This window comes from Dermacentor andersoni, chromosome 1 (genome assembly GCF_023375885.2).
Source record: "Dermacentor andersoni chromosome 1, qqDerAnde1_hic_scaffold, whole genome shotgun sequence".
Taxonomy (NCBI): domain Eukaryota; kingdom Metazoa; phylum Arthropoda; class Arachnida; order Ixodida; family Ixodidae; genus Dermacentor; species Dermacentor andersoni.
The window spans coordinates 141949967-142010914 of NC_092814.1; the positions used below are offsets into that span (position 1 = coordinate 141949967).

Sequence of the window (60948 nt, forward strand, 5' to 3'; positions counted from 1 at the left end):
CCTATATACCATAGAGAGGCTGAGGGAAGAGGCGAAAAACGGTACAGAAGACAAAGGATGCAATAAGTTCACATTTTCAGCGACTCTTAGGGCGCCCTAGAGCCGCTGACAGCGACACCATGACACCATGAGTCTGTAAGTGGGCGCATGATATCGATGTCGCATGCGCATCTTTACGCCGAGGTAACGACACGGTGGCGCGGGTGGACTGGCTCCCAGGGCACTCGGGCCGCATCGGCAATGGTGCAGCTCACAGTGCAGAGAGCGAGCTGTTACTTTCCCGCTCATCTCCTGTGGACCCGGTCGCTCTCATTCAAGTGCACCTGGACCCAGAACAGAAATGCAAGCGACTCAAAGTGCAAGTACAACGGGAGCTGAAGGCGAATGTGCCATACAATGCCGACCCTTTGGCCAAGGAGCTTTCTCAGGGGGCGCAAGTATTGGTACACAAGGCCAGGACCGTCGTTGCCCTCACCGAAGACGTACTGGATAAGTGGTGCGCGCACGCCGTTTCTAGAAAAACTCGAGGTCACCATCAAAGGCAACGCCAATAGACCTTGGCAACGCGTCGACAACGAGGAGGAAGAGACCGAGCCGAACCAACGGCCTGGTCGCTTGCCGCGTGACGACACACTTTTCGTATTCCGGCAGGAGGCGAGGAGACGTCGGCGTGGGAACACATATTTTTCTGATCGTGGCATGTTGTGCCAGTGCTAATTCGGCGCGTGATGTGTGCAGTCGACATTGCGGTGGCTGTGCTACTGCTCGGTTAAACATGACAGGGGCAACTAGCCATGTCATTTAAGTGTGTGCCAGGGTGCCGTGCAAACTACCTCAACGAGTCGTAGGTACCCATGTTTTCCGTGCCGAAGGACAACTGTCATAAGTGGCTACGAAGCAATACGGCGGAAGGGCTACGAAGTGACCAGACCTACAAAAGTAGGTGTAGTAATTTCTAACAACCCCTCAATTTATTTTTAAAAAGACCATGCTGCTGTCTGCGAACCGTACACTGGGCAGCTTTTCTCAGCATCGCTTTCTCTCGGCAGTTCCTCACAAAAAAAGAAGTCGCAGTTTCGCCAGAAAGGCGAAGCATCGATTGCAATATCAAATTAGCAGACAGTCATACAAAGTAGGGGTAGCACTTTTATCGGCCGTATGAACTTGTAAACATTTCCTTGCTAACTAAATTAACAACCATGGTGTCAGCGCGCACAGCAAACATGAACGCGTCACACTCGATGAACCGCGGACACTCGTTGTCGGAATGCTGGCGTGAGCGAGCACTCCACAAGTCGACGTCGGGCAATATGGCGTGCTTCTTGAGCTTTGAGTATGGCTTGACGGGCGTACTCGGACGTGGAATTCAGGCTAGCAAGCAGAATGGTGTCGAAAGGCAGCGTAGGGTCGCGGCCAAACAATATGAAGAATGGAGAGAAGCCGGCGGTATCATGGCGAGACGAATTATAGGCGAAAGTAACGAACGGCAGCGCAACGTCCCAGTCGCGATGGTCAGCGGAGACATACATGGACAGCATGTCAGTAAGAGTGCGGTTAAGGCGCTCGGTTAGACCGTTCGAACTGGATGGTAAGCAGTAGCAAGTTTGTGCTTAGTCGTGCACGAGTGCAGAATGTCGTTGACAACTTTAGAAAGAAAGTAGCAGCCGCGGTCGGTGAGGAGCTGTCGAGGGGCGCCGTGGTGAAGGATGACGTTCTCTAGGAGGAAGTCGGCGACATCGGTTGCACAGCTTGTCGGAAGAGCTCGTGTGATTACATATCGGGTGGCGTAGTCTGTTGCTACAGCAATCCACTTGTTTCCCGAATCAGACGTAGGAAAAGGGCCTACAAGATCAACACCTACACGTAAGAGTGATTCTGATGGTACGTCAAGTGGTTGAAGGCGACCAGCAGAGAGTGTGGTCGGCTTTTTGCGTCGTTGACAAAGGTCACACGCAGCGACGTAACGGAAGACGTCACGGTATAGACCAGGCCAATAGAAGCGCCGACGAACGCGGTCATAGGTCCGTGACACGCCGAGGTGACCGGCAGTCGGGACATCATGAAGCTGGGCGAGAACAGTCTGACGCAGATGCTCAGGCACAACAAAGAGTCGGACAGGGCCGTCCGGGCGCATGTTAGAGCGGTACAATATACCATCTTGGAGTTCAAACATGCGAAGGGAAGGATCGGGCGTCGTTGAAGTGAGCCGTTGAATAAGGTCTTGGTCCCGACGTTGTTCGGCTCCAATATCGCGAAAAGCAGCCAGAGAGAGAACGGTGACAGGTATGCCGGCCGCAGAAACGTCAGGAAGGTCGACAGGATGGCGCGACAAGCAGCCCGCATCTTGATGTAACCGGCCGGTGTTGTATACAACTGAATAGTTGTATTCTTGAAGGCGCAGAGCCCAGCGGCCAAGGCGCCCTGAAGGATCTTTGAGGGACGAAAGCCAACACAGAGCGTGGTGATCAGTGATGACTGTGAATTGGCGGCCGTACAAATAGGGGCGGAATTTACCCACTGCGCAAACGAGAGCCAGACACTCGCGTTCGGTGATGGAATAATTGCGCTCAGCAGAGGAAAGAAGGCGGCTGGCGTAGGCAATAACACGTTCTCCGCCTTGTTGTTTCTGTGCCAAGATAGCGCCAATACCGTGGCCACTGGCATCAGTACGGACTTCTGTTGGCGCTGACGCATCAAAGTGAGCGAGAATGGGCGGCGACGTAAGCAGCCCAATCAGCTCGGTGAAAGCACCAGCTTGCTCAGGGCCCCAAATGAATGCGGCGTCTTTCTTGAGGAGCTGAGTGAGAGGGCGCGCAACGTTCGCAAAATTTCGGACAAACCGACGGAAGTAGGAGCAAAGGCCCAAGAAGCTGCGAATATCCTTGGCACACGTTGGCACGGGAAAGCCTTTCACTGCCCGTATTTTATCGCAATCATGGCGTACACCAGAAGAATCGACGAGATGCCCGAGCACAGAGATTTCCCGACGACCGAAGTGGCACTTGGACGAATTTAATTGTAGCCCTGCCTGACGGAAAACAGATAGGATCGTCGATAGGCGTTCGAGGTGTGTCGCAAAGGTAGGAGAAAAAACGATCACGTCGTCCAGGTAACAGAGGCAGATGGACCACTTGAAACCATGGAGGAGGGCGTCCATCATTCGTTCAAATGTGGCCGGGGCATTACATAAACCGAAAGGCATCACTTTGAACTGATACAGGCCATCGGGAGTAATAAATGCTGTCTTCTCGCGGTCCATGTCGTCGACGGCAATTTGCCAGTAGCCGGAGCGAAAGTCGATGGACGAAAAATATTGTGCTCCATGCAGGCAATCCAGGGCATCGTCAATGCGTGGCAGCGGATAGACGTCCATCTTGGTTACTTTGTTGAGGTGTCGATAATCCACGCAAAATCGCCAACTGCTGTCCTTCTTTTTAACTAGTACAACAGGGGATGCTGTAAGATTTGTCGGACGATCCCACCGCTGACATACAGTTGTAGGAGTTGTCGGACGATCTCGCCGCTGCCACCATTTGTAAGGGCTGAAGGTCGTAAAGAGGAACTTGGGAGGAACTAGGTGAACAGGGTTTATTTACAGTATTTACATTTTAAACAAGTGATACATTTGACAGTCTAGCGTGGCTCCCAAATAGAGCACACAAAACGAAGCATACATCATACGAGCACGAAGCTCCAAACACACTGACGAGCACGCAGCTCACGAATACGAACACGAGCACACTCTAGCAGCCGACGACAGCTGCTTATAAACACTCCATTGGTCCCTAGATCCCTAGGTGAAGGAAACGGCAGTCCACCGCCAATTCGTAGCGTCCAAAGTCATCTTCGGTGACCCGCCTTTTTGGAGGAGGAGGGCTCACACACACGCGTACGCACTTTGGCTTCCCCGAACTGACCCCCGCAGCGCGGCCGCCGTTTGCCCATTGTCTTGCGCCTCTAAATTCCAGAACTGCCTTTCCCCTGAAGTCGCCCCGAGTGTCAGCAGACTGTGACGAATCCTGGGGCCCAGGTACCGCAAAACACCCTTTTGTTAGGGAAGCTCTTCTTGCTGCCGAGGGAGACCATGAAGACCCGGCAAATCAACCAACAATACGTTGGGTGCCAAACGTGGCCCGCCCTGCTGTCGTCACCGATTCTCCGATGTGGGCGCATGGTGGATTAACGCTGCCGTGTCTGCAGTTCTCTGAAGTAAGTTCATGGTTGGTTAGCGCTGTCCTCGCTGGTTCTCTGAAGGGCGCCACCACCGCGGGTCGATCGGGGCACGTGCAGCGGGCTGAAATAGCTTTGCAGAGCAGTATCCCTGCAGGCCGATCCTAACAATGCCCATGGGCTGCAAGAAGGTTCGATGATGTCTCAAGACAGCCTCTTGTCAACTTCATGTTGGATGATTTGTCGCTCAGTAGGTGAGACGCGGTAGGGTCGCCGATGGATCGGGCTCGCATCACCGGTGTTTATTCGATGTTTTACGACAGATGTTTGTCCTAGAGGGCGCTCTCCAAGGTCGAATATGTCCCAGTATGAGGCAAGGAGGCAACGTAGTTCAGTAGCACGCTGGGGCGGAATGTCGGGAGCAATCATTTTTGTTAGGGCATTCAAGTCTGAAGGGACAGGGGGCGAAGCAACAGTTGAACACGAGGAGCTGTTACAAGTTAAAGCCGAAATGTTGTACTCTCTGGCCGGCGTTATTTGCGCCAGGGATATTCCGCGCGGGAGTACTTGTGTACAAAGTCAAAAGTTCACAAGTGGAAGGCAGGACGCGTTGTCCGAAATGGTAATGACGGTGTGAGGAAAAGCGGCGTTATGCGAGAGCAGGACATTCGGATTTGGGGATACGATGTAGTCACCGTCTGGTATAGGTGGAACGGGGGAGACACCTATGTAGGTAACGGCACGGTGCGGGAGGCGAATAAGCTCTGTGGAACATAGCCGTATCGGAGCACTATCAGGAGGGTCAATAGCAGCAGGTAGAGCGAGTTGCACAACACCAGCAGAACAGTCTATCAAAGTGGAATGTGTAGACAGAAAGTCAAGGCCCAGAATGAGGTCGTGAGGCCAGTGCTCTGGAACATAAACCAGCAGTATGATGTCCGGCGACACTCACGCGAGCCGGACACGTGCCAATAACGGCTGGTGTTCCACCGTCGGCGACTTGGACCACAGGCGACGGAGCAGGAGTAAGGACTTTCTTGAGACGATTCCGAAGCTGAGCATTCATCACAGATATGTGCGCGCCAGTGTCAATCAGAGCCGTAACAGGTACACCATCCACGTTCACTTTAATGAGGTTCCGATGTGTGGGCAAGGTCAGAAGAGGATTTTTGCGTCCGGTCGGTTTGGCAGCATCACCTCCAGGTGCTGCACCCGTTAGTTTTCCGGAAGGGTGCGCCGGAAGGAGCTAGGGGACGGTGATCGGCGAGATGGGGGCGATCGGGAGAAGTGGCGACCTGGCGAAGGAGAGCGGCTAGAGCGTGTAGGCAGAGAAGTGTCGCCAGAATGTACTGGCTGCGTTTGCGGGGGGAACCGAGGAGCAGCATGAGGGCCGTGGGATGGGAGGTAGGGCCAGGGGGTCGAAATCCACGAAGACCGGCAGTGACGTGAAATATGGCCGATACGGCTACAAGCGAAGCATATAGGCTTGTCGTCTGGAGTGCGCCATTCGGCCGGATTGCGATACCGCGTTGGGGCATTCAGGCTTCGGGTGCGTATGACAGTGCTGGACGGAGTGTAGTCAGGTCCATTAATTGAGCAGACGTTGGTCAAGCCAATGTTGGCCAATTCCTGGCGCACGACGGATTGTATCAGTGAGACGGTCGCCTGGCAATTGTAGGGGCCATGGGTTGCTGTTGTGACAGGAGATGCCGCTTCTATTTCACGTCGGATGATATGTAGGACGTCATCAGAGCGATCGGGTGTGGGCGGACTGCGGAGGTCTTCGCAGGTGGACGTAGCAGCCGTGTTGGGAAGGCGGGGAAATGGCTGGGCAATGCGGCGACTCTTCGCTTCTTCAAACCGCCGGCATTCGGTAATAATGGCTTGCACAGTGGAATTCTTGAAAACAAGGAGGTGGAAGGCATCATCTGCTATGCCCTTAATGACGTGTGCAACTTTATCAGGTTCGGACATCTTCGGATCCACTTTGCGGCACAGAGCGAGCACGTCCTGGATGTACGTGAGGTAGGATTCAGTGCACGTCTGGACACGCGAAGCGAGGTCCTTTTGGGCGGCGCGCTGACGTCCAACAGGCTTGCCAAACAAATCTTTCAGCTTCTCTTTACAAATGTCCCAGCTGATAAGTTCCTCCTCGTGGGTCTGAAACCAGACGCATGCCGTGCCCGCGAGGTAAAATATCAAACTAGCGAGCATGATGGTCTGATCCCAGTGGTTGCTGGTCTGCTTTTTGCGGGGGGTTGTGCTAGAATGACGGTGGTCGTGGGTGCCGACGGGCCCGAAGCATCCTCGCATTGTGCTGGCATTGTAGATGCAGCCAAGGAGCGCCCGCTGCGTAAATCCGTCTTGATAATGATCCCGCACCTCCACCAAAAATGTTACGAGGTTAAAAAGTCAGACGTATATTTACAGGACATTTACAATAATCGCACAGCTGCTGACAAGATGGTAGACAGCGCGCGAAGTCCAGAGCGTCTTCTTCCGACCAAGCTGAGATCTTCGTCAGCGTGTCACAATATATATATATATATATATATATATATATATATATATATATATATATATATATATATATCAGGGGCGTAGCCAGGGGGGGGGCTTATGGGGCTTCAGCCCCCCCCCCCCCCCCCCGAAATTTTTTCGTGCTGTCGATGCACCGCCAACCAAAGCAACCCCCGGAGCCGGAAATCATTCTGGATTTTGTCTAAAATGTCTTTTTCACGATCGAAAAAACATTTCACCGCGAACATTCCGAATTCGGGCTGGATTTCGCGGCAACACCCATGCACCGGGAGTCAAATAACGCAAGCAGCCTCATCCGAGCACAAAGTTCAAGGGCGTTTTGGTGAACGGTGTCGCCGCGGCATCTCGCGGAGTCCGCGGATCTTACGGAGCGCATGGATGTCAATTCCGAAATTTTATGGGTATAAAGTTCTCATAAACTTTTGATGTGAAAGGTGCATTGGCATTTCCAAAGTCGTGCTTTAGATTTTCAAGTGCGGAATTTTGGGGGTTTAATGTTGTTATAAACGTTTGACGCCAAAGGTGCATTGACTTTTCTAAACTCGTACATCGGAACATACAACGAGACAAGCCAAATCAACACACTATCAGACAAGTTGCCAAAGCACGCAGCGAGGTCCCATGAGAGGAAGCGTTGCAGTGGTTCGTTTGTGTCGTCATGTCACACACAAAAAAAAATATCAACATTTTTCTTACCTACGCCAAAGCATCCATGTCAAGACACTAAAGCCAGCAAAGGTAACTATGTTCTTATTTATTTTTTCAATTTTGACTTTTATTCGCGAGGGCGCATTGAGCCTCTTCAATTTTTTTTGTTCTCGCTACCCTACCCGCAGGCTGCCAGAGCCAACTAGAGCGCATGCGTTTTTCTCGTGTTGCCCCGACCACCGCACGGCGCACTTTGGTGCGCGTTCGATTTTCTCTGGCCGAGTGGATTTTCGCCTGGCAGAGTTTTCGATGCTTTCTGGCTAGCAGACGAGAAAAAGAAACAATGGTCGCTCGCCGCCATCACTGTGTGGACTCGACGGATTGAACCGCGTTCGCTGGAGTGCAACCTCTCCGGAAAGTCTTGTATCGCCGGTGCAGGATACCGAGCAGTATGCGTAAGGTTTTCGGTGGACCAAGCGTCTCATGTTTTCTTCGATACGTCCATGGAATTATCATGCACCGGATGCAGCCCACCAAATCCTCATACCTATGCAGATATTGTGATGTACCAGACACCCTCCAACACATGGTGTTGGTGTGCCCACACCGCGAGAAAACCAGTCAAGATGATGCCTCAGAACCGCTACAAGCGATCGAAGAAACGTGGGAGGCGATGTTAAAGGCACAGAGCTTGGAATATCAGCGAGGTCTGGTGGACCGGGCCCGGGCTGCGGCATCAGCCAACGGCTTTCTGGACTAAGAGAGCCGCCCACCTAGGGCGAAGAAGGAACACTTTCCCGCTGTTTCTCACAATAAACGTTCATCCCTCCTCATCCCTCCTTTGCTAGCCACATTAGGTGCCCAAAGTAGGCATTCAACTGTGGCCAAGATACTTTCCTTTGCATTTTTTTTATTTCGGTGCCCCCCCCCCCCCCACACACACACAAAAAGACATTGTTGCGGCGCAGAGAAATGTCGCATGGTAAAAGTTCGATTTTTTTACTTTTGCAGAAAGTAATGGGCCACGGGACGCTTCAATTGCCGGACACTCTTATTATATTATTTCGATAGCAATTATATGGACACTCCAAGCGCATTCCTGTCGTCGCCCTCATGTGCTGTGTAAAGTCCAAGGGCGATAACATCGTCACCGCGCGCCGCATGGTGTATGTGCTAGTGAAAGCGTGGGGGGGGGGGGGGGGGGGGGGTGAGTCGACGGTGGTGGCTGTCTTGTGCGCGCAAAGGAGAAAAGCGGAGAGGAAGCGCGCCGCCTTCCGTTTCCGTCGCACGCGATACATCGGGGAGAGTGGATGGAATGGGGGCGGGATCTAGGATTCTGTGAATCTATGATTACGCAACATGTTTATTTGCCTTGTTAGACGCATTATATGCAGTGACTTTTTCTTAGATACGTAGATTTATTGGAGACTTATACGTATATTTAAAGATCTTGTTGCGAGCTTTTGTGTATATGTGCAGTGAACTTCGTTTTCAATGACACATTTTTGCCCTTTATCAAGCTGTATCTTCGCATTTGTGTATTCCATTGTATCTTCGCATTTCTAATGTACGAGGGCAAGTCAAATGAAAGTGAGCCTACCCACCCCGCGCAATAATGGTTCGGTTCATTATCTACGAGGCATGCGCGTAGCAAGCAGGCATCTCTCATTTACAAAAGTGACACGCAGGTGTGAGGATAAATGTTCTTTAAGGCTCTCATACACTGGGTTGAACATGATTGCGTGACGTAATGCAAGCTCCGGAAGTTGAGCAGCGTGATGCGGTGACGTTTTTGACAGCTGAAGGTGTTTCCTAAAAAGAATTTAGTCGCCGTATTGCTGCCGTGTACGTTGAACATTTCATTTCATTGGCCACTGTGAAGCGTTGGAGCAAACGGTTCAAAGAAGGACGTGAAAGTTGCAAAGACGATCCAAGACCGGGCCAAAGGCACTGTGCAATCACCCCCAACAAAATTGCAAAGGTTGATGAGTCGATGAGACAAGAACGGAGGATAAGCATCGATGAACTGGAAAAACGTGTGAACATCAGTCACGGTTCGGTTCTCGCCATAATTTATGAACATCTCGGTTATCGGCTCTCGTGTGCGCAATGGACGCCCAAGATTTTGAACCACTGCCAGAAGACGGAGAAGTTCGGCGCTGCCTTGAATCATCTGATCCGGTATGAGAATGTGGGTGACGATTTCTTGTCTGCAATTGTGATCGGAGACGAACCATTGTGCCACTTCTGCGAGCCTGAAACACGACGGCAAAGCTTACAGTGGAAACATTCGAATTCGCCCCCCCCCCCCCCCCCCCCTATAAAGCAAAGGCCGTCATTTCTGCCGGAAAGGTGTTGTTGACTTTTTTTTTTCCATCGTCAGGCGCCATTGCTGATAGAATTTGCTAAATATTGAGAGACTATCAATAGTTTCCGATATTGTGAAACGTCGGATCGGCTGCGTGTCGCAATCAAGAACAAACGACGTGGAAAATTGACGAAAGGGGTCATCTTGTTCCACGACAATTCCCGTCCCCGTGTCGCTGATGTGGTCAATACAATACTGGCAAAGTTTAAGTGGTAAACGCTGCGACATCCGCCATACACCTCCGGCCTGTCGCCTTGCCACTTCCACATTTTTGGGGACCTGAAGAAACAGCTCGAGGGAACCAGATTCGTGTCGAACGATGACGTGAAAGAATCAGTTGCAGACTTTTTGAAGCCGCAACTCAAGGAGTGTTATAAGACGGGAATCACGCGACTCGTTAGTCAATACGACAAATGTCCAAATGCTCATGGAGATTACTTTTAAATAAAGTACCCCGTTTGTCATATATTCGCATTGGCTCACGTTAATTTGACTCCCTCTCCTATATTATGGAGAACTCCTGCTTTGTATACGTGCTCTCTGTTGCGACTATAATTTCGGTGCAATTACTCACGATACACGACTGGTGACAGCTGCTCCTGCGTAATACATTGGAACAAATGACAGCGTTATTGAGATTTTTCACTGACCGTTGCATATGTATAAGAATGTAAACAAGTTTCTTCAATGACAAAGTCTCATTAACATATTTGTCCTCAACTTGTTCATTTCATGGCCTTTACGTTTTTCGTATCAGCCGCATGCACTGCTTAGCTGGTTTCGAACTGATATAGTTCTAAAGTTTGTGTGATATTTTCTTTACTTGTTAAATAGACAAAAAACCATGGAAGCATTGATATCAGTTATTTCGGGCACAATTTTGGGGACCATACGGGTATATTCCTTTATGAACAAAGATACACATTTCACTTGTTTTGACAGTGCGTAGCGTTCAACAATTCGTTTGCAGCATCTTTGGCAATGGCAACGCAGTTATTATTTATGTAATTGATACCTCGACAAATTGTTTAAGAGGAAGCTTTAGCTCGGGCACAACTCCGACGCGGCCTATTCAAATACATGTAAAACACAGAAAAGCTTTTCTGAGAGAACGTCTGGATCGCTTTTAATAAAATTTGTTGCATTTTAAAGAGAAAATTTAATTCTAGTGTCTGTTGAGAGCGGAAATTCTATCTAGGGCCTGAATTTTGTTTAAAATATCTTGAAAAATACGAAAGTTCGAAAATAGTGGAAGCACGACGTTTACAAACTAATAGCTCTGCATCAAGAACACATATCGCGCTTCTGTAAATTAAATTTAAATTATGGGGTTTTACGTGCCAAAACCACTTTCTGATTATGAGGCACGCCGTAGTGGGGGACTCCGGAAATTTTGACCACCTGGGGTTCTTTAACGTGCACCTAAATCTAAGTACACGGGTGTTTTCGCATTTCGCCCCCATCGAAATGCGGCCGCCGAGGCCGGGATTCGATCCCGCAACCTCGTGCTCAGCAGCCTAACACCATAGCCACTGAGCAACCACTGCGGGTTCTGTAAATGCCTTCTACTATAACAGTCAAAGCGGACAAATTTGGCGTGTCAATTTGTATCTTGTGAATTGGTTACGTTTTGTGCAAGGGTTCTGCAAAAGCCGTATTTCCATAATAATGAATTTTTTTAGATTCATGTGTAACATATTTTTTCCGCTGTAAATGTACTATTAGAGGCAATTAACAGAGTTTTGATATCTTTTTTCGTTTTCGAGTTACAGAGTTCTAAACTTGATAGTGTTGTTCACTGAATATTGGCGATTATTGCGAATTTTTAACAAGAAATTGACAACCTAAATGAAAAATTCAAACAAACAGTCACTAGAATTTAAGTTTTTTTTTTTTTTTTAACGCAACAAACTTCGTCAAATTTGGTGCAGTGGTTGCCGAGAAAAACGAATTCTCCTTCTACATGTATTTAGATAGGAACACCTGAGCTAAAGCTTCCCCTTAAGGAGGCCGAGCTGCAATGTGAGCCCCCCCCCCCCCCCCCGAACGAAATTTCTGGCTACGCCACTGATATATTGTAACGTAGATTGAAGACGGAGTCTTACAAAATAGACGCTTCTGTTTAATGGCAGGAGAAGAACGTGCAGTTCACGCGCCTCATCGTCTTTCAGGGCGCCGACGTTTGCGCGCGCCGTCCCGCGGTGCGGGAGCCCCACGTCATTGTGTCAATTGCCCCCCCCCCCTCCCCCCATGCGAAAAGCGACCGTCTCGGTCGCGTAAAAACGTTCTTGCGGCGACAAGAAATGGAGCTCCTCAAGTGCATCTCGGCGTTCACGTACGCGCATAGTAGGGTTTCATGCGTACTACATGAACAACTTCCGCGCGAGGATGACGACGGAGCGAACCGGGGCCAAAACTGCAAGGGACGACTTCGTAGGTCACGTCACTGAGGCGACGTGTAACCTTGTAGGGACCAAAATACCGGCGGAGCAACTTTTCCGAGAGTCCACGGCGACGGATGGGCGTCCAGACCCACACGAAGGCGCCGCCGGTATTGTAATGGACGTCGCGTCGACCCTGGTTGCAGCGGAGGGTGTCGATATGCTGTTGGCTCCGGATACGATGCCGAGCAAGCTGGCGGGCCTCTTCGGCTCTTTGTACGAATTCTTCCGCGTGTTCGCTGGGTGGGCTATTATCAACCAGAGGTAGCATGGCGTCAAGTGTTGACGTGACGTGGCGCCCGTATACATGTTCGAACGGCGTAAACTGTGTAGTCTCCTGTACAGCAGTGTTATACGCGAAGGTTACATAGGGTAAAATCTCCTCCCACGTCTTGTGCTCTACGTCGATATACATGGAGAGCATATCAGCCAGCGTTCTGTTCAGACGTTCAGTTAACCCATTGGTTTGAGGGTGATACGCAGTGCTTTTGCGGTGAGAGCAATGCGTCAGCTGGAGAACGTCCTTCATAAGTTCGGCTGTAAATGCTGCACCGCGGTCGGTGATGAGAACAGACGGTGCACCATGTCGTAGGACGATGTGGCGTACAAAGAACTTGGCCACTTCATGCGAGTTTGCTTGCGGAATAGCTTCGGTTTCGGCGTACCGGGTTAAGTAGTCGGTAGCGACGACTATCCGTTTGTTGCGCGAGGAGGTCACTGGGAATGGCCCAAGTAGATCCACTCCTATTTGTTGGAACGGGGCTTGAGGAGGGTCCACAGGGTGGAGAAAGCCAGCTGGTTGAACTGGTGGTTTCTTGCGGCGCTGACAATCACGGCAGGTCTTGACGTACCGTTGCACAGAAGAAAAAAGCCGGGGCCAGTAATACGTCTGGCGTATCCTTGCTAATGTCTTAGCGAATCCCAGGTGTCCCGCACATGGCTCATCATGGCAGGCTTGCAAAATGTCTTGGCGCAGCGCCGACGGCACGACAAGGAGGTACGTATTTGGACCGCTTCCGCAGTTTTTCCTGTAAAGGACGTTGTTGTGCAAATAGTACGATGATAAGCCGCGCACGCGCGACCGAGGTAAGATACCTGTCCTTGAAGGTGCTCGATCAGCGGCAGCAGCGCAGGGTCAGCGCACTGGTGCATGCTCGGCTATCTTTATGGCGTCGATAACGCCGACAAATGGCAAGTCATGGTCAGGGTCCGAGGACGTCGTAGGGAGTGGCGCGCGTGACAAACAGTCGGCGTCGCGGTGCTTCCTTCCAGATCGGTAGACAACTGTAATGTCGTACTCTTGTAAGCGCAGGTTCCAACGGGATAGCCTGCCTGAAGGATCTTCGAGGCTGGCAAGCCAGCACAGGGCATGGTTGATCGCTGACAGCCTTAAAGGGTCTACCGTACAAGTAGGGTCGGAATTTACCAATTTCCCACACAACTGTGTTGAGTAGTTTTTCTCAGCCTTGGTGAGACTGCGGCTTGCATAAGCAATGGAGCGTTCCGCACCAGCTTGCCACTGCACAAGAACTGCGCCGAGACCGGTATTGCTGGCGTCAGTATGAATTTCAGTGTCAGCGTCTTCGTCGAAATGAGCAAGTATTGGGGCCGCTTGCAAGCGCTTGCGCAATTCATTGAACGACTGCTGCTGCTCGTCCGACCAAATGAAAGGCACATAGTCGCGTGTGGGCCGTGTCAGAGGCTCAGCAATTCTCGAGAATCCCTCGACGAAGCGCCTATGATATGCGCGCACACCAAGGAAGCGCTGGACAGCCTTCTTGTCTGTGGGTGGCGAAAACTCGGCTACGGCAGCTAACTTTTCGGGGTCTGGTCGCACGCCTCTAGGACCAACGACACGGCCAAGAAATTTGAGCTCTTGGAACCCGAAGTAGCATTTTTCAGGCTTGATGGTGAGGCCGGCAGTACGGATCGCCACGAGGACACTCTCGAGTCGTGCGAGATGTTCGTCAAACGTGCTCGAGAACACGACGACGTCGTCCAAGTATACGAGGCAGGTTTGCCATTTGAGTTCAGCAAGCACGGTATCCATCATCCGCTGAAAGGTGGCAGGTGCGGAACAGAGACGGAAGGGGAGAACTTTGAACTCATAGAGCCCGTCAGATGTCACAAACGCTGCTTTTTTCACGATCCTGCTCATCGACTTCGATTTGCCAATACCCTGATTGGCATGATTGGCAATACCCAAAAATTGGCATGTAGACGATCCAATGCGTCGTCGATGCGTGGCAATCGATAAACATCGCGCTTGGCGACACGGTTCAACTTTCTATAATCTACACAGAAGCGTAGTGTGTTGTCTTTCTTTCTGACTAACACTACAAGGGAGGCCCACGGACTTGTGGACGGCTGGATCACGTCGTCTTGGAGCATCTCTTTCACCTGATGCTTGATCGCTTCCCTTTCCACTGGAGACACTCTGTAAGGATGCTGACGAACAGAACGTGCGGGCTCGTCCGTTATAATGCGGTGCTTTGTGATGGACGTGCGCCGTACTTTGGACGACGGTGAAAAACAGTACGCAAATTCATTCACGAGACTCAGTAGACGGTCTTTCTGATGGTCTGGCAGAGCAGCGTTAACGTGAACCCGTTCTTTTAGGCTGGGTAACTCAGATTGCCGAGACGATGCGATTTCCAATGTGGCAATGTCAGTAACATCAATGATTTCGCGAAGAAGTGCGATTGTCGTGTCTCACGGTACATGCCGATATTCGTTGCTAAAGTTTGTTAGCAAGACGACTGAACACTTGTTGCGCACCTGAAGAAGCCCTCTGGCTATGCAAATGTGGCGCTCAAGAAGCAGAGGGATGTTTGCCTCCGCAATATTCGCAATGGACTGGAATATTCGCATTGGAATATAAATGTAACAAGCCGATTGTTTTAGAATACGGGTGTAGCGGTCACAAAAAACTGGGTAGGATGCAAGTTGCGCAAGCTAACCATTTGTTAGGGTGGGAACTGCCTAGAGACAGGCGTTATCCGCAACACGAGCGTGCGGCAAATCCCACGCGTAGTCAGCTACAGGGAGTCCGCTACAGGGTGTCCCGAGAAGGCACAAAAGATAATCGTCGTTGTCCGAGCAGGGAAGCAGGGATATGAGTAGTAAAGAAAAGCATTACTTATTTTGCCACTCCACAATGAAAGAAAACATAGCTTGAGCTGTAGTTTTAATCGACTTTCCGGCGTGCAGCCAAAAGTGCCACAGACCGCTTTCAAAAGTGGGGGGGGGAAGCAAATGACATACTTTGTCCCCCCCCACTTTTGACAGTGGGGAGGCAAGTGCCCCCTTGCCACCCCCCCCCCCCCCTGGTAGATACACCTTTGCATGCAGATTGGTGAAGCAGCACCTAAAAACACAGACAAAGGGAGATGTACGTCTCATTTTTGTTTCTCAAGCTGCTTCGCCAATCGTAGATGTCTGTGCGTTCCCATCCTCTGTATGTTTACGTTCATACTTTTTTGCGGTGCTTCTTGAATATTATTGTGCTTGCAAATACTACAGCCTCGGTATATTTCACACAGCTTGACGCGACAAGAAGTGGCGGCAGAGGCCGGTGAACATGCAAGGCCATCATCAACGGCAATTGTAAACTGCGTTGACGTTCGCCATCGGCGAAGACCGGACAAAGTCACGTACCAGCTGCAGCCAGAGCAGGGGAGCGCCAAGAACGAAAATATACCCCAAAGGGAAAAAAATTGAGCAGCCAAGAAGACAGCAAAATGACAAATCCACGTTTTCACCTTCGGTGCCCAAGCTCCGGAGCTGTCACACCTGTGGAGGCTAAGACGCACAATTTACTTGGAACACGAAGCTCTTGCGAACGAATGGCTCCTTCTTGATGTTAGAATCACTGGACCAAACAGAGCAGCGTCAGCAATTTACGTACCATCGTTGGCAGACTACGCATATTCCAGTTTTCCACCGTTTTAGCTAGTAAGGCCGTGGTGAAAACCAAACTGAATGGCCTACCCAGCTTTAGCCATGTTTCAATAGTAGACAGCACACACCGATCATCTGAGTGAGGCTGTTCGCTTGGCTTGCACGCTTGCTCTTCGCATCGACGGCGTAGAGGTGTCAATTGGAATATACATGCTAATGGGTCACACCTCCATGCAACCTCACATGGATGTGTAATATGCCATTAAAAAAAAGCTACCAAACATAATAGCATGATTAAAATTCATGCCTTCAGATAAGAGATACTAGAAGTTTCTACGAAAAATGGAACACAGCATTTATCTTTTCGAACTCCTTTTTCTATTCATCCCATCTCGTGCCTTATCTATTGTAGAGCTGGCTAGTTACTAGAAAATTACTGCAGAAACTCCCTGCGTGCATGTGTGTGAGTGTGTGTGTGTAGATCCTTGAGGAAAGTAGCCCTAGAATGCTCACGCATTCAAATTAGTTTTCAGAGTAGCGCAGAGGTGCCCCCTCAACTAGCAACAGGAAGCGGTGACTTCCATAGGGCGTCCAAGCTGCCTCTGCTGCTGCTCTCACACTGATCACACCTGTCCGATTTCGCATTGGCTTTAAGTTTGTTGTATAGTTTGCCACCACATTTTTCTCGCACTGTTTGGAATGGTATGTCATCACATGAGCAAGCCCGGCTAACAACCATTTCGAAATTCTTCACACCTGCCGTGGTGGCTTAGCGGATATAGTGTTGTGCTGCTAAGCACGCGGTCTCAGGATCAAATCCCGAAATAGCAGACGCTGAGCAGACGACGCAGCACGAAAGAACACATCTTGAAGGCCATTCGGCCTTCTTATTGGCTAAAGATTCCAGCAGCTTCCAGTTGCAAGGAACTACTGAGATAGAGTATACCTATAGGGAGGCAGGAAACGGCAACAAAAAGTTTCACATGTGGGTATTTCGACATGGGGACGAAGTTATTTTGCCCAATTCAATGGAGCCACAAGACACACCGTATCCCGTAACCACGCCATATCCCGTAACTCCAGACCACAAAGGAAAGAAAAAAAGAAAAAAGTTTTGGATTTCTTGGTATTCGGTTACAGCAGCCACATGCACAGCTGCCGGCATTAAGACGGAGTTTATTTAAGCAATGGGAGTTTGGTTGAGTCAACTTGACAACAAATAAACACAGCATACGTGTCCACTGCATCGTCTGCCGGACGGCGCTTGGACGCCAAATTCCGGCGAAAAACTATGTTATCAGTGCAAGACAATGAGGGCAGACAGCACGAGGAAAAGGAATGCAATACTCTAAAACTAGTTTTTCTAGCAACTCTAGAGCCGGCTAAAGTTATACAGCAACTCTAGGGCAAGCTAGAGTTACTGTATATGCTACCACAGGTAGCAGAGTTGCGCGTAGGTCCGCCATCTTGCCTGGGAAGCAACCAAATCTATGCGGCGAAGCCGCACTCCGTTTTTGCAGGCGGCATGCCTACCGTATCGTCGATCGACAGTTGGTGGTTTTGCATCGCTTTTGGACTGCTTGTCCGCCTAATCGCAAACAAAGCGCATCGAAACAGCTGACTACATAAGATCGTCAAAAAAAAAGGCGCCGAGATCGGTCCCCACCGATGCTTAGGCCTAGCGTATCCGCCGAGTCCGTCTGCACGCTCTCAGCGCGCCTAGGCTCAGGAATCAAGAAGTCTAACACGGATAAATCACTCTATATTTCAGCTTTCGCATCGGTGTTGGTAAATAAACCATTTTTTCATGTTTACAGTGCCAGCACAAGTAGCGATGAGCGCCGATGTGACGCGTCATAAACAAAGGTATGTATGTGCTGTCGCGGAAGGCTCCCGGCACTAGCCTGCGCTTCTCTGACGAAGATATATGACTAGACAGATGTGTCAACTGAAAGGCATCACTGAACTAAGAAAACGTTGCATATTCTTCGCGTGAAGAACAAGAAACAGCTATCCAAATCAGTAGTAACCGCCCATACAGCGTCCCGGGTCGGCGGTTCATTTAGGACTTTTTTCAAAGTTAAAATGCCAGTCGCAAGTGAAAAGCGATGTTGTGGCACTTCCGAGCATGCTACTGAATACGGACAGCAAAATTTTCTTTGTGGTACAGGCGTGAGTTGTATATGCAGGGCGATAGCGCATCTACCATGACTGAGCGAGACATCTCTGTGAAACTAAAACTGCTTCTCGATCCTTGACATGGCATATTATCCCCTCATGTTCTCCTCCTGGCGTGGCGCAGTGGTAAAGTACCGGGCATGGGATCAGTAGGTCCGACGATCGAATCCTGGTCGGCGCTTTTTTTTTTATTGCACCAAATCGCTCTCTGTTGCTTTTTGTATTCCAAGAAAATATATACAGTGTCCAGGCACCGCGTATTTAACGCGCTATAGTTATTTTTCGCACCAGTACCCAGTGCTTCCGAGTACGCCGCGCCTGCCCAGCATCCAGCGCACGGCACTGGGCCCATAATCCGGCGCTGCACTGAACACTGTATAATGGGTACTCGGTTTTGCATTAGGGTATTAGCTTATGTGCCAAAGCTCTCAACGTGTAGGCAGTCTAAAACATTACTGGTGAATCAATGACCAACCATTAGTATTTCGACACTGGTACCCATTAGACTTGCTTAGAAGCGTACCCACCTACTAGCAGGCACTGGATATCAGCCACACCTGCAAGTACCACTTCATTATGTGCCTTTTCACTGCAGGGATACCAAAAGTAACCTTCTGTGGGAGTGTAGTGAAAGTTTTTCTCTCACAGGATTGACATAGCTACATTGACATAGCTATATAGCTAGCTCTCCGCAGCGAGCCCGCACGCGAACAGCGAACGCCAAGGTCGGCCGGATTCGCTTTGAATTTGACTGGCGATAACTTGTGTCAATCCAGTTCGCTGCAGCGGCGGCGTCGGGAAATACAAAAATTGGCCCGAGCATCTGCTTCTCCGCAATGCACGGTTGCTTGACTACCACGTGATGACGCTCTGCCAATAGAGGCGCTAGCGGCGGGATAAAACAGACGCGCAACTCTGCTACCTGTGGTAGCATATATAGTGACTCTAGGGCAAGCAGGCGTTGCACCCCTCCTGGTGGCAGTTGCCAGCTCTCTTATCTTTTTTATGTGTGCAAACAAAATAATAATATATAATAATCTCAATAATCATTGACTGCAATGTTCATAACTGGCAAAATATAAAAATCTTTTCATTTTTTTTCCTAGGCTGGCAAAATGGTTACTATATTAGTGTGGGCTATTGCATATCTACCCAGTAAGTTTAAAAAATTATGGGGTTTTACGTGCCAAAACCACTTTCTGATTATGAGGCATGCCGTAGTGGAGGACTCCGGAAATTTCGACCACCTGGGGTTCTTTAACATGCACCTAAATCTAAGTACACAGGTGTTTTCGCATTTCGCCCCTATCGAAATGTGGCTGCCGTGGCCGGGATTCGATCCCGCGACCTCATGCTCAGCAGCCCAACACTATAGCCACTGAGCAACCACGGCGGGTCCAGTAAGTTTCAAGTTCAGTTTCACAAGTGAATAAAACTGTATGTAAGCAGCAATCTAAAATGCGACGATTGTGACTGAAAAGCAAATGTGATACATGTGTAAATGATTCTCAAAAAGTTCAAATGTGCCCTGCAACACTCAACATAGTAAATATACTTGCCTAGTAGCTACATAATGCTGTCAAGAACATCCAAGCTAAATATTTTACAGCTGTACTCCCATCAAAGACTCAAGTTTTAAAGGACCAAAGTTAATTCAAATCTCTGAAGCATGGGGCACTTCCCATGTATATTCCCTCCCATGCACTTAAAAACATGAGTGCGAAGGGCCAACATTCTTCAGACATCACAAGCAAACAGTGGCTCTGGCAGAACCAAATGCTGAGAGAAATCGCATCACTCGGCACCACATAGTTGCAGAGAATGAAACCGCTCTGCTGGTACCAAGGTGTCCAAGATCCAATGGCATGACAAAAAATTATCACATCACCTATTTCAAATTCATGCCGATACGAAAGCTCTGTGCTGTGCGATGATTGGCAAAGCTTTACGGGCATTTGTCCATTTGAATGCAGTGTCACAGCTTCGAGCATTGGGAACAATGCTATACGCACACAAAAGTCACCATGATCAATGATTTTCCACAACCATCGTTCATCCACAAGCTGCAGGAATTTCTTGAATTTGCTAATATCTACCTGCACTTTATCCCAAAAGGCCTCCTTCACCCACTCACCAACATGTCTAAGAGAATCAAAACCAACTTGTCTCCCTTGCCATAGTTTCTAGACGCTTCAAAGTCTCTTGAAGTGACCAAGACAACCCTTTGAAACAGCTATGCTCTCACACCAAAGACCCAACGTTCCCCTCTCTTTAATGACAGATGTGTTGGACGATGCCATTATGGTGGCAGTTCTGCAGTAGTTTAGCAACCTCTCGATTTTTATTTTTTTTACCCCGCATGCTGTCACCCACGGAGTCACTACAGTAATTTTTACCGTAAACTGTTGACCATGTATGCTTTTTCGGCACTTCTACAAGTATATTCATTCCCCTGAAGGTCACAATTTTCACATCTTCATGAATCGTAAGCCTCCGATGTCTGCCATGCAGTAAGCCAGTGCTAAGTTCTCACTCAGTAAGAGCAATCATCTGTACTACGTCGCAGAGTTCACTGCGGACATAAGACATGTTGGGACGTGCCAACACAGCACCAGATGCATTTTCTCGCATAACATTGTCAGTTGCCTGCGCTGCGAGCCCCGGTAACATTGACTTCTCCTTACTCACTGCCACTAAACGTGAAGACACGCAGATTACGGAACTTTTCAACTCTTCAGCCTTCCTCCCCAAATTCACCTCCCTGAACTCGCACTTCCACCCTGTGCTGCTCCTGTAATCTGAAAAACCTCATCGGGGAGGCCCTGTCTAGCCCCTCTACATTTTGTCAACTCATTTCACAACTTCTTTCACCTTGATATTCATGCTACACGGCAATTGTTTAGCCAGAATTTAACCTGGCCTAGGACCAACAAGGACATGTATGCAGGACTCACTCCTGCCCTTTGAGCATTCCACAGTCCACCACCACACAGCATCACCTTTTGGCTCCTTCATTCCATCATCAGAGCAGTTTACAAAGTGCATGGACATTCTTGGACCGTGGCTTCCATCATATGCCGACACATTCTTGCTCATCTCTGTAAACTGTTTCAGCCAATCGCCCTTCGTGTTCCCAGGGCTGAGACCATCGCCCGTGCATTTGTTGCCACTGGGTGTCCCGGTATGACATGGCCGGCAATTCCAGTCCACTTTTCAACAACGTCATGGTGGAATGATTTTACCATTCCTTGAAGACATCAATCAAGGTTCAATCCAATGTCACTCATTAGACGACTTCTCTGCCAATCTTCTTAATTAGCATCCAGGCTACATTCAAGTAGGGCCTACAGTGAACACTGGCAGAACTGCTTTTTGGTTTGCCAGGAGACGACTGCAACAAAGCCGTGCCTTGATCCCGCAGACTGTTGTTCCAGTGCACAGCATCTGCTGTTGCCTCCACAGCTTTTTATCTCATGCACACCAATGCATGTTCATTCACTTGCAGCCCTCCATGATGAAGCCCTACTTGATGACCTCAACTCACATATTTGTTTGTTGAGGTCTAGTGCGAAACTCATTGCAGCATTCCTACAATGGCCCTTATCATGTGATCAGACAAGGCACCAACATGTTCACAATTGACATTAATGGAAGGAGCACCACAGTCTCCATCTATCGCCTGTAAACATTTTTTATGGGCACCACTGCTTTACCGAACACTTTCCGCTTGGATCCTGTTGAAGCCCATCTTTTGGCTGGCTGGTCCTTGGCCGTCTCCACAATATATAACAAGTTTTGTATTGTTCCCCATTCAATCCCTCTTGGCATATAGCTGCAACTGTTTTAAGAGATCATTATGGCAACTCAAACCACCTATAACAGATTATTATGAATACTGCAATAAGCATGCAATAGATTCCAGACAAGCACAAGCGAATGCCAAGCTATGTGCAAGAAGCAGCAGCTGTAGGAAATGTTCTAAAGGCAAGGATATAGTCCAGCATTTCCAGCGTGCCAGGAAGCAGCCGGCAACGGCCTTACGCCACCAATGCCAGGATTGCCAAAAATGTGCGCCCTGTTTACTTCAGCATGTCGAACGTGGCCCGCAACACCATGGCTAGCGTGTGTTATATTTTTTTTTTTTTTTTTTCGTCTGGCAAAGGCGCAAACTCGGCGCTATCTGTTCAGTGCACCCGAAATGTAGGCCAGCAAGCTGTCAGCCAGTCAAGATAGCGTACAATGTACTGTAGTCTAGCAGCTCCAGCGTAAGACAGGACCTGCTCTATTCCAAAACTGCACACGCCAAAGCACCCCGATCGCCGCCAGTCACGCTGGCTGCGAGGCGCACACTTTTCACCACCATTACACCAGACTATATCCGCGCCTTAACAGTAATTAGATCAAAAGAGAGGCACATCTGTGCTCTGCACAACTGTCTTATTCAGTCATGTAGGAAAGAAACCAACATTAAGAGAGGCTCTGACATCCAACTTCTGAAACCAAATATGAAGGCTATGCGACATTCAGGCTTGAGTCCTGCAATTCCAGTGCTGAGCATGCATGTGCTGAAATGCCAGCATTTAATGACACAGAAACAAAGCGAAAGTTTGCCGATCATGCACTGCTGCATGGAACTCAATGCTTGATCAGCTACAGATGTGGCCACAAATGCACCGACAGCTGCCCAATATTTGTCAATGAAACCCACATGCACTTGCCCCGCACAACTGGGCAAGGCGACTGGCATGGTTATGGCAGGGTTACTAGTAAGACGTTGCTGTCTGGCCCACCGGTCCCAGCAATCCTTTGCAAAAACATGAGACTTCTGCATAGCTTTTCCAACATAGTTGCATTCCTTTAGTGTTCACAGGACTATTACAATATCTTTAAGCATAAGGATGGTAACCCGGATTAAACTCCTTTCATTAAACAGCTGCAGACTAACGAAGCCACACAACAACACAGACAGTGACATGCCAGTTGCAATGGTGGAAATGAGAGAACCAGTATCTACCATGCATGGTGCTAATCATGCTTTGGTGCTAACTAATGGCACTGACATCAGCACCTGTCAATATTTGGTGCAGTAATTTTGTCCAGTATTGCTCACAGCACCACTGAACACATCGCCTCATCCAGCCAACCACTTGTTCGCTTTGTATTGGGATATATGCTAGGCCACCTCACCCTATTTAGCTGCCTGCATTTGATCAACATACATTTAAACTTAATGCACAACAGTACACCTAGTCATTTCTGGATCTTAAGCTGCCCGCCAAATGTCAATGAGACCAATATGAACTGCAAACAATCGGCCCACCAAATTACAATAACAGCCAGACTAGCAGCAGTAATAGCAGTAACACTACTACCACACTCACTGCAAAAGACTCCACCCAAATGTCGGGCATAAATCTACATGGTTTGCTGCAATGCATTACTATCATAAATTTTGCTAAAGAAAGTTGACTGGTGTGTTCAAAGATGGGCTGCCATCCAAAGCACTTTTCCCCATCTTTGAATGGCTCCAGTTCTACACAATAAGATTGTATATTCCTTTCTTTTATTAGTTTTTCTACTTCAGAACAACAGTGCTTGGTTGAACCACCACTGCTTACATTTCAACCATGATGCCCATGGGCCTAAATAATCAAATTAAGTCAAAGAATGTCTCCATTGCTGGAGTGAGAGACAAATGGGGAATGTGTTGCTATGTACAACTATGCACCTTATTTATTAATGCTTTTGTATCAGTGTCCACACCTAAGAGACCAGTCACACTTTCTTGCTGGAAGAACAATCCAATGCAAGCTGGCGGCACACCTGAAATGCTGGAAAAAAAAAAGGCAAAACTAAGATGGCACAGCACTGTTAAAACATCAATACAGAATGAAACTAGGACCCAGGAGTGAGCATAAGTTGCGGATTGAACAATGCTCTAGGTCCCTGATACGGACAACTAGTAGACACCCCTTTTATAGGCATTTTCAACACTAGTATTAAACAGCACTCTGCAATCAGACACAAAGATTAACAGCAGGGTGCAAGGCGTCTGCAGCAACTGAATTGTGGAGAGAAAACATTAGCACACACACAGACACACACACACACATATATACACATAAAAAAAAATGTTGCAGTTTCATACGAAAGGCAAAGCATCGCATTGATTATGACAGCAAATTCTTAGACAGCTATATGAAGTAAGGATAGTAGTTTCATTGGCCATATAAACTTGTAGACACTTGCACAGTAACTAAATTAACATGCATGTTGTCACGCGTCCACAGGCAAACATGAACACACCTCCCTTGATGGCCGCAGCACTCCCTGTCAGAACGCTGGCGTGAGGAAGAGCAGCAGCAGCTAACAATTTGCCCTTCGTGCTGCCTCTCATTTCAACGTGAACTATTGTATTTACTCACATAATGATCGCACTTACTTGTCAAAAAAATTGATGCGAATTCAGGGGTGCGATCATTATGCTGGTTAAATTTCTCACCAAAGGAACATTTTCTTTTTTCATCCTGTATTTGCTGCGGGATGACAAGCAGGCAGCTGCAGCTGTCAGTGCGGGACACCAAAACAAAAATGGCAGCCGGCGGAGCAAGCCGAACGCGATTATTTTTCTTCTCGTGAGTACATTAGGCGCATTGAAACAGTTTCTTCCGTATCAGTAATGAGTAATATTGTTAATACCGGCAAGTTTGTGACAATAACGTAGCCATGTCCACTTTAAGAGGACAGAAACAGAGATGGGCACGCTTAGCTGCCAGTGACATAGAAACACATGGCGGGCATGCTGCGGCCACTGCGACATTTGTCTTCACTTCTATCCTAATATGGCACGTTTCCACTATGGGTGGGCAAATATGTTAGCTGCTTTACAAGCGTCGGCGTATGAATAGGGTACACTTCTAACGTATCAGTGTAAACGTGGCCACTATCGTTGCCACTCGCGATTTGTTGCATGCCCACGAGTGCAGACAAGAAGAATCGAAAGGCGCCCTTTATGTTGTTGTTGACCAAAACCATTATGAAGCCTACAAATAATAATGCCGAGGCAAGTTTGGTTGTAGCTTCTCTTTTTTTTTTTTTTTTTCGTGGAAGTGCAGGAAGTGATGAATGAAATGGGGCATCTGCTTAAAAATGTTGGGTGCGTGCAGACCACTTGGTATGTCTTCAAGAGTCATTTGCGTAGCATTCAACAGATGGTAAGCATGATCATCATTAGCTAGACTTGGCACATAACATATCACTGCAACAAGTTCAGGGTGTGATCATTACACGGGAAAGAAAAAAAATCGACGACAAACAAAAACGACAAGATTCAGGGGTGCGATCATTACGCGAGTGCGATCATTATGCAAGTAAATATGGTAAGCAGCAAGAACAGATGCATGTTGCAGCCCTGAAATGCACATGAGAATAAACTATGCCAACGTAAAATGCAATGGTGAAAATGCAAAGACATGCACCAGTTTATTTTGACTAGTTTACAATTAAATTTATATTGATGGCACAGAAAATAGAACTCTCATTTAAGAATTTTACGTAGTCCACATTTCTCCAACAGCAACAGAAGCTATACAAAACTCCGTAAGGGACAAGTTCAAAGTCACTTGACTAATTCTTTAAATAGGATCTGACCAAGGTTGCAGTTCTGTTCCACACAATGACCACTTTGACAGAGAAGAATACTAACACTTCAACCAGTTTAATAGTATGTACACACATGCAGGTGTGTGTGTGTGTGTGAGTGCGCGCGTGAAACCCTGTTGATTCGAAGTCGTAAAAGCACGAAAAATTTTGAGATACGCGGAGTATCAAGATAAACAAAATCGCAAAAATATGCGTCCACTGGCCACGCGTAGATCACATAAATTTTCAATGGTGCCAATATCCACTAACTTCTTGACAAAAGCTTGGTATACCAGAGAGCCGCATTCTTGGTCAATCTTTATCAGTGATACAATAACTTTCGCAATACTTCGTGTGACTCTGTACTAGACAAGTAGGAGTCTACGGCCAAGAGCCTTCCTGGCATTGCAGCAAGACAGCATGCTTGGTATTGAAAAAATTACAATTTTGATCCTAATGCAAGACTTCAAGCCCGCATCCAAGACGTTCAGAACTGGTTAACGACATGCAAAAAACTGATGCTGCTAATTTCTGCAGCATAACGGATTCCGCATAATTTCACTTAAAAAACTGAAACAAAACTGCAGAAGAGCACAAATGTCAGACCTTTAGCAGATATGCATGACTGATGCAACTGTTTACGCCATGCGAACATGATGTATCCTCATCAAGCCGCAGCCTCACTGAAACTGATACAACACTGTGGGCTCACATGCCCACCTGGTTTGGGTGCAGTGCATGGTCTCATCACACCTGCTGAAGAGCACTAATTATCTTGCTCAAGGTCACAATTAATACAGTGTAATCTCATTGGTGCATCACTGACAGCGTCCTAAATGAAAAAGGAAGAAAAGGCTCAAACCCAAGCTCACCACTCTTACGCAAGATCCACAGCGAACTGTGACAGCAAGCAAACCCGCACAATCTATAGAAAGGGGGATATAATAAGTAGGGAGCGGGGCGTTATGGTAGCAGCATCTGGCTCAGCTAGTGAGCTCGGCGCAGTACGATTGCGTGCTGCCGGGTGAAAAGCACTGTAAGCCATGATGCTCCATTGCTAGGAAACCAACGCACGTCGAGCTAGAGTATAGCAGAACTTACTGTATTTACTTGCATAATGATTGCACTCGCGTAATGATCGCACCCCTGAATTTTGTCGTCAAAATTCAATTTTTTAAAAATTTCCCGTGTAATGATCGCACCACGAACTTGCCGCAGCGATATGTCGTGTGCCAAGTCTAGCTAATAATGATCGCACTTACCATCTGTCGAATGCTACACGAACGACTCTTCACGACAAACCAGGCGGTCTGCACGCACCAAACATTCTTAAGCAGATGCCCCATTTCATTCCTTTCATCACTTTCCGCACTTCCATGACAAAAAAAAAAAGCTACAACCAAACTTGCCTTTATTATGTGTAGGCTTTATAATGGTTGTGGTCAACAATCGCAAAAAAGGCGCCTTTCGATTCTTCTCGTCTGCACTTGTGGGCACGCAACAAATCGCGAGCGGCAACGATAGTAGCCACGTTTACATTGATACGTTAGAAGTGTACCCTATTCATACGCCGACGCTTGTAACACAGCCAAGGTATTCACCCACCCTTAGCGGAAATGTGCTGTATTAGGATAGTAGTGAAGACATATGCCGCAGTTTCCGCAGCATGCCCGCCATGTGTTTCTATGTCACTGGCAGCTAAGCGCGCCCATCTCTGTTTCTGTCCTCTCAAAGTGGACATGGCTACGTTATTGTCACAAACTTGCCGGTATTAACAATATTATTCATTACTGATACGGAAGAAACTGTCTCAATGCGCGTAATGTACTCACGAGAAGAAAAATAATCGCGTTCGGCGAGTTCGTCTTGCTTCGCCAGCCGACTTTTTCTTTCTTTCTTTTTTTTTTTTCTTTTTTTCATTTTGCGTCCCACACTACATACAGTGGCAGCCGCCTATTTGTTGACCTGTTGTCATGCCGCAGCAAACGCGGTATGAAAAAAAATATTTTTTTCTCTTTTCGCGGGAAATTTAACCCCCGCGTAACGATCGCACCCCTGAATTTGCGTCAATTTTTTTGACAAAAAAGTCATTTGACAAGATCATTATGCGAGTAAATGCGGTACTTATTATCTCTCCATGCAAAAGGGAGCCCTACAATCCCACATTCATTGCAAAAAGTTTGGCAGAAATCGCACATTATTTCCTAGATAATGGGGCATATTGTAACAGTTGCTTGGGGCACTGGCTTCCCTCTCTGACACACCAGAATGTTTGTGGTCGGCACACTTCACCAGAAAGGACATCATGGCCTCTCCTGCAAGAGACTGTGCAACCCAGCACAACCCCAAGACGTGTAATGAGGTTGGTTCACGGCATCAATAGAAGGTCACCATGGCCACAGGATTCTGTTTTTACTTTTTGGTATTAGTATTGCAGCTGCAGACAAAGCATGGCAACCCTTTAGGTAGTGTAGTGGCTCTACCCTGGTATTTCTGCAGTTGAAATTTCAAGATATCCAAAGTCTAGTACAACACTGTCTCAAGAAAAGAGGTGACAACCGCATGAAATTGACATTGCAGCATGAAAAAAATTTCGTTGTAACTGTTACTTCAACACATCAAGAGTTCCCGAGGGGTTACTGTTTGGGAGGCTCTTACTGCGTCATCTCGCCAATCTAAAGATTTCCTTGAAATGGTGCTCACTTCAAACCTTTCCCAAGCAGTAAACAAGCCAACACGAGGCTCAAATATTCTTGACCTCTTTCTTGTTTCCAGTCCTGAGCTAATCCAATCCTTTTCATGTTGCAGTGGGCTGAGTGACCACAATCTCTTGTTCTTTAACCTGATGATTGACGTCTCCCCCCGTCAACCGTCCATCAAATACATCCGAGATTACAGTAAGGCTGACTTCGCGAGCATAAACTTCGACCTCGAACACTTTTTCACCACCTTTCAAGCGTCCATGGCTACCAGATCCGTGAACGAAAATTGGTGTCTTTTTAAGCACAAAATCTTATCGCTCATAGACGCCTACGTCCCACTCATCTGCATTCGCGGAGATTCCACAAAGCCATGGTATTCTAACTCGCTGCGTAAGCTATCACGAAAAAAGAAGCGCCTCTTCCGTAATGCCAATAACTCCGGATCACCTGTAAAATGGGAAAAATACTTCGGCATCCTTCGCGAATACACTAGATTATTGCGGTCATCCAAAAGAAAATTCTATAGTCACTATCTTCTAGAAATATTGCGTGTTAACCACAAGAAATTTTGGAATTTGCTACAGCCCAACAAAAACAGCTCCTACAACATATCTTTAAAAAGACAAGACGGCACAGACGTTCCGCTTTGCGAGCGACCAGACGCGATGAATTCCCACTTCACCTCAGTTTTCACCCACGAGCCAGCGGATAAGAGTATTATTTTACCGAGCCTAAATTTTATTCCAATGCCACCCGTAACCATCACATCTGAGGGAATTTCAAAGCTCATTGATAACCTCAAGCCGTCCACTTCACCCGGACCTGATAACATTTCTGCTAAAATACTCAAAGGCACGAAACATTTCACAAGCCAAATCCTGCAACTCATCTTCACCCAGTCCCTCAATACCAGTCAAATTCCGGATGACTGGAAATCAAGCAAGGTTGTGCCAATTTTTAAGAGCGGCGACCGTGCTGACCCCTCTAATTATCGTCCCATTTCACTAACATGCATCTCATGTAAGCTCTTCGAACATATACTCTACTCCCATATTGCTAATCACCTCGATCACAATTCTTTTTTCTTCCCCAAGCAGCATGGTTTCAGGGCAGGTTTCTCGTGCGAAACCCAACTTTTCGAATTTACAACCGATCTTCACCTTAATTTAGATTCTTCATTCCAAACAAACGTCATCTACTTAGATTTTTCAAAAGCATTTGACCGCGTTCCCCACCAACGTCTATTGTGTAAACTTGCATGCTTATCACTCGACCCTCTTATCTTATCCTGGATTCGCTGCTTTTTAACTAACCGCTCACAGTTCACAGTCGTCGCCAGCCATGCGTCTAAAACTACTGACGTTATCTCTGGAGTTCCCCAGGGGTCCGTCCTTGCTCCGCTTCTCTTCCTAATTTTCATCAACGACCTGCCATCTGGGATTTCGTCATCCATCCGTCTTTTTGCGGACGATTGCGTCATTTATCGCCGCATCTCCGATAATACCGACCAGGAATCATTGCAAGACGACCTAAACAAAATCCAGAAATGGTGTTCTGACTGGCTTATGCAGCTTAATATTTCAAAATGTAAATGCATGCACATTTCACGTAAACTTTCCACTACCCTTTTCCCGTACTCGCTGAACTCCACGGCGCTATCAGTAACAAACTCATACAGGTACCTAGGAGTCGAAATATCTAACAAGCTAACTTGGGTGGGCCATATCACGAAACTCTGTGCTAACACTTCCAGAACACTTGGTTTCATCCGAAGATCTCTGGCTATGTCCCCTCCATCCATCAGGCAACTAGCATACGAAACATACGTCCGCTCTAAAATGGAGTATGCCTCAGCCATATGGAACCCTCACCAGGTTTACTTGATTCAGTCGCTCGAAGCCATTCAGAACCGGGCAGCCCGCTTCATAACTTCCCAGTACTCACCTTGGCACAGCGTTACTGACATGAAATTGACTCTCGGACTCGAACCCCTAGCACTCCGCCGAAAACTGGCAATGCTCTGTCTTTTTCATAAATTATACTTTAACTTTCCTGCACTGCGCGAGAACTTATTACATGCTCCAATACGCTCATCTCACCGTTTGTTTAACTCCCTTAGCATACAGCGTTTGCATGGTTCTTCCAACGCCTTTAACAAATCCTTCCTCCCCATCGCCATAAAAGAATGGAACAATCTTCCCGAAGCCGTGGTTTTAGAGTCAAATCCCTCCAAATTTAGACAGTTACTATCAGACCATTTCAACCCAAAATAGTCACTTTTCCTCCCGTTTCCTCTCCCAGCAATCCGTCTTGCTTGTGTCATCGCCTATTTTTCCTTTTCTTCTTTTTTGCCACTTATGTTTAGCATGTTTCACATTTACGCGTACACTTTTCTTTTAATTTATTGCTACTCAGTTTGAGATATTTTCATTGTTCTGTTTATACCTGATGTTTTCTACAGTTTATTATTTATTTTTTCTGTTGCCTTTGTTTGCATTTCTTCTTTTTTTTTTTAGCTGATGTATGGCACTCTCACATCGCTGTTTCCCCCCCCTTATGTAATGTCCCCGAAGGGACCCTTAAGGGAATAATAAATGATGATGATGATATGTGAAAAGTAGATACACCTATTAAAATGATAACTGCTATGTCAATGCTTGAGCCGGCGCCTGGGATTTTTCAAGACAAAATAAGGAAAGTCTTGAGGAAGGAATGGCTTCAACTAAATCTTCAACATAAAAATTTGGAGGATGCTTAAGCTTTGTCTTTAAGAGTGGGACGTGATAGCATTCAAAGATGCCTGACTGCTTCTCACGCTTCCCGGCAACAGGAGCATATGTAACCATAATGTTTACCGGGAAACACTCGCAAACGCTAGGCACGAAAACGGGCTTTCTCGTAGAAACGCGGCCTCCTGCGTGGGCCGTGATGCGGCGGAGGCGAGCAGCATCTGGAAGTGCTACAAGGAAGTGGGTGTGCTGCTACGTGGACTCCTGAAGATATTCACACGCCGGCGCGCGAAAATGGTGGACGCCGTCAGTCGTCTATGAATTGTATAAATGCTGGAAAAGGGGTTTGTTTGAGTTTTCGCAGATCAGAATTATGTTTTCTCGTATATTCAAATTACAATCCGAGAGCTATCATGTCTGTAGGTTGTGTGCAAGTCATACTTCATGATTTTTCTACACTTGAGAAATACAATTAGTTCACTAAGTTCCTTGCGCCACATGGAGGGCCTGGGCATGGGTGGTTCTAAAATCTTTTTGCCGAAACAATGTCCGACATCGACGCCGGATTTTCTGCTACACGAGCTCCTTAATGCTATCACATTAATAATCAGCCATCTCAGGAATCGCATCACCTTTTCACTAACAACGTAGCAGCAGCCAAATATTTACCATATCACCTCTATATATATATATATATATATATATATATTACATATGGCCTCCGTTACGGCTGCAAGGGAAAAATTTACTGTATTATTTTAATATTGTACATCCTTACGAGACACGCTGTCTTGCAAACCTAGAAGGTTAGCCAGCAGTCAAGCAGGATGCGTGAGGAACATCTGCTTCATACGGTCCTTGCTTGTCCAGAGGCAACACAGGGCAGCCAGACCCAGGCCCACTCCTCCACCCATCATGCATCTCCGCAGGCCACCTGCCAAGAATCATCCATCCTCTTGCCGACTACATCACAGACACTCAAAAGACACCAAATGGGACATTAAAGGCTATTCCTGTATGTGGAAGCTTAATAAAAATGCCAAGAGCAGAAATTATGACAAGTTCTTCATGGACCACCAGGGCTCAACATGTCATTTTTTTACTAATATTCTAGATGATGCAGTCATGATACGTTTGTGAAAACAAGATATCTTTGCTCGCATAAATGAAGTTAAAACTTAAATCGCTCAAGTGAAACCTCAAAGCCTGTCTGCCTGGTGTTTCTTTTTATGCAGAACAATTTTCTTTTATCAGAAGTATTGAATTGAATTCTGGGGTTTTACATGCCAAAACCACAATTTGTTCATGAGGCATGCCATGGGCTATGGGGCCTGGTGAGGAGCCCTTTAACTGCAACGCCAGTGTGTTTCGTAGCACATTCATAGCATATCTCGAAAGTGGCACTAGTCTTGGAATTTCTGCTAAGCAGACATGACCTCACTCTTCATCAGCTTTGATTTCATAATGTGCCCCAAAGTGATAATTTAAAAAGGTCATTAGTATATTTAAGGTAATTAGCAAAATTATTGCTGACATTTTTTTTCCTGCTTATGTCCATCTAGCCATGTAGCCTATCTTCAAAAATGGCAGGGGCCTAGGCATGACAGTTTATTTTAAAATAAAGTGCTCTGCATAAAAAGAAATACATATATACATACAGTATGATCCTGCACAGTCCACTAAGGTCACTGGTATATAAACAACGAGGGCCTCGAATAGTTCCGTATGCTTAAGATGTCCTCACCAAGCAGCAGGTGCAAGGACAATGGCGCCATCTTCCTGCAGTTTAATGAAGAAACTGTATTATGACCCACCAACGAGACACGGTGTACTTGAGGTTTACAGCACGTGGCCCACCAGTGGTTCATGATGCACAGTAATAGGGACTTCAGAACACCTTCACTGAATTTGTTAATTAAGCCTCTGCAAATGACATACACACTTTGGAAAACCACAGAAAGAGTTCTCACACGGTAGTGACTTATGTGAAAACAGCAGTGTTGGAACAAGACCTTTCAGTTGAAGCACTATGAAGCACTACGATAGAATCTGCAGGTTAACCACTGTTGCAATGAACAACATACACTCGTCACAATAATTACCCAGGTGACTACAGGTTGCGCAAGGATTGAGCCATACTGTTCATGCTCCAATGCTCAAAAAGACGAGGACACTTTCTCCAGAGCATTGGGGCACTTTAGATGCATTGAAATCCCAATTACACAGCCTAGAGCTACAAGCATGCATACAATGCACTAAATAATTATGACAAAAAGCGCACACCAGTGACTGCATCTGTCCAGGTGGGTCTAGATTGACAAATATTGCAGTGAATTAAAAAGTACACAGGGCACCCTAACTTTTTCGTTACCGCTACAAATGTGCTTAATTATGGGGCTTTCATGTATTGACATTTTATTTCAAGCGGAAAGTCACAGCATATACTGCGAAACTTAAATTATAGCCTCATCATTGCAGTCTTGAATGTATGTATAGTAGTAAAAATTGCTAAGAGAATTTTTTAGAATTCTTATGTGAAACTTCAAAGAAGCTGTTCAAGGAACACAACTGATAGAAATATTTCACTATTTTTAGCATACCTACTAAGGGTAAAAGAACCTGAAGTGTGCAAAATATACACTTGGTTCCTAGTTCCCAACTACTGTGAGTCAGATCACGTGAAAAATAGTATGAAGATTTGTTGACATCAATACTAGACATAGTGATCATGTTATGCAAGAAAGCAATACCTTCGCAGATATGAAAACAGTCAAGTTCCTATTGTACAGGGAGCATTTGTTTTTTACTCGTTGCAGCAGGTACCTGGTTTGTTTTTTACTGCATTATTAGGCTCACAAAGCAATTGTTGTCAGGTCAGGGAGCTTGCAGAAGCTTCCCAATACTTGATCATTGCATTTGATCAGCTTTTCTGTACAATCAAGGTGGTTTAGTGTGCATTCAACTGGCGTTGGGGCCTCCACATGCATTGTTCAGCTCCTGTACAGTGCTGTACAGTAATGTGGAGTGTTGCACAATATTGTACAGTAATGAATAAGGACACTTCCACAGGCGATGTTTAAAACGTAAGAGATTCGAAAACTAGTCACGCTTCAGTCAAACATTGGTCTGAAATCGACTGCATGCTCTTTTGTGGGTGAAAACTCCACATTACGGGAAGGATTGCTCATCATTTGTGTAGTCGCCAACTGATAAATCAGACACTGATTATCTGGACATGTTCGGTAATTTTGACAGCTTTGCAGCACCGCCAATGGCCTCATAGACTTCATGTGTAAAGACGACCAATATTTAGGGCAGCCGCCAGCTCAGCATTCGATTACTCGGACTCCGTCCGTGGACTCTGATGCCATTATCTCCTCTGGCAACCTTGACAAGACATCAAGTATGGCCTCAGAGATTACACATTAGATGGTAATCCCTCAGGCCTTGCTTGAGGGGCCTTAGGATGTTCATAAAATGATCTTTTTTGGATACATTGTTTTTTTTCAGACATTCGACAGTTCGGACTTATTTACGTTCCTCGTGGAGTCCGAATTATCGGTCGTCGACTGTATATGCTATCGAAGCACCGACGGATAAAAGCTACCCTTGGTGGAAAAAATAAAGTTGCACTTGATATTAGTTGAACACAATTACGAAAATAACATGCACTCATGAGCATCTACCACTGTTCGAGAAATTATTAAAACAGCCTAATGTTGGATTGCAAAATTGACAACCTGAGAGAAGCTTCTGTGTCTTCATTGTTGTTGTCATTCAAAAATTATGTTGCCGAGCCAACCAAAGCACAAATTTTTAATCTTTTTACTAAAGTGCTAAGAGAAGCACAGAAGGCTAGTTTGAATTATACCTCCAGTCAAAGTTTTATTTTTCCAGACTAGGCAATCCTCCGAAAGTTGTCAAGCCTAACAAATAGTTAAAAGTTCAGTCACTTCAGACGGTGCATGATGTTGCTAGTAAAAGAACTCCCAACGAAAATGTCTACCCATGCATAGAAAAACTGTTGATCAAATTGACTGATTTCTATAGGCACTGCAACAAGAGTTAAATCAGCATTAAAAATGAAAAAATTCGTAGCAAAGTTCTTGTAAAAGTACAAGAATCAACTCAATATAACTCACTGCTTGACTTGTAAAGAAGCCCTGTAAGAGTTCCTGCAGCTAGGGTGTTGAGCTCATCATCTGCACCTCGTGCAAATGACAGCAGCACTCCAAATCCACTGTACATCACCGCTGAAATGCAAAAAAGCACCAAAGCCAGTCATCATCATTCTGATTTATCCCTGCTCAATACACAATCCATGCTACTACCTTACTATCATTCAGTCAAGCTCAACACATATGCACAGCAATATTAAGAGCATTAAACAAACAACCAAAGCTTCATGTACAAGTCAGTAATGCAACATTAGACAGTTTTAGGACAATTGCTGTGAAGCTTATATGTGCCCTTAACATATAGCACCTCATTACCTCATATAGCACTCATTACTTAGCTTCACGGGCTCACATTTATTTTGTTGCCTTCAAAATGCAATTTTGTTGAATATCGAGAATGGCAGAGTAGTCGCATTTTTAAAAAAAACTGATATTTGCATGCACCATACCACAGTTGAGAATTGCAGCATGAGGGCTTGTTTTTACACCCCAGCATAAAGGGCTGTGGTACATTGAACCATGTGCGAATCAAAGCATGTACTATTAGTGAGGTACCCTGTGACATAAGTCAAGCCCAGTATGTACATCATTATAAATTCTCACCTATGACACCCAGAACATTTGCCGACCCAGCACCTCCCTTGGTTATGAAGTTGAGCATTCTAAAACAAAAAGAATACCAACATATGTTAGCAGTTATACTTCAAAATGTGTCAAAAGTTTCTTATAAATTCAGAGAGCATGCGGTACACACTCTTGCATAAAAAAAATTTTGTATCACTTGTGACCAAACCTACTGCTGGCCTTTGTGACAGGCCAGCATATGGTACTCTACAACTCTAAAGCTTGTCACGTTCCTCTCACCTTAACGTGACAAGATGCAAAATATACAGGTGCAGATAGCCAATTTGATTGCAGCAACTGGCCACATGACTATGCCTTCGGTATCATTTTCATATGTAGTCTCAAACTGAACCACGAACTGTCATCTACACATACACACAGCTACATTTTGCACTAAACACAAAGCCCAGACAATGCTACTTATAAAGCACTTCTCAGTTGTTTACCAATGTGTAGGCCATCCACAAGATATGTAGTGTTCTTTTAAAAGCTGTAATGGGAAGACCATGGCGACACCTATAGCAGGTGTCTTCCAGGTTTACTGAAGAAATCCAGCTTATGGAGCTTTTTGGAGTTGCAGGGGTTCAATCCACTGGATGTGGATAGATTTGCATTCAATGTAACTGTACAGTTTGCTGTGTATTGTCACTGCAGCTTCACAACATTTAGTTATTGTTCAATATAAGGAATCTTTAGATATAACTAGATTTGATATAATCTGGTTTGATTGTATCTAGACTTTAAGATAGCTCAGAAGGCATCGTCAAGTCAGTGAATAAATTATGCAGCTTCACACAGTTTGTTGATAAAAGCACCATGGTAGTATCTCAGTGATACGTTTAGCCAATACGAATGCCAGGGTGATACAAATTCACGAAAGTTCCCAGCTGAAACCCAATGGGCACAACTTTAAATTTGTCATGTGATCCGGACAGATTTTAGCACCATTACGAGCAATCCAAATTCACGAGCCACGACTGCCAACAGTCAGACAAGGGGCAAAGAAGCTATGACAGTCTCAAGTTCCTTTTTGTTAAATTTACTAGCTGTTGCAGTGAGAAGGCATGTCTAGTTGAGTAGTCGACCAGTCCCTTCAGCGCTGTTGAGGCTCTTGCCATCTAGCTATAGCACCCCCCATTGGTGCCTTCACCGCATGGCCTACTTGTCAGCTGAGTGATTTGCATGCCATTCTGTGTGCGCTCTCAGTCCTCCACCATGCTTCCACGTGACTATGCATTGCCACTGCTATGATCAGCGTTCATGCTATCTGCATCCTGCAAACATCAAGCTGCAGAAGCCTCCCAGATAGGCTGTTGCACCAGTGTGAACAAATGCATGTGCGATTCTGCAGGTCTGGTTCACAGGCATCAGATTGTGGAAGTTGAAACCAGTGATGTTGAGTGGTTCAGCAGCAAAGAGTGGCAATGGCCAACAGCTGATATGCTGCACGTGGTGGCTATTTATTTGGGAAGGCACACCAGCCCAATTTCACAGCAAAACTGTTAAGGTGCATATCCACTACAGTTAAACCTGGATGTAACGAACCTATATGTAACGAATTCCTGGATTTAACGAAGTTTTTGAATTCCCCAATGCTGCCCCCATTGAAGTCCATGTATTTTCGACCTTGATGTAACGAACACGTTGCGGCGGTTAGCCTTGATGTAACGAACTCGCAAAGCTGATCAGTCATTACTTTTTGCACTTTTAAGGAAAATTCGGCCGAAGGAATGCTCTAGATTATTGAATATTAATACTGTAAGGAGCCAGCAGCTACGCGAACGCCAGGGATTGCCACGACCGAGCAAAGTTAGCGATGATGATGATGATGGCGGCGACTAGCGCCGCTCCGTGCCTAACGTAGCAGTCTTTTCAGGCTTTGCTTGTCTAGCGTGACACCAGGTGGCATTGGTATCGGCAGCTGATTTCTCTTGCAGAATTATTTTGTTTAATATGGATTTGAGGACAAGCATTCTTATTTTGTGATTTTCATTTGTTTCAACGGCTTAGACACACTTATGTGTAAGAATTCACTTGAAAAGCAACGCTGATAGCCGGTTCTTTCATTGCCAGGGCACGGGAAGGGAGAGGGGGAGGGACGATGACGAACGGCACTCCATGACGAACAACGATGCGTCACTTTTTTTTCTTTCTCTATGGATGCGTTGCATTCGCCATGTTGAGTGTTGTCCTGCATTCTGCACGTGTTGTTAAGAATGGCCATACGGGGTGGCAACGTGCCAGCTTTCAGCCCGCTGCACGTGTTCCAAGCCCACCAGTCGGTGCGCCCTTCCGAGAGCTGCGAACGGCCGGCAGCCACGAGGCGCGTGATCAACTCCGGAAATTGGTACTTGGCCGCACCACCCGGGACAAAGCAGTTCTACGAGGCCCTCAGACGTCGGCACTGAAAGCTGGGCAGTACCGAGAACTGCGGATGACCGGCAGCCACGTGGCGCGCGGTCAGTTCAGGAATGTGGCACTCCGCTGCGCCACACCAGACGGAGCACAGTTCTACGAAGCCCTCGGTCGTCGACTCCGGAGCCTTTGTGTGTATGGGTTCGCACCTGTGTGTTTGCGTGTGTGTGGGCGTAAACGATACTGCAGAACGACCCCCCTCGGTCGTTGACTCCGAAGCCTTAGTGCGGGGCGGCGGCAAGTTTACAATGCTTGGACGAACCTTCCCGACCATTCCTGCTCCGACATACCCCATCCTCCAAGTCGGCACACCTCATCCTCCAAGCCGACACACCTCACCCTCCATTCCTGCTCCGTCCTCGTCCGAACGATGACGTCGAACTATGACGTCAAGCGGAGAGCTTATAAGCAGCGTTTGCCGGCTGCTAGGGAGTGCTCGTGTCGTGATCATTGTCGGGAGCTGACTGCTCTGTCATACTAGAAATGTACTAGTGAGCTGTGTGCTCGTAAACTGTTTGCTGTATGTTAGTTTTGCGGGCTCCATATGGGAGTCGCGCTAGTCTGCCAATGTATCCTGCTTAAACTGTTAATATGTAAATAAATCCTGTTCACCGAGTTCCTGTCTACGACCTTCATCTCCTTCAAATGGTGGCAGCGGCGAGATAGTCCGACGACTCCTACATCTGGTCGACAGCGGTAGGACCGTCCGCCAAATCTTACAGTGTGCGTGTGTCAACTGTGCTCTGGTACTGGTTTGTCCGACTTGTTTTGGAGGTGCTAGGCCTGCCTGTCGGCGTGTAGTCGTGCATCTCCGCTTGTAACTGCGTCGTCGGTTGGTCGTGATGAGTTCTACTGCCAGAAAACGAAAAGTTCTGTCTTTTGAAGACAAACTCGCAATTTTAAATGCAGTCTCCGCGGGCGAGAAGAAGAAGGACGTTGCCGCCCGTTTCAGCATTCCAGCGAGCACACTGTCAACGATTTTGAGTGCGGAACACAGCATCAGAAATGCAGTGGAGTCGGGAACAAGCTCGAAGAAAAAAAGACTGAAGCTGTCCACATACACTGATGTGGACAAGGCAGTGTTCACGTGGTTTTTGGACACACAAGCCAGAAATGTACCCATAAGTGGCGCGATCTTACAACAGAAGGCAAAGGATTTTGCGTGTATCTTGGGCCATGATGATTTCAAGGCAAGCAACGGGTGGCTGCAGGGATTTGAGAGCCGGCACGGTGTCGTCGGAAGAGTAATCAGCGGCGAATCTGCCTCCGCAGACAGTGATGCTGCTGCTTCGTGGGTGGCTGACAAGCTGCCTGGAATCCTCAGTCGCTTCGAGGCAGCTGATGTCTACAATGCTGACGAGACAGCTCTATTTTATCAAATGCTTCCGGGCCGCACGCTAGCGTTAAAAGGCGATGACTGCCGCGGTGGAAAGCAGAGCAAGCTCCGCATAACGATTCTGCTGTGTGCCAACCTCGACGGCACAGACAAGCGAGTCCCGGGAACGAAGCGTATGCCCGTGAAGTATGTGGCGAATTCCAAAGCGTGGATGACTCGGCCAATATTTTCTGAGTGGTTAAAGGAATTTAACCAGGACGTCAAGCGGCAAGGCCGTCAAGTTTGCCTACTGCTGGACAATTGCTCGGCGCACCACGTCGAGGGCCTGCAGCTGTCGAACATCGAACTGCATTACTTCCCCACCAACTGCACGTCCCTAATACAACCCCTGGACAAAGGGGTCATTAACAGTTTTAAATGCTGTTACCGGCGCCGACTAATCCTGAAGATACTTCTCGACATCCGTCTGGAACGGGAGATGAAGATCGACATTTATCAAGCAGTCGAGATGCTTGCTGCCTCCTGGCAAGAGGTCAGGGCAGAAGTTATCGCGAATTGCTTTTTAAAGGCCGGAATAGCCAAAAACGCACGGGCTGGTGCCGACGAGGAGGAGGAGGAAGACCTTTCTACTCCGTCCGATGTGGCCGAAGCGTGGAACGAGCTATGTACTAACGGTGGTGTACCCGACGACGTTGAACTGACTGACTTTTTGTTTGCCGACAACGCCGCCATGGCTACAGAAGAAATGTCTGATGTAGCAGTAGCTGAAAGCGTGCAAAATCCCGATGGCGGTGATGATGGTGCCTGTGAGGCAGATCCGTGTGACGTGCCTACTGCAAAGGAGGTGATGAACGCAATGGACGTTATGCGCCGTTTCGTCGGCTCGCTCGAAGATGAAGGAGCTCTACGCGATTTAGCTTCTTTGGAGCAGAGTGTTGTGCCTTCACTCGTGCCGAAGAAGCAAGCAGCAATTACAGTTTTTTGGTGTAAAATAAATGCTTGAAGGGTGAGTTCACCTTCACGGATATCTTGAGCTATTTGGTTTCGTTTCTGCATCATTCGTACGAGCCTTCACGAGGAAACCTGCATGTAACGAAAACCTGCATGTAACGAAAAATTGCGAGCTTTTGTCAACTTCGTTATGTCCAGGTTTAACTGTAGTGAAAAAATATGCGCAGCGCGCCAGTGGCGTCACAACGCATGATGCAAAAGCTGCCTGGCGGCACCTTTTTCATGCCACGGGAAGGACCGGTCCTGGACCGATTTTTCAGTGGTGACAAGCGAGCCACGAACACCGGAGGCCAAGAAAAGTGGCCCCTTCAGTAACGTGCACGGGGGAAGACTGGTGCAATGCCGACCTGCCCGACCGCTTGATTTGTACTCGTATTTGGTATCAACCAGACCGCTCACTTCATACTATTGTCTGTCCATGTCAGCTCTCGCTTGCGCTTTTTTTTTGTTTGTTTGGTTTGGTCTCGTTCGTGCTTGTTTTGATTGTCATGGTTTGCAATTGTTTGTTACAATGATGAATCTAAACCGAGACATCCCGGTGGAAAGGTTTTAGAAGACAGTACACCATATCCCTTTCTGTATGACAAGACAGACCCGGAATACAAGGATGCGGAGGCGACACCCGGTACCTCATTCTCCTTGTCTTTTGAATGCAGTGACGCCGCAACAAAAGGGAGTACACCAACATGATTATGATTAGTGGCAACTACGCCGTCATCTTCATAAGACATAACTCGCAATAAGAATGAAGGACAAAGAATGCAAACAAAGTGCCAATCTGTCAGCAGACGAAGGAAAAAGCGCACGACATTTTGCACCTACACGCAGTGCAAAAGAAAGGTGGCGAGATTTTTATGCTGCCACGTGACTGCCACAGCGGCACGCCACCAGTTGGTGTGGGCGCTCTGCAGCAGCTGTATTTGCCGCCACCGGTGCTTCACATGCATTTTTCTGCTAGTGTTTATGCTACTTCATGTCTATTTTAAGGCGCCTCTCATATTGAAACAGTGTCAGCGCAAAACATGCCCGACTTTCAACTTCATCTTCTCCACATACCATCATCCGTTGTACATGTTCTTCATCTGTATATATCATCACCAGCAGCACAGCTTGATCCTCGTGATAGTAGCATGAGCTCAGCTGGAATAAAGCGCTTCCTTACAAGTGGTGGAGGTGCGGGGCTCTCGTTGATACAGGAGCTGCCATTTCGATTATTCATGCTGACTTTTGTTCCCGCCTCCGAAAAGTGACCATGCCTGACTCCAGCCCTTATCTTTGTGCAGCGACCAACACTATTATTCCGCCAATCGCGCAGTGTACTGTTCGGGTGTCCATAGGCATAATTCGTCACCACATTGTTTTTGAGGTATTTAGTGAGTGTACCCACAAACTCATCTTGGAGTGGGACTTCTGATCTTCCATGTCCGCTTCTATCTTGTCGTCAGCGCCTCATACAACTGGATGCCACCGGCAATTCTCTTCCTAACCATGAAGAACGCATTCGTCTCGTCACCTCCTCCGATTACGTTCTTTGGCCATTTAGAGAAGAGATTATAAGTGTCAACTCCTGCAACATTGTGGATGGCGACGTACTCATTCTACCCTACGGCCATACCCTATCTCGAGGGATTCTGATTACCCCTGGCCTTATTCACTTCTCTCAGGAGTCTGCATTGCTTACTGCCTTAAACCAAACTCCCGAACCCCAACTGTTGCCTCGTGGATCAACTGTCACTTGCGCTGTTGACACTCATCCCACTGCAAATGTCACACTTTCGACACGCCACCAGAGTCAAGATCGCCGCCAAGTAATGCCTCTTCCACACCTTGTTGCCAACCATGAGCCCTGACCACTATTAACAAACACCGTTCCTTGTTCAACATCAATTTGCCCGTCCTCGGCATGACTACCGCCGCTACTCAGCGCATAGACTGATGGCTCCTGCATTGTTCAGCGGCGGTCATATCGCATGTCTCTTACAGAGCGCAAGATCATCGATGAAAACGTATCAGACATGCTTAGACGAAATATCATACGTCCTTCCTCGAGTCCCTGGTGCTCCCCAGTTGTTCTAGTGCAGAAGAAAGACGGCTCAGCGTGTTCTTGTGTCGATTACCATGCACTGAACGAAAAAACGAACCAAGATGTTTACCCCCTGCCATGGATCGACGATGCACTAGATTCGCTCCACAGTGCCGAACATTTTTCTAGCCTTGACCTTAGACCAGGCTACTGGCAAATACCGATGTCCGAATCCGACAAAGAATAAACAGCGTCTGCTACCCCTGATGGGCTCTTCTACGAGTTCAATGTGATGCCTTTTGGACTCTGCAATGCGCCTACCACCTTCGAACACATGATCAAGAATGTCTTGCGTGGTTTGAAATGGAAAACCTGTCTATGCTGTCTCGATAACATTGTAGTGTTTTCAACCACGTTCTCACATTTGCAACGTCTTGATGAAGTCCTTGCCTGTCTTGAAAACGCTGGCCTGCAGCTCAACACAAAAAATGCAGTTTCGCCAGCAAGACCATCAAAGTTCTGGGGCACATAGTCAGCAAAGAACGTATTCGACCGGACCCTGAGATGCTCGCTGCCGTATTCGAATTTTGCCGTCCGCCGCATCAAAAAGACCTGCGCTGTTTTCTCGGACTTGCTTCTTACTTCCGGTGCTTCATACCCAACTTTGCTGCGCTTGCGGCCCCACTCCATCAACTCCTTGCCAGTAATGCGCCCTTCGTTTGGTCCGACGAATGTGAACATGCTTTTCTGGCTTTTAAACATTCACCGACGTCAGACCCAGTACTAGGCCACTTTGATCTGAGCGCGCCCACCGTCCTTCCCACTGATGCTAGCAGTCATGGTCTCGGTGCCATTCTACTGCAATGTGACAACACCTTCCGCGAACGAGTAATTGCTTACACTAGTCGTACACTAACCACTGCAGAGAAGAATTACACTATAACCGAGCAGGAGTGCCTTGATGTTGTTTGGGCAGTGCAAAAATTTCGGCCATATTTTCACGGCCGCCATTTCACAGTTGTTACCGACCATAATGCACTGTGCTGGCTTTCATCGCTAAAGAATTTATCAGGTCGCCTGGGTTGCTGGGTGCTTCGCCTACAGGACTACGATTTCAATGTCACCGACAGACCTGGAAAGAAGCATCAAGACGCCGATGCCCTATCTCGCTACCCTCTGCCGAATCATGACGATTCACCATCGCCTCTCCGTACTAGCGTACGTCCTGAGTCCTCTTCATCGGCTTTACCAATTGCAACCCTCGGCTGGCTAAGACCCGACAGCACATCTGTCCTTGTGTCCCACCAACGTATCAACCCATACTGCCAAACTATTCTCCAACGCATGGAAGGTTCTTCGTCACCTCAGAACGTCCGACTTTGTCAACAACTTAATTCAAGCTGCGCAATGGGGCTTCACACCGCTACATTTATCACATCGATGGCAACAAATCGGTACTGGTCATACCACGTTCTCTGCAACGTGAGGTGCTTGAAGCCTTTCACGATCATCTGACAGCCGGTCATCTAGGCTACCACAAGACTTACAACAGAATACAAAGTCGCTGCTCCTGGCCTGTCTTCAGCCGTTGCGAAGTACATTGCATCCTGCGTTCGTTGTCAAAGCCGCAAATGACCAACAACAGCTCCTTCTAGCTCTTAACAACCTCCGCCTTGTCCCACTTCGCCTTTCGAAGTAGTTGGAATAGACTTGTACGGTCGTCTTCCCACGACCTCACATGGCAATCGTTGGATTGTAACGGCCGTAGACCGCATAACATGCTACGCGGAGACAGCATCTCTACCATCCTGGACTGCTGCTGAAGTCGCCGATTTCATTCTACACAACATTTTCTTACGCCATCGCATTCCGTACATTCTCCTCAGCGACTGCAGCAGAGTCTTCCTCTCTTCTATCCTTACCGAAGTTCTGCGTGCCTCTAACGCAATTCACAAGACAATTTCCAGTTACCATCCACAGACCAACGGCTTGACGGAGCGTTTTCATGAATCATCGTACCCTGTCCGACATGATTGCGATCTACATCCGCCCCGACCGCCAAAATGGGATGCAATCCTGCCGCTCGTGACATTTGCCTATAACACGGCTACGCAACGTACCACCGGCTTTTCACCTTTTTTTTCCTCGTCTATGGCCATTCACCAAGTTTCGTTCTTGATGTATCGCTCCTTTCGACTCCTGTACCCCAAGCAGCTCCTTTCTCGGAACAGTTTCTGTCTCGCCTCGCCGACTGCCATCGCCTCGCCCGCCTTAACACCTGCATCTCCCAGGACGCTTGCAAGTTTTGTTACAACTCAACCCACCATGCTGTTACTTTTTCTCCTGGCGATGAAATTCTTTGACTCCTGTGCACGTTCCCGAATAATGCGAAAAATTTCTCACACGTTTTATTGGACCTTACACGGTCACTGAGCAGACATCACCTGTCAATTACCGCGTCTCACCCCTTAGAATGCCGTCCGATTCCCATTGCCATGGGACAGAGATAGTGCATGTTTCTCACTTAAAACCATATACTCGATGCATCTCATAATACTTCCGCGCAGCCAGGCGGCCGCTTCCACAGCAAGAGGGACTTAGTGTGAGCGCAACACATGCCTGACTTTCAACTTCATCATCTCCACATATAATCGTCCATTGTACATCTTCTTCATCTGTATATATCATCACCAGCAGCACAGCTTCATTCTCATGGTAGAGGCACGAGCTCGGCTGGAATAAAGCGGTTCCTTACAATACACTTAATTTTGACAGGACCACAACGTCCATTCAAATAAACCGGAAGTTTGAATTAGGTGGATCCGAATCAACGAGATTCCACTGTATGTGTTTAAGGTGATATGAACATTTGATGCAGGCCCATGAGATTCATGTCAAGATTCTACTGTATCCGCATGACAGATTATGAAACGGCTAAAACTGCATGCTTTATCATTTATTTAGACAGAATGGCATTACCAAGGTTGTGCAGTACTTTGTTATTGACTTTTAGTATTGACTTTTCTGCACATTTACCTGAAGTATGCCTTTCACATCATAGCTGATGAGATTTACCTTTAATACAATCTGTGACAAACTTACTCAGTTTCAGCAGTATCATGGAAACCATGTTGTATTATAGCTATTTGAATAAAGAAAAAAAATATGCAGAGCACAGCAGCACTAGCTTAAACTCAAAACATCTTGAACCCCTCATCAAAGGCACCCAACAGTGATGCAGGAAAAATGCAGAAGAAAAAAAACTTGATGGAAGGGTGAAAAAAGGGGGGGGGACATTTGCTAGAACCACTCCGTGTGAAAAAAAAAAAGCGGATCAACCCACTGAGTACGTCGCACACTGCCAGTGTGCCCTGCAAGGCTTGTTTCTCGTAGGCCTCTGTAGAATCCTGCTACTCCACCAAAGGCTGCCCCTGTACCAAGGATATTGCGGCAATCAAAACAGTGCTCAAAACACAAGAAATAAATGTCATTACTCTCGCTCTCTCAAAACAAAAGAGAAACAACTCAGTAGCCTCAACAAAAAATTCACATGCATTTTTACGATGAATCTTGTAGTTTCAAGACTTCACATTGCAGACAATATCGAGCACCTGCTGAATTCTGATGTGCAGCTGCATTTCTTTCAATGCAAAGCCACAAACAAATTAGAAGTGCTTCTTAAAGACATGAATGATTCCCTTAATCTCGCGTTGACACATCAAGGACCTGCAACCTGTGAACTAACAGAGGCATTCTTCATTAGGAAACACAAAGACGCATGCGTCAGCCAGGAATTACTAACTTTACACGACATGGAATATTACTACATTGATAAGTTGTTTTAGATTGCTTGTGTCAATCGAGAAAGCATCACACCTGCTGTTTTTGTATCTTCCTAGGATGCTGCGTGGTGGTTTGGTTGCGGTTTTTTCTGCAGTCTTTGCTCTGTTCTCTTTACTTCCTTTTGTATGTGTATATATTCAGGGCAAATCCCAATAAACATTCAGCTGTGAGACGGCACTTGTGCCGTGCATTTCCTTCTTTGTCCCTTGTGTTTGCGTAGAATTTTCATAACCATGAATCCAACATTCCAACTAGCCCAATTAGCTGTCTTGATTCATGGATTTCAGTATGTGCAGTGCAATCTAGCATCTGAAGTCACAATACAAGAATTCGTCCAATTCCTGACACGGCCCTGTTGTTGCTCAGCAAGTCATCACTCTTCTGACTGCATTAATTTTATAAAAAACAATGCTTTATGTCGCATTGTTATTGTGCCTACCTTGGAGTTCCTGGAATTTCACATGCCATATAAACTTACCACCAGTCATACTTTGTTACTCATGCTTCACATGTCTCTCAAGGCTCAGATGCACTGAAAAGTGCCAGTGTGAAATCAATGTTAAACTACACTCACCAACCATTACTGAACCACCGATTTGTGAGAAGGCCAATTCAAAGCGCCCCCGTTGCCGTGATGCACCCTCTGGAAAAATCCATTCTGGTCCACCCTGCATCCCAATAAATAAACACACAAATAAATAAATAAACAAATAAGCAGTTCTTAGGTACATGACACAAGCAAAATTTGTCAGTCCATCTCCACTGTCACACATACTAAGACTACTTATCTGTCACATATACTACCACTACTTATAGACCCTTTTCACGGTGATCCTATGGGCGCCGCCATGTTTGATCACGTGGCGACACGTCCATTGCTTGCATCAGCTGCCTCCATTGCCTCAGTGTTTACAATAAATATGAATGGCACCCCGGTGCGGCTCAGCAAACCTGTTTCAGCAGATATCGTAGACAGTGACTGGATGGACGACACGAAGCTTTGGCCACCACTTCAAAGGACATGCAAGCGCTTTCAGAGTTCATTATGCCTTGTCCAAACAGCACGAGCAGCATGTACAGTGCTTGTACTGGAAGTGGGGCTAGGAATTTATTCTAAACTGTCCAAAATTTGCACTTGTGAATTAAATCAGGATCAGTGTGTTTTGCTCTTCATTCTTTGTTTGGCTAACACCTTGAAGCAGCGGCTTGTCGTATTTCTGACTCGTTACTTTCTGCCCAATCACTCACAGGTGTGCTCAGCTTGTGATAGATCTGTTCTTGCTGCGCATGAGGCTTGCAGCGTAAATGTTCTGTACTTTGTAATAGCTGGTAGCAAAGACGTATTATCACTAGTGCCTTGCTCACTCCTGTGGACCATAACAAAAGGTTCAGCTTTGAACAATCTGTTGTTGGTGAAGTCACCACTAACCACGCTTCGGCACAGTGATCCAAGTGCATGCCCGTTCACTTATTCTTGATACATTATAAGTTTGCGTGTGAGTTGGTGTGGATGTATGTAGATAATGTGGGAAAAACTTACAGTGCCAGGAGGCAGTGCTACTGGCTTTGTTACTGTGTAACAAGCGGTACTCACTATTGCCAATGATCCGGGGCTGAAGTTCTTTCTTTGGAGGGTAGCGATACAACGCCGGCAAATGAGTGACTTTTTTCATCCTCGAGGAAAGCCGTGCATCACAAAGGGCCGGCAAAACAGGCAGTCGGTGCATGGCTGTGGTTTGTGAACTTCACCACGCAGATTAATTCCTTTCCTTAAAATGCCAGTCACTTTTTTTACGGCCAATTAGCACACGTCTACCATTCCACATTTTCCAGCATGAATGGAGCTCAGTGCATTAGGGACACCCAGATGCATTTCTGATACCTGATCACACAGTAGCAGGGCAGAAGTGGTAATGGTTTCACAGTCATGCACTTGCGCTGAGGCAACGTGCAGCGTGCCACTGAATGGTGCTATCTCGTTCCTCTAGAGCAAACTGCTCTGTGAAAGGGCCTGTATCTAAATATTTACCACTATAAGTACAAGGAGAAAAACTTTGAAAAAACAGACTTAATCCTGAATTTTTATATTTAAAATTTGCTGCCATTCATGACACATAACGACTACATAACCACGAAGTGTTCTTGCTAAAGCAAGAACACTTCGTTTAGGCGGAATCAGTCATACAGAAATATTCTGCAGGATGACTTTTTGTTGGGCTAGTTGGTGCTTACTTAATATATTGTGGAGCGAAGGCACAATAACAAAGTAGGCAGAGACTCGCATCACAGGCGCTACTAACAACTTCATTCAAAAGACAGTTCAATACAGTATATCGACACATGTACTTATTTATCCTTTTCTCAGGGACTGCATTTCACCCACTAAGAACTTAAGATTATCACTAAGCGCAAAATGCACTTGCATGATTCGGAGCTTCGATGTTATCCTTGATTCTATCTGCTATGTATGCTCTTGCTGAGCAGTGTGTAACAAGACTGTATGTGTAACATGAATTGTGTAATACTTTCTGGAAGGCACGCAGGCCCCAGCGGTTACCCTGGAACCTTCGACAAGTTATGTATAAAAGCCGACGCGCTTGACAAGTAGATAAGATTTACAACGACTGCTGACTGTGCTCGCTGCTATGATCGTGCTTGACTGCTGCTTGTTTCTGGGCTCAGGTTCGTACAATAAAGAGTTACTTTCGTCATTAACAGTTTTCACTAATGTGTTCGTTCCCATCAGTACAACATGACAAGATGTACTGTTTTCAATGTCCAGACACCCCAGCCATACCAGCCACCTCGGGCAGACTTCAGAGGGTGACTATTAGAACTAGCAAAATCATTTGAAAGATCTGAAGAAAGTATGCTCTGCATTGTACAAAACAGAAGTCCGACTTACACAATCACTACTTTATTTTCTTTTTACATCAAATGCTCATTTGCTGTTTTGTCTTTGCTTCTGCCCAGGATCTTCGCATCATGAAATCTCAGCTGACAAGAGCAGACTTTACAGTGCGCTGAAAGACAGGCAATCAAGTCTTTCTTCCAAGTCACTAGTGTGCTCCCTCATTCAATCATTGACGCAATGGCCAGTTTTTCCTATATAGGACTTTCCACTTGACAGGGGGATTTCATAAACCACCCTAGTGGTGCATCACACGTAACGCTTGACTTGCATTACTTGGCATCCTGTCTTAGAGCTGCCCATTATGGGGGCACACAGTTGGGCCAGCCTGTTGGGAGCGAAGAATATGACAGGCAAATTGTACCTGTCGCCACTCTTTTAAAGCTGTGGCTCATCTTGTGCACATACGACATGACTTCCAGCCTTTGGCCACTTTGTTCACCGGCTCTTACCTCACTCGCTGGTGTGCCCACTTTTAGCTACCATTGCAATTCGGCCACTGAGATCAGGATCAAACGAGAGTAGACTGCTTCTGAAAGCCTAATAACTGCTTGTCAAAACTGACGTGCACCTTATGTTCACAAGACCTCTTGACCCCATGCAAATTGTAGTGATAGCTTTTTTCACGAGTTTAAAATGTGTGGAGCCATACGGCAAAAGTCCTTTCTTTGCTAACAGTTAATAGCCTTTGAACATCCTTTGAAAACATGAGGCTTAAATCTAAGAACTGTAGGGTTATGTCAACGGGGAGTTCTAAGGTAAAACACAGGCCTTTGCAGCGAATAATTGCCCTCCGTAGTCTGCCGGGGGGGGCTGGTGTGCCTGCACATTGGGAACAATCTATATACTATATCTCGCTGTCTTTTGAATAAAGCTGTTAGTCCCACCTGTGATGTGAGTCTGTTTTCTTTGTGACTGAGCCTTTATGCTACAATATGTTCAGTTATGCAGAACACTTACACTTAATCTTCACTGCAAATTGCCTGCTATGAATCAATGATCCCTTTGTTGAAACAAGCCTCTCCACTTCAAAGACAGCTCCAACATTAGTAAGACAAACTGCTTTTCCAGCAATTCAGTGTTTAGAGGAGGATGTCATTTTTTTGGAAATAAGCGAGCCCAAGGCCAAGAAGACTATGTTTCAAGCCTTCTTATGGCTTCTAGGAGGCACTTAATGCAGTGTACAGTCTGTTACAATTGGCCAGCTGGGTAGTGACCTTCTAGCCTCTCCTGCACCACTGCAACAAATCGCTTTGTGAAGCTAACAACACGTCCCTCTCGGACAGACCTGCGGCGACAGCAAGGCGAGACACGTTTGGCGGATCGAGTGTTGCTTGTTGGTTCATTGTCACCGTCATGGACGATGGCAGCAAGGAACTCCTGGAAAAGGGTGTTCTACGGCATTTCCTCATGGACTCCGGTAACAGCTACGCTAGTTTGACAGAAACTCCAGCTAACTGCTGGGTCATCCCAGGAACCACGACGCGCCAGCTTTAGTCAAGCGTGACAACCCCCGTCTACAAAGCTCCCCTCCTTTCTGTGTATTCAGTGAACAAAGGTGTGGGAGTGATTGTGTGAACCCTCACCCTTAACGACTTTGGACGCTCCTAGTAGACGAAGGTAGGAAGGCAGATTTCCCTGGCCTAGGGATCCAGGGAGCACAGGGGGGGGGGGGGGGGGGGTTTAAGTGGACTTTTTCGGCTCCTAGGGGTGCTTCACTTCAGTCATGCTAGACTGATGAGACGTAACATTCTCCACTCTTCATGTAGATATTGGAAAGAAACCCAGTACACCTCGTTCTAGATGAGAACATGTTCCTCCCTTCAACAACATCCTTAGCATGGATGAGTCGGGCGACGGCGTGGGCCAGCTGCCCCTTTTGACATGCCTGACCCCAAGTCTTAGAAGTCCCAGATTGGAAGTAAATTTTTTCTGTATTTACATTACGTAAACAGGAGGCTGTTAGCACCCTGACACAGTGCACAAGACACTGCAACAGTTTCAGAAAATTTCGTACTCATTAAAAGAACATATAGCATTTTAGTGCCCCACTACTCTCACTCATATGTGAAGTTGTCAAGCATATATACACAACATATTCGCAAGCCACGCGAGTTGGTATAAACAAATAGCGGAAAGCAGCACATAATTTATACTGCTGCCTCATTCCCAACATCAACAGGATACTATAGCTGTTAGCTCTTTTCTTGCAGGGCCAAAGGAAATCAATTTGATCAACAGCTGTTCAATACAATCTTAAACATTACATCACCCACAAGCAGCACAATGTGCTGTATGAAATGAAGACTGCAGATGTACTTTTGAGACAGTTTTGGCAGAAGAAATGCAGAAAGAAAGGAAACAAGCACTTGCAGCAATAAGTCAAAACAAATGCTCCCTGCACAATAAGTAATAGCATACACTTATTTTCACATTTGTGCAGCCACAGTTTTTCCACACAGCATGGGCATCATTATTGCTAGTAATACTTATGCCAACAAATCTGCATAAATTTTTTAGCGTGCTCTAAAGTTAGAAAACTTGGAAACCAGAAGCAAGCCACATATTTTGAATATTGCGTTTTTTTTCTATCATAATACTTTCAGCAAAATCACAAATTATTCTTTTCTTCAAGCTTCTTGAGGCGTTTCTTTGAAATTTCACACAATTCTGAGAAACATTCTGAGCAATTATTTATGCTTTACTTCCACTTCAAACACCAACACTCAACCTACAATTTTATGTATCATAGTAGTATCATCATCATAAGCAGCAGCAGTCTGGTTACGCCCACTGCAAGGCAAAGACCTCTCCCATACCTGTCCAACTACCCCGGTCATGTGCTGATTGTGGCCATGTTGTCCCTGCAAACTTCTTAATCTCATCCGCCCACCTAACTTTCTGCCGCCCCCTGCTACGCTTCCCTTCTCTTGGAATCCAGTCCGTAACCCTTAATGACACTTGGTTATCTTCCCTCCTCGTTACATGTCCTGCCCATGCCCATTTCTTTTTCTTGATTTCAACTAAGATGTCATTAACTCGCGTTTGTTCCCTCACCTAATCTGCTCTTTTCTTATCCCTTAACGTTACACCCATCATTTTTCTTTCCATAGCTCGTTGCGTCGACCTCAATTTAAGTAGAATTTAAGCCTCCAGGTTTCTGCCCCGTACGTGAGTACTGGTAAGACACAGCTGTTATACACTTTTCTCTTGAGGGATAATGGCAACCTGCTGTTCATGGTCTGAGAATGCCTGCCAAACACACACCAACCCATTCTTATTCTTCTGATTATTTCACTCTCATGATCCGGATCCGCGGTCACTACCTGTCCTAAGTAGATGTATTCCCTTACTACTTCCAGTGCCTCGTTACCTATTGTAAACTGCTGTTTTCTTCCGAGACTGTTAAACATTACTTTAATTTTCTGCAGATTAATTTTTAGACCCACCCTTCTGCTTTGCTTCTCCAGGTCAGTGAGCATGCAATGCAATTGGTCCCCTGAGTTACTAAGCAAGGCAATATCATCAGCGAATCGCAACTTACTAAGGTATTCTCCATTAACTCTTATCCCCAATTCTTCCCAATCCAGGTCTCTGAATACCTCCTGTAAACACGCTGTGAATAGCATTGGAGAGATCGTATCTCCCTGCCTGACGCCTTTCTTTATTGGCATTTTGTTGCGTTCTTTATGGAGGAATACGGTTGCTGTGGAGTCGCTATAAATATCTTGCAGTATTTTTACATACAGCTCGTCTACACCCTGATTCCGTAATGCCTCCATGACTGCTGAGGTTTCAACTGAATCAAACGCTTTCTCGTAATCAATGAAAGCTATATATAAGGGTTGGTTATATTCCGCACATTTCTCTATCACCTGATTGATAGTGTGAATATGGTCTATTGTTGAGTAGCCTTTACGGAATCCTGCCTGGTGCTTTGGTTGACAGAAGTCTAAGGTGTTCCCGATTCTATTTGCAATTACCTTAGTAAATACTTTGTAGGCAACGGACAGTAAGCTCATCGGTCTATAATTTTTCAAGTCTTTGGCATCCCCTTTCTTATGGATTAGGATTATGTTAGCGTTCTTCCAATATTCCGGTACGCTCGAGGTCGTGAGGCGTTGTGTATAGAGGGTGGCCAGTTTTTCTAGAACAATGTGCCCACCATCCTTCAACAAATCTGCTGTTACCTGATCCTCCCCAGCAGACTTCCCCCTTTGCATAGCTCCCAAGGCTTTCTTTACTTCTTCCGGCGTTACTTGTGGGATTTTAAATTCCTCGAGACTGTTCTCTCTTAAATTATCGTCAAGGGTGCCACTGGTACTGTACAAATCTCTATAGAACTCCTCAACCACTTGAACTATCTCATCCATATTATCACAGTATCATCATAGTATATGTTGTGATAAAACAAAATAAAACATAATATTTTTATATAATATTTTTTATGTATAAAGACAACCACAGGTTGTCTTTATACAGACTGCACCAGAAACTGCACAAATAGCGTTAAACTGTCTACATGAAGGAAAGATAAGAATGATGCTATGATGGCCTAGAGCAACGGTCTCATGTCAGGCATAGGGTCACATGCATGGCACATGGCTCCCCACAAAATTCCCTGTAACGTGTTTGGCTGAGGACGAGAGTTTTCTGGGGCCAACTTACACTAGAGCAGGAGAAAAGGGTCATTTGAGCTCATCACAAAACCTATGTGGGTCAAATGCTATCCGCAGATAATCTGTTTACGACCTCTGGTGTAGATCATAACATTCTGCTAGGGGTATGCAAATATTCAACATTTCAAATACATACTGAATAGTCCCTGCTATTTGATTCGTGTTTGAAGTTGTTGAATATTTGTTTGTTTCGAATATGCAAAGTAAATGGGATAAAATAAATTTAGAAGACTCGAGGGAAACAGAACGATGAATGCAAGGACCACTCAGAGTCTGCTACACGACAGCTGCGTTTGTTGTATGGGGGCGCCAGTTCCTGAGCAAACACACAGGGCAGATAACTTCTGCTCAATTATTTCCAGTCATGCAATAAGAAGGAATCTGATTCGATTTATTATTTGACCAGTCTGACTTTGTTTGCATCTCTTCGAAACATTGTGTGGCGCTGCAGTATCACTTCTCTCCATCAGCGAACACAATACTGTATGTTCATCTCGTAACATGCTGTTCCCTTGTTTCATTAACCCTTTCGCTTCCGTCCGCCTGGTGTTGCACAGCACATTTTTCTGCTTCAATGAGCGTGTTCCGCACTGTAAGAAAATTGCTGTAAAATCTGCTGCAGACATCGCATTTACAAAACTATTTATTTTGTTCTCAAAAAGCTTCCACGTCAGACACAGCAAAAAGAACTAGAAAGTAAGCATAAAAAATTTAAACATGCAGGAATGCGGAGTACATTTTAAGATTTTTTGCACTTGGAACGCCTCTTGGCCCTCGAAAGCTAAGCACAGCATCGAATGGTACTGCTTCACAGTTTTTGGAGGTACGTGCTGAAATAAATGAGCCCACTTGGAAGCCTATATGCTTTTCAAGCCAGGTTCTCTGTTGCAGTGGCTACAACAAAAAAGGAGAGCTTGGCGAACGGGAAGCTTTCTACTGTTTTACAAACTCCAGCTGAAGGTGTAGACAAATATGTCCACCTAGTGTGTGAAACCCAAAACAAAGAGAAAATAGCCTGCAATGTGCTGCCATCTATGAAAAATAGCCAGAAGCAGTCATTCTTTGAGCGGCCATCAAATCGCCGGTCACCCAGACTTTGACCTTGGCCGTCGTAGCAAGAGGATCACCCACTGTGGAAGCGAATGGGCTAATGTCATTACCATTGTTCCCCAGATAATTGAAAGTAGTTGTTTATTATTTCCAATCTCCTCAGTCGTCCAGACATATAATAGTCAACAGTATTACAGGCATGTTCAATGAATACAAGCCTTTCTTTCTTTTTTGTTACCAATAAGACTATATGCAAACTTAACATTTCATGTCGTTTCAGATATAAGAAAATATTCTGTATTCATTATGGTGTTCGGTGATCAATCTTCTTCAACATTCATATTCGATTCGATTTTGAAAGTTCACTATTCGAACTCGCCTACATTCGGCCATTCCAAGCTGTGCTTTCGAACTATGTCCGAGTAGCTATCAAAAAATTAAATTATGGGGTTTCACGTGCCAAAACCACTTTCTGATTATGAGGCACGCCGTAGTGGAGGACTCCGGAAATTTCGATCACCCGGGGTTCTTTAACGTGCACCTAAATCTAAGTACACGGGTGTTTTCGCATTTCACTCCCATCGAAATGCGGCCGCCGTGGCCGGGATTCGATCCCGCGACCTCGTGCTCAGCAGCCTAACACCATAGCCACTGATCAACCACGGTGGGATAATAGCTGTCAAAGCTTTCCTCACAGAGCTCTTTGTGACAGCATTTTCAGCAGACAGTTTGCTTGCACTTACGAAGAAAATTTTTGGTGATAAAACACTCATGAGATAAGCTGAGTTACAAAACGCAAACGTTACGAGGTGCCCTTCACCACAAAAGCAGTAACTGTAAGTGAGAATCGAAAAAAAATCGATAATGTTAAGCTTTCAAAAAAAATGTGCATAAGTCTACCAACCCATCGTATCATTACAGCTTAAACTTGAAGACCCTTGTGCATCAACCTTATACAGAATTCAACTGAGTGACAGTCAAAGTGGCCAGCTTAAACAAAAAAAAAATGAAACACAGCAACAACTTCCTTACCTACAATGACAATATCAAGTGCACTGCAGTTCCTATTTTCATCAGGAATGCTTCAGTGCGTTGCTGTGCCTAACAATGCACATCCTATTTTATATAATTGCATTATTTTCTCAAAATTTCAATTCCTTTCAGCTTGCACTACTTTTAAACATTAAATATACTTCTATCAGTTACTGAAGCTTTTAGAAGTGACTTTTAAGAGAGCTACCATGTTTTTTAAAAAAGGCCCTATTTTCACCAAAGTATGCGTTTATATTTTTTAAAAGTGTGCCTGTGTAGAGGGGGGGAAGGGGCACATTTGTATCTAAGTGTCAAACATTCCACTACATTGCAAAGAAAATGTTCAGTGACAGTGCACAAATTTTTCAGAAATTTCATTGCATCACTTGGTTTGCCCTTAAGTGACGTCACAGACGTCACAAATGTAGCACAGCTAACCACGCAAATTTATTTTGGAACGCCTTGTCATGTTAGAGTCTTGGAAAAATGCAAACAGTGCAAAATCAGAGGACAAAAAGAAAGCAGCCCCCCTGCTATTTATGCATTCGCTTCCATGTCTTACGTGCTCTTTTTACTTTTGCAAGTTCATGCACAAATTTGCCCAACATGTTTTACTGTGCTACAATGAGACATGTTACCATTAATTTTCTTTCATAAATTGGAGGTGGCTAACTAACGCAACCTATGAATTTTTAAACAAAAACTTAAAATGACATTACTTGTGATATGCTGAACAGCTTTTTATACTGCAACAAAAGGTTAAAAAAAGTTCAATTCAGGGGTTTTACATGCTAAAACCATGTTTGATTATGAAACATGGTGTAATAGGGACTCCAAATTAATTTTTACCACCTGGGGTTCTTTAACGTGCACCCAATGCACGGTACACGGGCAGTTTTGCATTTCACTCCCATCGAAATGCGGCCGCTGCAGCCAGGATTAGGTCTCACGCCCTCAGGCTTAGTAGCACAATGCCACTGCCCCTACACCACCATGGTGGGTTGCAACAAAAGGTGACAATAATCATATGGGTGCTAATGAAAGAGAGACTTTTGTTGGTGGATAGGTTCCAGTGTTTTGGCCACTTGCTAGTTTACAAGATGGCAGCTCTGGTAGTAACTTCTCACAGAACCCTCTGCACGTACCATAAGAATTTTATGCATAGTTGCATGCTAAGTGAACTTCTGGCTTTTGACAATCTCAGAGTAAATCATAACGCATGCTTACCGCATTGATGTAAGCTGGGTCGAAGTTTAGGTATGGTGACACTGGTGCATTCTGCCCACCTAAGCAAACAATTTTAATGTAATGAAACACAAGGAGAAAACTAGCAAAAAACAGAGGCATAGCATCACTAAAAACAGTCATCAAAAATTGAATTTGCATTAATGCAGATAACAGCTCTTCCACATGCACTGCAAATGACTTTGTTCACTAAAAGCACAAGATGGAAAGTATATATTTGGGAAACAAGCTGCTACGCACACTGTAGCAGTTTAATGTCACTATCTTAGATCACCGCAGCTTCACATTACATAAAACCGAGAAAGAATGTTCTATCTCCAGTAATATAACTATTTGTATGAGAGGGCGATGGTGCATCCAGGCTTCCCAATCAAATTTACTCCCAGCAAAGTACATATTCATGTCATCGGCTTTTATCCCTCCACTATAAACAGCTGTTAATGACAATGAACAAGGTGCTATCAAACGTCAAAAACCGATCCCTAAGGAACGTCAATGGGTCTTGCAAGTTAACCGTTAACATATTAAATTTGTGCAACAGTGTAAATGTAATGACAACGAATGGTGTTTGTTTTCTTAGTAGTAGTAGTAGTAGTAGTAGTAGTAGTAGGAGGAGGAGGAGGAGGAGGAGGAGGACAAACAGTCAACGTATTTATAACTTCAAACTTCACATTTTGTATCCTTACCACGGCTGCGTGCAGTGCATCGTTATAGTACGCCGAAAGTTATTTGCGAGATGTCACTCATTGCATGGCTGTGCAGCGATGTAAAACAACTTTTACCATGTGCACATATCAAACGGCTTGACAAGCAAGAAGCGCAGAAACTAGCGAGAAAGCGTGTCAATTTATTATGATTAAGTGCATGACAGAATACACTGTACAAGCTGAACCCCTCCAGCTCAATTATGCTGTAATCATTTGTGTAAAGAACTAGCATCTGCAATACTAGAGCTCCTAAAACTAGCAACAATATTCTTGCGGCTAAGGACATCATGTAACGCATTGTACAAAGTACCGTTACACCACAAAGTTTCAGAACTTGAATCTTGCAGATCCGCAGCGTCATGGCCGTCGCGTTTGGAAAAAAGTGATGCTTTAGGTTTATGGCTCATGAAAACGAAGCTAAAGTGATGCAAGAGACCATCATAATGGTAAGAACGGCACATTAAGCACTTAGCCGTTGCCAAAACGGCGCAAGGTCGCTAACCCGCGAGGCACAGGAGACGATTTCACATACCTGGTACCTGGAAGCTCGGATCGATCGCCGGATACGCGGCTCCGAAATAACCAGCGCTTTGGCGGTCCATAGAAGGAGTTTCTGTGGTTCAGAAAAAGTGCTTTTAAAAGCTTGTTACACTGAGTTTGTTCTTACAGCGCTAAAGACATCACGGGGGCGATGAATGGCGCAGAACCGCGTGGGAACGACGGGCAACGGAAAAGGAAATACGTCATAGACATCACTACCCGCTATGAAATGGAATCCCCCTGGCGGACCAAGATCACATCTTGCGGGGATGCCAAAAGAAACCTCTCCCGAGATATAGTGCCTAGAATATACTGGCTAGTGTGCTCAGCGCGAGCGGCGCGGTGGCCCCAGAGGTGATGCCTGCCGGCGGCGGCCGCATGGCGGCGCTGTGGTGCGAGAGGGTGTAGGGTGAGCGCGCAGCGGGGCGAGACGGTTTTGCGCCGCGCTGCTCAGAGTTGGAAAGTGTGCTGCGCGTAGCTTCGGCTCCCGTTTAATACTTTGCTTTACGTCTATTTCAGGAACTTAGGAATAATGTAACGTTTTAGCCTACTTCGTACAGATTTCCGGAGCTTGAAAGATCAGTACGTGAACCACACGCTAACCATATAAACGCACATGCGAGCGCCAACGGTTGGTGGAATCCAAACACAAGTTTAACAAAACACGGATTTGGTTTAATGGAGCGAATACAGCATTTTTAATCAAAGGGGCCAGTGCGAGTGGAGGGTAATGCTTTTTGGCGAACACAAGCTGCGAAAAAGCGTGTATTCAATTGCAGTGGCGCAGCTTTAGAAGTTTTAGTCTCTCTCGCTGTCCGTCTCGTTCCTTGTTAAAGGGACCCTGAAACGATTTTGACGATTTTTTACAAACGTACTGAGTCGTTAGAGTAGGTCCTTCTGATCATTAATTGACACATCTAAGTGCTCCGCGTAAAGCGTGTAATTTATTATACGGTTTTAAAAATGCACATCGCTGCCGATTGGAGCACGCTGCTCGGCGGAATTTTAAGCCGCCCCTACCCATATGACGAAAATCACCCATATGACGTCAGTGGGGCGAGCTATCCGATTGGCTGACCAGGGCGCGTGATCAATAATTTTTCCAACTTTATGGTAAACAAATGATCTTCGTAATAGTTGGAATGTTAGTTCATTTGTTTTTATAAACAGAAAGTAACATAAAGAGAATGCACATGAACGATTTTTCAATACAATTAAGCACATCCGGCACATAGCAAGTGTCGTCTGCTTGTGTTACAACGTACTCCATTTTGACGAGAGCTCCGCGGTCAGAGTCGGTCTCAGTCTTTTCGCGAGCACTATGATTCGACTTTGTTGCTTTGTGGACTGCAAACGTAGCGACTGGCAATATGGCAAGCTGCGACATCGTGTCCCTCTGCAAGGCAGCATACGAGCGAGCTGGCTGCTGCGCATCGGACTGCCGTTATCCGATCGGCGCCAGGGTTTGCGCGTTTGTGACCGTCACTTTACACCGGAAGAATACTAACGCAATAGCGTTTCGCGAGTCCGGTATGGACGTCAGACTCTGGAGTTTTGCAAGACACGTAGCGCCACCTGCCGTTGCGAAGAGGCAGTAATTGAGTAGTGCGAAGCCCGACTCCCTTGCTAAGTTGCCTATGCAGATAGCAACTGCGAAACAACGATTTAACTAGATTTTGGTCCATATTGCGAGTGTTTTGCGCATTTAACACCCAGACAGAGAGCTATGAATTTCTACGCTAGTCGGACGCGCCGCCGAAGTGCCATAAAGCGCTTGCTGGCTCACTCTTCAAACTGATGGCGGAAGCGACGGCAACCACGATAGCTCCGCGCGCTACGAAGAAACGCCGCAATCAACGCTACTGTTGTGTTGTAAATCGCCATGAACGTGAAGGGCAGGATAACAACGTTCAGTTTTACCGATTTCCATTGCGATCGTATGAAGGGGAAAGGCGAGAGCGCTGGATACAGGCCGTTCAACCTGTTGGTTAATCGGATTACTTGCATTCCCCACAACACAGCGGCTCGCATGAGAA

General features: G+C 46.2%; 1 protein-coding gene across 1 annotated transcript; it reads right to left on the reverse strand.

Moving 5' to 3' along the window:
• Window positions 1–23949: 23949 nt before the first annotated feature.
• Tim23 (translocase of inner mitochondrial membrane 23) lies at window positions 23950–59109 on the reverse strand. Its single transcript, XM_050192059.3, has 8 exons — window positions 58905–59109; window positions 57648–57706; window positions 47323–47416; window positions 46249–46336; window positions 36100–36158; window positions 35461–35571; window positions 32097–32252; window positions 23950–24077 (listed from the first exon to the last, which is right to left on the reverse strand). Exons 1-7 carry the CDS (start codon window positions 58972–58974, stop codon window positions 32137–32139), a joined length of 597 nt encoding a protein of 198 aa, XP_050048016.1. The 5' UTR covers window positions 58975–59109; the 3' UTR covers window positions 23950–24077; window positions 32097–32136.
• Window positions 59110–60948: the final 1839 nt, after the last annotated feature.

Excerpts from the sequence above, each read along its gene's own strand:
- Tim23 (XM_050192059.3), bottom strand. The coding sequence starts at position 58,974 with ATGGACCGCCAAAGCGCTGGTTATTTCGGAGCCGCGTATCCGGCGATC. Across the intron at positions 47,417-57,647 it reads ACCCAGCTTACATCAATGCG|GGTGGACCAGAATGGATTTT; the intron begins GTAAGCATGCGT and ends ATTGGGATGCAG. Across the intron at positions 46,337-47,322 it reads CGGTGGTTCAGTAATGGTTG|GGGCAGCCTTTGGTGGAGTA; the intron begins GTGAGTGTAGTT and ends TCCTTGGTACAG.